This window comes from Zophobas morio, unplaced genomic scaffold (genome assembly GCF_036711695.1).
Source record: "Zophobas morio isolate AGI-343-1 ecotype UQ-CSIRO unplaced genomic scaffold, CSIRO_AGI_Zmor_V1 ptg000024l, whole genome shotgun sequence".
NCBI lineage: Eukaryota > Metazoa > Arthropoda > Insecta > Coleoptera > Tenebrionidae > Zophobas > Zophobas morio.
The window spans coordinates 14,975,937-15,048,025 of record NW_026972129.1 but is presented as its reverse complement, the minus strand read 5'-3'; the positions used below and the strand labels follow the sequence as shown (position 1 = coordinate 15,048,025).

General features: G+C 33.6%; 4 protein-coding genes across 6 annotated transcripts; 1 reads left to right on the top strand and 3 right to left on the bottom strand.

Annotated features, from left to right (window-relative positions):
• Positions 1-14,101: 14,101 nt before the first annotated feature.
• On the bottom strand, positions 14,102-32,204 carry LOC135135416 (uncharacterized). Of its 3 annotated transcripts, none has more exons than XM_064064460.1 (9): positions 32,055-32,204; positions 31,795-31,870; positions 30,087-30,189; positions 29,005-29,110; positions 28,660-28,952; positions 28,434-28,605; positions 15,817-28,376; positions 15,543-15,764; positions 14,102-14,389 (listed from the first exon to the last, which is right to left on the bottom strand). In XM_064064460.1, exons 2-9 carry the CDS (start codon positions 31,862-31,864, stop codon positions 14,383-14,385), a joined length of 13,533 nt encoding a protein of 4,510 aa, XP_063920530.1. In that variant the 5' UTR covers positions 31,865-31,870; positions 32,055-32,204; the 3' UTR covers positions 14,102-14,382. The 3 variants fall into 3 exon arrangements, with proteins under 3 accessions (XP_063920530.1, XP_063920529.1, XP_063920531.1); XM_064064459.1 differs by having other exon boundaries at positions 15,547-15,764; XM_064064461.1 differs by lacking the exons at positions 30,087-30,189; positions 31,795-31,870; positions 32,055-32,204 and adding an exon at positions 29,206-29,279 and having other exon boundaries at positions 15,547-15,764.
• A 163-nt stretch (positions 32,205-32,367) lies between these two features.
• Positions 32,368-36,345, bottom strand: LOC135135219 (uncharacterized). Its single transcript, XM_064064239.1, has 7 exons — positions 35,863-36,345; positions 35,709-35,799; positions 35,006-35,111; positions 34,660-34,955; positions 34,477-34,609; positions 33,198-34,365; positions 32,368-33,145 (listed from the first exon to the last, which is right to left on the bottom strand). Exons 2-7 carry the CDS (start codon positions 35,786-35,788, stop codon positions 32,655-32,657), a joined length of 2,274 nt encoding a protein of 757 aa, XP_063920309.1. The 5' UTR covers positions 35,789-35,799; positions 35,863-36,345; the 3' UTR covers positions 32,368-32,654.
• Positions 36,346-36,439: 94 nt separating this feature from the next.
• LOC135135220 (WW domain-containing adapter protein with coiled-coil homolog) lies at positions 36,440-55,018 on the top strand. The gene is made up of 9 exons (XM_064064240.1): positions 36,440-36,666; positions 36,787-36,820; positions 37,305-37,518; positions 37,572-37,729; positions 39,652-39,865; positions 39,934-40,566; positions 52,796-52,974; positions 53,617-53,744; positions 53,854-55,018. Exons 1-9 carry the CDS (start codon positions 36,626-36,628, stop codon positions 53,930-53,932), a joined length of 1,680 nt encoding a protein of 559 aa, XP_063920310.1. The 5' UTR covers positions 36,440-36,625; the 3' UTR covers positions 53,933-55,018.
• Positions 55,019-55,511: 493 nt separating this feature from the next.
• LOC135135218 (nuclear pore complex protein Nup153-like) lies at positions 55,512-71,885 on the bottom strand. The gene is made up of 5 exons (XM_064064237.1): positions 71,708-71,885; positions 70,938-71,472; positions 59,884-64,001; positions 59,387-59,466; positions 55,512-56,616 (listed from the first exon to the last, which is right to left on the bottom strand). Exons 1-5 carry the CDS (start codon positions 71,774-71,776, stop codon positions 56,562-56,564), a joined length of 4,857 nt encoding a protein of 1,618 aa, XP_063920307.1. The 5' UTR covers positions 71,777-71,885; the 3' UTR covers positions 55,512-56,561.
• Between the last annotated feature and the right edge of the window lie 204 nt (positions 71,886-72,089).

The following is a 72,089-nucleotide window of genomic DNA, read 5'->3' as shown; positions in this document are numbered from 1 at the left end:
ACAATAGCCCCAGTTCAGAAAACTCAGTTTTATGCTCATCATCGAACCCTTTACGAAAGCATAAATAGATTTGGAAGACACAACTGAGTGTGTCTAAATTTAAAATTATGTCCTTATTGTACATATCAGAAAATACAATCAATGAGCCGAAGTCAAAGAAGCTGCAGAATAAATTTTCAAGAATTTAATCTGAGTAATTACTTTTTTATACATATATTATTTTAGACTCTTCCCTTTAAAAGCCCCTCTATTTTAGTGTCCCAGATTTTCTTTGGTCTTCCTCTTTGTGTTTTTGTTGTTATTTTTGTCTGCCGTTGCTTCTCATCTGCATTGTCTCTTTCATTTTTATTAAATAGCCAAACCACTTAAGTCGTTTTCTATCTTCTTGTGATCCCCTACACTCTTTCCAAATATTTTATCTCTACTGCCTGCAGCCTCCTGTTCGTTGCTTTTATTAGCAGTTAGCACCCAGCTCTCATTTTCATAGGATAATGCTGCACAGAAATCGGTTTGTTTACATTTATTTTTGTTTTCGTATAATATAATCTGATTACTGAAGCGATTTTTTCGTTTCTTTCTATTTGTAGGTACGTCTAGCTGTTTAAAAGTTTTCACACTTGAGTATTGTCTGTTCGTACATTTTTATTCTTGTATTTTTATCTTTGTTTTGCTGTGTTTATTTTCATATTTCTTTTTTCTAACGCCTCCTTCTAAATGTATACGGTTTGCTTGTAACTCGTTATCTTTCGTCGTCTGTAAAAGCACGTTCCACGATTTTCATTGATTCTAAGTTTTAAGTATACATATACGATTTGTAGGTGTTTTATTTTGGATTTGACTTCTTTTATTATGTCATTTATATTTATTATAAATAATACTGGATGTTTTGGATGTTCCTTTTATTCACTTTGCTTTCTTATTGTAAGCTCCATATAGTTTTTCCTGGAACACTGCTAAAGATACGTGGTTATTTTGTTTATGTACCTTTCCAATTTTTTCTTTTGCAAAGAAAATCCACGAAGATTGTATACATTTTCTCTTCTGACTCAAAGTGAATATAAAGCTCGTCCAAGAAAAAAAGATGAATTTGATACCGCTCCTTATTATGCATATATTCGATTACACACCTATAGCAAATTATGGTGGAACTTAAATACTATCACAGCCAAAAAACTCGAATTTATGCTATTTAATAAATAAACATACCAAACAAATTCTTATTTCTGATATGTGGTCTTACCCGGAAATGACTGGCATTCAGGCAAGACTTCTATCATTACGGCTTTTAAGACCAAGTAATGATATGCAGTTAGATTAATAAAAAAAATTTGAGATTCTAGAATTACAGAATACAAATTCGTCTTCGATAGACCTATGTTTTCTTATTCTAGGGGTCATGAAACGTCGAGAAAAGATAAAAGTACTGAGTCGCCCGATGGACTCGATTAAAATACTTCCTTATATTACGCTCAGGACAGAACTTCCTTCACCCCTTAAATACAGTCGATCAAATCCAGCTTTTTCGAAAGATTGTAAAATTTGATTTTGCAAAATTTTACGTATCTACCTACATAAATAAAAACCAATTGCCGATTACGCGTATCACTTCAGAACGGCTGCACCTATTTGGCTATTTCTTTTTTTGTTGTGTTTGTAATTGTCACGAGAAAGTTTGTATGAAAGCAAATATTTAAAAAACTTTACGGAAAAGGGAAAAATTTGGATTAAAAAATCTATATATTATATATAAGGCAATGCCCAAACCGCTAATGATAGAAATTTGAAATTTGGAGAGGATGTTCATTTTATACTGGAGGCTTCGTTTAAGAAAGAATTTCTCGAAATTCATCCCCTGAGGGGGTGAAAAGGGGACGTAAAATTTGTATAGGAACAATATTTCTACTGTAAATTTACATTTTTAGGTGAAACTTGGTATTAATGCTATTCAATACAAATAATGAAACACGAAGTTCAGTATTTTTCGAGATTCAACCCCTAAAGGGGTGAAAACTAGTGGCTGTTCCTGTGGGAAAAATATTTGTATTGTAAATTTAAATTTTTACGTGAAACTTGGTATTAATGCTCCTCAACATAAATAATGAAACACGTATTTAAGCATTTTTCGAGATTCAACCTCTAAGGGGGTGAAAAGTGGTGGCGAATTTTGTATGGGAAAAATATTTTTATTGTAAATTTTACGTGGAAATTGGTATTAATACTCATCAACACAAATAATGAAACTCGTATTTTAGATTTTTTCGAGATTCTGCCCCTAAGAAGATGAAAGGGGATGGCAACGTTTGTACGAGGAAAATATTTATATGGTGATTTATACTTCAATGAGAAATTATTATTCGAACCCACACGGATGGCAAAGTCTGACAATCTGCTCAGGAGGTATTTCGTGTATAAGCGAGATATAAATCACGCAAAAAAATTTTTCTCTAGAAGAATTGTGATAAAAATCAAGTCAGATTCATGAACCACGAGTACAGGAGTATCATAAAATTTAAATAATCTTTACTACGCAAAATGATGAGAGGACGTCATCAAATTGTTGGTGGGGATAATTAGACAAATTTTGGTTAGTGTTTTACTATCTACACTATCTGCCTAATAAAATTCGACACAGACAGCCGACAAATGGAAGTGGAGGTAATTTAACACGTATAATTGTAGAATTTCGTTCCATTTTGTTATCAATTTCTTGTCATAAAAAAAATAAAAAATTGGTCTAAAGAGTTTAGACAGTACTTCCCTCGCTGTCGGAAACTTGACGACTGCATGCCTATTGTGTTTTTTTTCTCATTACATTTTTGTAGTGGGAATTTAAAAAAAAATTGCGATGACGTCATCAACATTTTTGCAAGGACACGTATATCAGTTGGGATAGATGTAGTGTAATACTAAGAATAAAATTATTATATTCTCAAATTTTCGGGAAAATGAATTGGGTCGTTTTGAATATTGATTTGTAATAATCAATAAAATAACGAAACAATTTACTCACGTATACGTATCAGAGGCAACTGAAAATCGTGTATGTATAAACATTCTTAATTTAAGATGACAGGCGTAACAGCATACGTGAGAGTCAAACAGAGAAACTGTAAACAAAACGACCATCGGTTTTATTGCTTCGACTTCCGCTTATTATATAAAACATTGGGTTTTATTTTAATTCTTGACGGTGAAATTCACAATTGGTTGATTATAAACATGTCTATTTCACATTCGCGGAACCAAGTGAGCGCATTAACAAATGCAGGTCTGTAATGTTAAAGTCGATGTAAATAAGCGTGCTACCCTTATGTTTCAACCGAGTTTTTCCTTTAACAAATTTTGTGTCTACCAAATTGGGTTGGTTGGGGTGTAATACTAATAATAAGTGTTGCCTTTAATTTAATCAATAAAATAAATTGACTTCATTAATTTTTTTGAACCACCTCTTAAGAAAATCTAAAAAATATGAATGGAATGATAAATCACAAGTACAAACTCATCATATTTTTTGCATTTTAGATAGGATTTATTCAGCAAAATTTAAGGGTGACGTCATCAATTTTTTTAGGAGGGATGAACAAATACATTTTGAACAAAAGTTTACCATGCTTATAATAACTTTAAAATATTCCCAAGATTTCAAAGCATTCGGTTTTGTAATTCCTGATTAAATCGATAAAATAAATTCACGCCTTCATTAATTTTTTTGAGTCACCCTGCATATGCAAATCCAAAAATATGAATGGAATGATAAATCACAAGTACAGACTCATCATATTTTGTACATTTTAGATACGATTTATTCGGCAAACTTTTGAGCTGACGTCATCAGTTTTTTGTAGAAGATAACCAAATATATTTTGACTAAAAATTTATTATGCTCTTTATAACCTTAAAACATCTGCAAGATTTCAAAGCATTCGGTTTGTAATTCCTGATTAAATCAATAAAATAAATTTACGCATTCATTAATTTTTTTGAGTCACCCTGTATATGCAAATCGAAAAAATTTGAATGGAATGATAAATCACAAGAAGAGACTCACCATATTTTGTACATTTTAGATAGGATTTATTCAGCAAAATTTTGTGGTGACGTCATAAATTTTTTAGGGGGGACGACCAAATACGTTTTGATCAAAAATTTACCATACTTATGATAATTTTAAAATATCTTTAAGATTTCGAAGCATTAGGTTTTGTAGTTCCTGAGTAAATCAGTAAAATAAATTTACGCTTTCATTTATTTTCTTGAATCACCCTGTATATGCAAATCCAAAAAATATGAATGGAGTGATAGATCACAAGTACAGACTGATCATATTTTGTACATTTTAGATATGATTTATTCGGCAAATTTTCGAGCTGACGTCATCAAGTTTTTGGAGGGGGATAAACAAATATATTTTGACTAAACATTTATTATGCTCTTTATAACCTTAAAACATCTGCAAGATGTCAGAGCATTCCGTTTTGTAGTTCCTGATTAAATCAATAAAATATATTTACGCATTCATTAATTTTTTTGAGTCACTCTGTATATGCAAATCCAAAAAATATGAATGGAGTGATAAATGACAAGTACAGGCTCATCATATTTTGTACATTTTAGATATGATTTATTCGGCAAACTTTCGAGCTGACGTCATCAATTTTTTGGAGGGGATAAGCAAATATATTTTGACTAAACATTTATTATGCTCTTTATAACCTTAAAACATCTACAAGATATCAAAGCATTCGGTTTTGTAGTTCCTGATTTACTCAATAAAATAAATTCACGCATTCATTAATTTTTTCGAGTCACCGTGTATATGCAAATCAAAAAATTGGTCTAAAGAGTTTAGACAGTACTTCCCTCGCTGTCGGAAACGTGACGACTGCATGCCTATTATGTTTTTTTTTTTCGCAGTGGATTTCAAAGAATTCGGTTTTGTAGTTCCTGATTAAATCAATAAAATATATTTACGCATTCATTAATTTTTTTGAGTCACTCTGTATATGCAAATCCAAAAAATATAAATGGAGTGATAAATGACAAGTACAGACTCATCATATTTTGTACATTTTAGATATGATTTATTCGGCAAACTTTCGAGCTGACGTCATCAAGTTTTTGGAGGGGATGAGCAAATATATTTTGACTAGACATTTATTATGCTCTTTATGACCTTAAAACATCTGCAAGATTTCAGAGCATTCGGTTTTGTAGTTCCAGATTAAATCAATAAAATATATTTACGCATTCATTAATTTTTTTGAGTCACCCTGTATATGCAAATCCAAAAAATATGAATGGAGGGATAAATTACAAGTACAGACTCATCATATTTTTACAGTTTAGATTAGTGATGTAAAAATACCGTATTTTATTTTTGCGGTATAAAACCATGGTATAATACCGTTTTATACGGTATTTTATATGGTATTATATTCAAATTTTGGCGCCAACATTTTTCATTTTTAGCTTTATGGTAAACGTCATCTGGTGATTTACTAATTACAGTAGCGGTCATTTCTACGGAACCACTCGATAAAAAGTCAAGTTGGTAGCCCTGTCATCTAGTACTTTACGCCGAACGCGGTTGGTAGCGGTAGTTGATACGGCAATCGAAACTACTACAACACGAATGTTTCGGTTGCTGTATCCCGTGCAGACTGTATGTTCTGTTCATCTATTTATTAAAATAAAATATCTACATTGACAATGGGGCCATCTAATCTGTCAAATTTTTGACACATATGTTTTCCCCCAGAAACCCGTCAAGGTCACTTACACCAAACAAATTTTGAAAATTTACACTAGGGAGTGGTTCTATAGAAAAGATCGCGACTTTAGTAGAGAGAATAAAAGAAAAACACTTCACGAAGAATTTATTATAAAAAAAAAACAAACAATAAACTATGTAAATATGAAAATAAAACAGTTTTCTCAATTAAAAAAAAATAACAAAAGTAGAGACTATTGTTTTATTGATCTTCAACAACTACGTGATGTTATCTTCGACAATGTCGACATCATTATCTACATCGTCTTGCAATTTGAGGATATTCTCATTGTCATCCTTATAATCATAAATATTATTTTGCAATGATAAATTGCTTTTAATGTAACTTAATAAGTTAAAAAAATTACGATTGACATAACCTAAAAATTTAATTTTATACCAGTGGTATAAAAACATTTTATACATACCGTATAATACAGTTTTAAACCGTGGTATTATACAGCCTGTATTATACACTCACATCACTAGTTTAGATAGGATTTATTCGGCAAACTTTCGAGCTGACGTCATCAATTTTTTGGAGGGGATAAGCAAATATATTTTGACTAAACATTTATTATGCTCTTTAGAACCTTAAAACATCTGCAAGATTTCAAAGCATTCGGTTTTGTAGTTTCTGAGTAAATCAGTAAAATAAATTTACGCATTCATTAATTTTTTTGAGTCACCCTGTATATGCAAATCCAAAAAATATGAATGGAGTGATAGATCACAAGTACAGACTCATCATATTTTGTACATTTTAGATATGATTTATTCCACAAACTTTTGAGCTGACGTCATCAAGTTTTTGGAGGGGATAAGCAAATATTTTTTGACTAAAGATTTATGATGCTCTTTATAGCCTTAAAACATCTGCAACATTTCAAAGCATTCTGGTTAGCAGATTAAAAATTAAATTTCAAAATGTTGTTTTATAATTTTGATTTTTTTTCCAAAAATCTGGACGTTTCGGGTGAAAAGTCGATTCAGAGTTGTAAACTACATGTGTAGGACTATGTTATTTTATACAATTGAAAACCCATTTACTATGTACAATTTTGAAGTGACGTCATCGCATTAGTGGTGGGGATGATTAGACAAATTTTGGTTAGCGTTTTACCATCTACATGATATTCTTAATATAAGTACAAAATTTCACAACAATCGGTCGAGTACTTTCGGAGATTATCTGTCTAATAAAAATCCGGGACGGCAGACGGACAGACGGACAGACGGACGGACAGACGGACGGACAGACGGACGGACAGACGGACGGACAGACGGACGGACAGACGGACGGACAGACGGACAGACAGACGGAAATGGGAGACCTATTTCTTCGTCTTCTAGGGGTCATGAAAGATCGAGAAAACGTAAAAGTAGAGAGTCGGCCGACGGACTCGATTACAATACTTCCTTTGCTCACGCTCGGGAAGTAAAAATCAAGACGCTAATGCGTCAAGTAACAGCTAACTTTAATTTTTTTAAGTTCGTCAAACGAATACAATGAAGATTTAAGCAAATAATTTTGTAAAGGGGCTAAACTAGTTTATCCCTTTCTAGACCCTAGTATAGTCTGGAGAAGTATCTTGATATTAACAAACTGGATAGTCATGGATGCCATTTTCAATCATGTAGATAATTGTCCAAATTATTCCGTACATATATTATAGATACATGAATAGACAAACAAGGTAAAGTTAATACACCCCACTCAGACAACTTAGATCTAACATCGTCTCTATACTTTAGATATGACATGTAAAACTTGTCTTTCTTCTAAAAATGTGTAGTAAATGAGCAGTGTGAATCAGTGAAAAATATATGATATTTGGAACACTAGTAGACAGTTATTTGTTATAAAAAAAAAACATGGAGCTAATTTTTTAGTTACACAAGCTATATTATAATCCCAGCTAAGTCGAAGATCTAAACGAACACCAAGAAACTTTACGCTCTCAGGATTTTCAAAAGTTATATGTGATAATTCGTGCAGCGTAAATAACAAGTGTTCAATTGAAAAAGTCATCAAGTTGACCCTGTTCTTTGATAGAAGAAACCGTAGCGAAAAACGCATGTGTTTCATTAATCCATACTTTTGTGTACAAAGTAACACTTTAGTGTTGAAATAGTTCACAATGCTTACAAAAAATCAAAGCCATCTTGATGAATTTCTCAATTGAACACCTGATGTTATTTTAATTCTTTTATCAACATTATTTAATGATAATGAATTTCTTTTGAACCAGTTTGAGGCTTGTATCTGTGTAATGGCCATGTCTACAATTAGTCTACGAAGTCGTTTATGTCAACAAGGAATAATAAGGATCCAAGAATAGACCCTTGCGTTATATATGCCGATTGGGCGTTAATGTTGTCAAAGTTGTAGTTCTTCCTAGTATTATACAAACTAGAACATAAAGAGTAGTGTCAACCATTAGCATCGGTAAAACAATATTTTCGAAGTAGTTTGTTGATATATTTATTAAATCCCATTTTAATGTAACTTTCGTTTTAGTGTAAACAATCTGCGCTCATGGAGTCTAATAGTTAAAATGCTTCTAGGAAAAATAATATATTCCATTAATTAACCTCGTAAAATCACTGTGCGCTTCGCGTTTTCCAGCAACCGTCTCATTCGTTTTGAAAACAGTTTATTTCTTTAATAATGAAACAAATAATTTACGGATTAAACATCAAAGTTACATCATTGCAGAAAGAGTAACAAAAATATCTAAAGTTATTTAAACAGAACTTACCGCGCCCCTGATTTACAGGCGAAGAAGAACAGATTCTTGGAAAAAATATAAAATTTAAATTTGTAAATTTTATATTTTATTGTAACCCTTCTAAGTTAAAAGAAAGACATGTCCGGATCGTTAAAGTACAGGTAAAGAAGCATGCTATGTCAAAATTTTGGAGAAATTAAACGGATAAATTTTGATTAACGATTTACATGTGTAAGATATCTTTAAAACGTTTGCAAGATATCATTCGGTTTTGCATTTGTAACTTTTTGGTCTGAAAGATAACTTTGTGACTCTTTTTCACCCACACATGAGTAAACAGATAAATGCGAATGAAAAACAGTTTGTATAGGTGGAGGACTATTAATGTTGGTAATTTTTTCGTCAGATTGGCAACATATTTAAAATTTTATGATGTCAAATTGAAATTGGGTACGAATTCAGAATTGTGCCAATAATTCAGAACTGCCAACCCAAAAATTTGCTTCAATTATTAACGCGCCTAAAAAACCAATGAGAAGATGGAAACTACTGAATTGGTGCTTAAAATTTCAATTACAGGTATACCATCATAAAATTTTAAATATGTGGCCACAGCTAAGAAAAAATTGGTCTAAAGAGTTTAGACAGTACTTCCCTCGCTGTCGGAAACGTGACGACTGCATGCCTATTATGTTTTTTTTTTCGCAGTGGATTTCAAAGAATTCGGTTTTGTAGTTCCTGATTAAATCAATAAAATATATTTACGCATTCATTAATTTTTTTGAGTCACTCTGTATATGCAAATCCAAAAAATATAAATGGAGTGATAAATGACAAGTACAGACTCATCATATTTTGTACATTTTAGATATGATTTATTCGGCAAACTTTCGAGCTGACGTCATCAAGTTTTTGGAGGGGATAAGCAAATATATTTTGACTAGACATTTATTATGCTCTTTATGACCTTAAAACATCTGCAAGATTTCAGAGCATTCGGTTTTGTAGTTCCAGATTAAATCAATAAAATATATTTACGCATTCATTAATTTTTTTGAGTCACCCTGTATATGCAAATCCAAAAAATATGAATGGAGGGATAAATTACAAGTACAGACTCATCATATTTTTACAGTTTAGATTAGTGATGTAAAAATACCGTATTTTATTTTTGCGGTATAAAACCATGGTATAATACCGTTTTATACGGTATTTTATATGGTATTATATTCAAATTTTGGCGCCAACATTTTTCATTTTTAGCTTTATGGTAAACGTCATCTGGTGATTTACTAATTACAGTAGCGGTCATTTCTACGGAACCACTCGATAAAAAGTCAAGTTGGTAGCCCTGTCATCTAGTACTTTACGCCGAACGCGGTTGGTAGCGGTAGTTGATACGGCAATCGAAACTACTACAACACGAATGTTTCGGTTGCTGTATCCCGTGCAGACTGTATGTTCTGTTCATCTATTTATTAAAATAAAATATCTACATTGACAATGGGGCCATCTAATCTGTCAAATTTTTGACACATATGTTTTCCCCCAGAAACCCGTCAAGGTCACTTACACCAAACAAATTTTGAAAATTTACACTAGGGAGTGGTTCTATAGAAAAGATCGCGACTTTAGTAGAGAGAATAAAAGAAAAACACTTCACGAAGAATTTATTATAAAAAAAAAAACAAACAATAAACTATGTAAATATGAAAATAAAACAGTTTTCTCAATTAAAAAAAAATAACAAAAGTAGAGACTATTGTTTTATTGATCTTCAACAACTACGTGATGTTATCTTCGACAATGTCGACATCATTATCTACATCGTCTTGCAATTTGAGGATATTCTCATTGTCATCCTTATAATCATAAATATTATTTTGCAATGATAAATTGCTTTTAATGTAACTTAATAAGTTAAAAAAATTACGATTGACATAACCTAAAAATTTAATTTTATACCAGTGGTATAAAAACATTTTATACATACCGTATAATACAGTTTTAAACCGTGGTATTATACAGCCTGTATTATACACTCACATCACTAGTTTAGATAGGATTTATTCGGCAAACTTTCGAGCTGACGTCATCAATTTTTTGGAGGGGATAAGCAAATATATTTTGACTAAACATTTATTATGCTCTTTAGAACCTTAAAACATCTGCAAGATTTCAAAGCATTCGGTTTTGTAGTTTCTGAGTAAATCAGTAAAATAAATTTACGCATTCATTAATTTTTTTGAGTCACCCTGTATATGCAAATCCAAAAAATATGAATGGAGTGATAGATCACAAGTACAGACTCATCATATTTTGTACATTTTAGATATGATTTATTCCACAAACTTTTGAGCTGACGTCATCAAGTTTTTGGAGGGGATAAGCAAATATTTTTTGACTAAAGATTTATGATGCTCTTTATAGCCTTAAAACATCTGCAACATTTCAAAGCATTCTGGTTAGCAGATTAAAAATTAAATTTCAAAATGTTGTTTTATAATTTTGATTTTTTTTCCAAAAATCTGGACGTTTCGGGTGAAAAGTCGATTCGGAGTTGTAAACTACATGTGTAGGACTATGTTATTTTATACAATTGAAAACCCATTTACTATGTACAATTTTGAAGTGACGTCATCGCATTAGTGGTGGGGATGATTAGACAAATTTTGGTTAGCGTTTTACCATCTACATGATATTCTTAATATAAGTACAAAATTTCACAACAATCGGTCGAGTACTTTCGGAGATTATCTGTCTAATAAAAATCCGGGACAACAGACGGACAGACGGACGGACAGACGGACAGACGGACGGACAGACGGACAGACGGACAGACGGACGGACAGACGGACAGACAGACGGAAATGGGAGACCTATTTCTTCGTCTTCTAGGGGTCATGAAAGATCGAGAAAACGTAAAAGTAGAGAGTCGGCCGACGGACTCGATTACAATACTTCCTTTGCTTACGCTCGGGAAGTAAAAAATTTAAATGGAATGATTAATCACAAGAAGAGACCCACCATATTTTGTACATTTTACATACAATTTATTCATCAAATTTTGTGGTGGCGTCATAAATTTTTTTAGGGGGGACGACCAAATACATTTTGATCAAAAATTGTGATATATCACAAGTACAGACTCATCATATTTTGTACATTTTAGATAGGATTTATTCGGCAAACTTTTGAGCTAATGTCATCAAGTTTTTGGAGGGGATAACCAAATATATTTTGACTAAAGATTTATGATGCTCTTTATAGCCTTAAAACATCTGCAACATTTCAAAACATTCGGGTTAGCAGATTCAAAATTAAATTGCAAAATGTTGTTTTATAATTTTGATTTTTTTTCCAAAAATCTGGACGTTGCGGGTGAAAACTCAATTCGGAGTTGTAAACTACATATGTAGGACTATGTTATTTTATACAATTTAAAACCCATTTACTATGTACAATTTTGAAGTGACGTCATCGCATTAGTGGTGGGGATGATTAGACAAATTTTGGTTAGCGTTTTACCATCTACATGATATTCCTAATATAAGTACAAAATTTCACAACAATCGGTTAAGTACTTTCGGAGATTATCTGTCTAATAAAAATCCGGGACGGCAGACAGACGGACAGACAGACGGTAATGGCAGATCTATTTCTTCGTCCTCTAGGGGTCATGAAAGATCGAGAAAACGTAAAAGTAGAGAGTCGGCCGATGGACTCGATTACAATACTTCCTTTGCTTACGCTCGGGAAGTAAAAACTTCATGGATTTTGATGTGCTTCAAATTTGGTCCAAATCTGCCAACAGAATTTATCTATCTCATATTTTTGAAATATGCATCAGAAACAGAAAAGAAAAATGTTTCCAAAAAATTTGTAATAAATATTTCTGAATTCTTGACATCTGGTTGATTTTGACAGGCCTAATTTTGCTACTAAATTATATGACCAAGTCCCTAGTCCCTACCTTTTCACTTGTAGAATGTTCAATACATTTTCAGAATCTAATATCTCTATTGCTATGAGATTGTAAATGAAGTTGTCCACAACTTTCTTTTCATAACCTAGCGGCAGTTTTTTTTAACAGTTTATCATCTTTATTTTCCTGAAATTTTTCATCACGTAGTTTAAAAATCAATAATATCTCAATTATTTATGGAAATTATTTCGGAACACGGTTTTCAACACTATTTTCTTTTGTTGAAAATGAGATACAGCAAAAGCGGCTTCTTCGACATAGGCTTGTTTTTAGTGTATCTTATTTCCAGCAAAAAAAATGGACAATGCTTCGCGGGCAACGTAGAGTTCTGTAAGCTAAAAACGCTGATGAAAACTACGTTACGAAATTTCCATGAATAATAGGGATATTGATTTTTAAAGAGACGTGATGAAAAATTTCACCAAAATGCTAAAAACAAGTTGACGATAAACTGCTTAACAAAAATTGAACTTGGGTGACCTATATAATAGCGAAAGGTGTAACAGGTCACATTTAAAATTTCAGAATAACTAATACCTACGTCTGTTAATAACACAGATATTGAGTAAGGAATCTTTAACTACTGAAGTATTTTGCATCAATGGATGCTGAATATGAAAAACAAATCTCTGCTGCACAAGTGCACATGTTTAATTTCCAATATCACAGAACCGTCAGCTCACTGAATGAAGTTGGTGTAGATGCGCAGTAGTATCATCTGTACCGCTGGCCTGAGTTCTTTTAGCCAACTCTAATCCATTTTATTTTCAATCGCAAAGTTTTCGGTTTTATATATCTTACTGACATTTCTTATTACTCGTTTGAACTAGTTACATTTTTACGGTTTCCTGTCCTTTTAGAAAATATTCGATTCTCTCTCGTACGAAATATATGTTTTCTTATCACCGAACATGAAAAACACACCTGGTTTACTTTGGACTGATGTCAAAACTAAAGAACATACTCGTAAATTATTAATAATTACTAACTATTTATTTTTACAATTTACAAATATTAAATATTAAAGATTAACTTTAATTAGCATCTGAAAAGTGACACGAAGAATTTTTTTTTCGGAAAAGATAAAATCAGTTCACTTTTATCAAAAATAAATGGCAGTGTTTATAATTACCATTGGTAACCACAAGAGTTTAACTTCTAGTTATAGTCTTCCAAATTCTGTAAGGTTTATATGGTTGTTGTAAAATTAGGGTATTGTGAAGTCCATAATAAATCCCAGATTTATGACGATAGGCTCATACCGGTAACCAAGAGGGATTATTATTTCCCATTTTAGTGGGGCCACGTAACCTTAGAAAATTTGGAAGACTATAAAGTATTCACTGCTTATCCCAATTGATGTCCTCAAAAATTTACCTTTTTTGACGTTTTGCAATTTTCTTCGATATGTTTCATATAGCAAACACAATATTTACAAAAAAGTACTACAATCTCATTATGTTCACAGGTTTAATCTTCGATATGTAGGTATATGCACCATCTGCACGAAGTAACGAATATAAGAGATTTCCATACGGCAAACAAGATGATCCTACTAACTAAAAGGTGAACTAGAATTACTTTTCTTCTTTTATTTAACAAAACAAAGACCAATAATTTTTAATTTCACTCTTTATTTTCAACAGGTTCAGTTAAATAACATTTACTTAATCGTATTTGCACTAAAATTGTAAGGTACAAATAAATATAAATTAGACTCATAATAAAACTACATGAAATAACAATGTAAAAAAATTAAACTATAGGTACAATGAAATATATGTAGGTATATGTATAAAGAAATATTTCCTCAATATATTCAAAATTACGTAATGAAAGGCTAAAACCACAGTAAAAATTGTTTTCTTTATTTTCGTGATGATGCATCTTGCCGTTTACTCCCTGAAAAGAAAAAAAAGGTATAGTTTCTATAAAAAAACATCCGCTAAAATTCATCCAACTATTAAAATGTTTCCGTAACATCGAGGTTTTAAAAACAAACGTAAAAATTGTGTCATTTTCAAGCTTAAGATATCATCTATCATCACATATTGTTTTAACGACAATAATGTAACAATGTTTAATTAGTAATTAGTATTTCCGTTATAACCGAAAAAGATATGAATGCAATCAAAGACATAAGTGTGTATTCTTCAGTTTTGCCAAATTTATTTTTATAAAAATACGATTCTTAAGAAAACATGTTTTTAATAATTTTTCTATACCTATCAATACCCTTAAGTTTGTTCGAGACATTCCGGACAGCTGTATACCGTAAAATTATACACCTAAGCGGAACGCAGAACTGACGGCGCTCTTAATCGTATGAAACTTACAGCAGTCAATTTTTGCATTCGCTCAAGTGTTATTTACTGTCAGATTAAATATAGTTCTATCGTGTTTATGACGTGATAAATGTAAGAATCGATCAATTTTCACAACCAGCCAACATTAATATCTGATGAAATATGTAGCTTGCCAGGTTCGCAAAAACACGAACCGAATTAAAACATATTTTATGGTTTGCGGGTCGAAGGTTGTTAAATCACGTCGAACAACATATTAATTCAAGTGGTTAAAAATTATTATTGCAGAAACAGATGTCAGTTTTCTTTTATTAAATTAATGACGTAAAATTTGAATTATATAGTCAATTAGTTGCTACTTCATGATTCCTAAATCCGTGTTAGTAAGGTTAGTAAGATATTAAAAGTCCCATGTTCTACCTCTAAAATAAACTGTAAAATTTGATGTCACACTGAGATGACGTCATCAGTTTTTTCAAAGGATAAAACAGGAAAATTTAAATAATGTTATTTAAAATAATTGCACACATCTCTACAATTTTGTAAATAATGCAAGCGCAGATTTAATAACCCTAATGATTTATAAAACAAGAAAAGCCTCCTTTCTTTATAATGTATAGGATAATTTCTAATTACGATTAATTTTTCAATATGTGCAAAAATCTGAAAAGCTTCCACAAGCAAATTAAAATTCCACCAAGCCTACTAAGCTCTTAATGCTTTGATTTTCATATAAAAAGAATACTTACTTACCCGGAGGCATAAATAAGCCTGACGGTGTATCAAATAACCCACTACCACTAAACTTATCAATCCAAGAAAATTCATCGTCATCGCGTCGCAGTTCCGATCTACTTGAATTAGGGAAAGGATTATGCTCAGTACTCATTCTTCTATCTCGCGTTTTGTAATCACGTGTGGTACAAGGATCACTCTTCGAGCTATACGAATTTGGGTAGCTTCGCACGTGTCTAAAACAACTACAATAAATACTCCATTCAGTAAAAACATCCTATTTGGTACCTTTTTGGTGATGTATCAACTACTGCAATGTGCCTTTTGTCTGGATATCTTCTATCTAACTGGGGATTGCTACCACTACTTGTATGGTATCCAGGCTTCTTCTGGTATCTGACGTCTTTATACCGTGCGGATTCGTGCACAAGTGAGGTAGACTGCGGTTGAGAAGTTCGCTCTTTTCTACTGGGATCTGCGACTGTAGAGTACCCTCTGTTCTTCAATTGTTCCACAGAGGAATTAGGTTGAATTTCCTTTTTGGTGGTTTGCTCTGTCATTCTCTGAGCAAAAACTTTATTTACAGGACCTTCCCGCAACAACTTATCAAATATATCGTCACTCGTTGGTTTTTCACCAGAAGCAGTCAAAACTGTTTTTTTGGGATGTGCTTTCACATCATCCTCTGCTTTTCTCGGGCGTTTATCATCTCGTTTGATTTCATCGTTCGGTGGTAACTTCCGTTTTCTGTTAACCTCCACGCTCTCCACCTTTTTTGCATTTTTATCTGGCGCTTTTACATCTGCAACCGGGCTTTTGTGCAACGATTCCGTTGGAACATTTAAAATGTTCTCCATGATGTAATCTTTTCCCATTTTATCGAAACGAGCATGTTTAGTAGTGCCAGTCTCTACTTTGGAAGACGTTTCTGGTTTTTTCTCTTGACTTTCGGTTTTATGCGTAGAGGGTGAAGGTTTACTAAAGGGTAAAACAACTTCGCTGGCAATATCATGATCATGTTCGTTTATATATTCCAAAGACGAAAGAGACTCATTGTTCACTTGCTCTTTTACTTCTGCAGTTTTAATCAAGTCTGTTTTAACTCTTATTCTGCTTTCTATTCCAGGTTCGGATGGAGTCTGTGATTTGCTTGTATTGGTTTCGAACGACAAAACCTCATTCTTTTTAGACAAAACCTCATTCTTTTTAGAATGAGGTTTTGTCAACGTACGTTGGTGCTGTAAAATAGATTTCTGCTTTGGTGGATACACCGGTGTTCTGTTGTGTCTTCGGACGGTGTAGTTTTCCATATCATCTTTAACTTTAGTATTCTCGGTTTTATTCGCGCCCTTTTTTAACGATTCTAGGAATGTAGCAAATTTACTAGGTCTGAACGTTGGTTGAGTTTTAACAGGTGTTTCTCGGTCTGGTTTAACCACAGGTTTAACTTTTTCTTCAGTTTTGCATGTGTCATTCATATATTCTTTCTTTAATTGATCGACTGATGTTATAGAATATTGCTCTACAGGTTCCACTACAACTTTTTGATTTTCACCTGGTAGAAAAGTGGAGTAATGACTACAAACAGGTACCAGAATATTTGGTTCGTCACTGCTAGTGTCAACAGGTGGATCTTCCAAAGTTTGTTTTGGAAGAACACTAGATTCCATTATGGCCATATTGTCAAGATCTGGTATAGTCGAAAAGGTACTGTTCTGTGACGTTACCTCACCACCCCCCAAAAATAGCAACTTGTTAACAGCGTAATCAATACCAAGACCAACAGTACAATCTGTTGGGCTAATATGTTCTATTGTATTATCTACAGAAATCACCTTCTGCTGGCCACTTTGCGAAATATCCACCAACATATTCAAACGTTTTATACTATTCTGTATATCTTCCGGCTTTGGTATAGGTTCATCGATTATAGGATCGCAAACAAAATCAGGTTTTTCTTTCTTGCAGGGTAAAAACAAAGCTAACTCTTCCAAAGTACCATTTTCCTCAATAAAATTATTCTCGTTAAAGGAAAGATCGTCCAAGTGACTCTCATTCAGTTGAAACTCTTCTGGAGAGTTACTTAAAGATAATCCAGTTGTAAGGATATTCTTATCTTCGTTGTTACCACCCAGCAACGGATCTCCTAATGTATAATTATGATCTGCAGTTGATTCTTTATCCACAAAGCAACTAATTTCTGTAACTCGGGTCACAAAGTTTGGACCAAACGAATTCGGTTTAGTTGCTTGCTGAATATCAATTTCCGACGTATCCGGAATAAAATTAACCGTGGACGATCCCAAAGTCTGAACTAAATTCATTGAATTGCTTATTTCTGCAATAGATGTAGATGGTGAAATAAAGTCCAACGACTGATTACTAGCTAAAGGTAGTTTGGTCGGCGAAATATCATCCAACTCAATAGGTGTATGAAAGATATCAGTACTGTTTAAATTTTCTCGGTTAACTGTCTCTGCATCTTCGTTAAAAGAAAACAAACAAGTTTTCTGTTGTACACTGTTGGCTGAAGCAGTATGTAAAGCTGACGCTGCTACTACCCCACACGACATGGAAACTGCTGTAGTCGTAATACAATCTGTTGACACCGATGACGATACACTAGATATGAGACATAAATGGGCTTCTGGTCTGGGTAGATGTTTGACAGTTGAGTTTATTGGCGTTGTTAAAGCCCGTACGTCAATGCTCTGTGACGAGCTGAAGACAGGATTGACGAGTACAGGCTCAGCAACAGGTAATGGGACCTCATTTTGTAAAAGAAGCTTGACAGGGGATGGACACTGAGGCTTCTCTTTATGCTGTAGTTGTGATAAATCGATTTCTTCTGTTTTATTGGCGCAAATTTGCACTTCACTGGAAATTATTTCTTCAGTGGAAGTGACGCCAGGCAAATCTTTGTCAAGTGCTGGTACTTCAGCAAGAGGTTCATTAACACCCTGCACTTCCAAAGAGTTTGTATCCACAGGTGGTACAACAGCTGGGATAACTTTAGGTATGTCTGCAACAGGTTCGTCAACACTTTGAACTGAATCTTTTTCTTTGGTGTGTAGAAGAGGAGGCAAATCCTTGGTAAGTATTTCTTCAGGAGTTTTGGGAACACTTGAAGTATCGTCTTTGTCTTCTTTTCTTTCTGTTAGTGGAACTGTGCTTGTTTTGCCATCTTCCAATTGCATGGCAACTGAATTAGTTTTAATCCCACTAGCAAAACTTTCATACGAAATATCTGTTGTTGAAATATCTAAAGAATTTTTCAGAGGCTCAGACGGTGCTTTATCTTCTACTATCTTTGGAGACGAAGCTTTTCTAATTTCTTCAATATGGATTTTTGATTCTTCCACAATGTTAACGCCTGAAGCAGGTGCAACTTCCACTACAGTTTTATGTGTGGTAAGTTCTGTCGACTTTTCTTCAATAACAATAGCCACTTCAGACTTTACTACCAAAATTTCATCTTTTTTCGCAATTTTCGCTTCTGATGCACCATCGGGGCTTTTTTCTTGAACCACAAAATTGCCGTTTTCTTCATATAGTTTATACTTTCTTTTTTTTGGAATCTCAACTATCGCAATTCTTGTTGGACCTTTGTCGATGGGTATAGTAGAAGTAACTTCAATTTCACCACCTTTCGCTTGTTCCTGTTTGCTGTCGTCCACAATGGAAGCCTCATTCTCATGATTTAAAACGTTGGTAGCATTGGGATCAGTTATTTCTTGCTTGCTTTTGCCGTCATCTACGACTAGACGATCATTTTGATTAGTCGATTTTTTTTCACTCTCTTCATTCTTCTGCTTATGTTCGTCTGCCACAATTTTCTCGTTTTCCTTTACTTTGCGCTTACTCTCAGATTCCTTGGTATCCCCAGAACACGATTTCTTGTCTTCCTTGTGCCTTTCTCGAGAACCTTTGTCCCGTTTGTCGGTCCGTGAACTAATTTTCTCTTTAGAATGGCTGCGACGTGATTTATCAGAATTTTTAGGATGGTCATCCTTTTTCTGGGGATCGTGCTTCTCATCAGGTGTTGGTGAACTAATTTTCTCTTTAGAATGGCTGCCACCCGATTTATCGGAATTTTTAGAATGGTCATCTTTTTTCTGAAAATCGAACTTCTCATCCTGTACCGGTGAACTAATTTTTTCTTTAGAATGACTCCGATGTGATTTATCGGAAATTTTAGAATGTTCATCTTTTTTCTGGACTTCGGGCTTCTCATCAGGCGTCGGTGAACTGATTTTTTCTTTAGAGTGACTGCGACGCGATTTATCGGAATTTTTAGAATGTTCATCTTTGTTCTGGACATCGGGCTTCTCATCAGGCATCGGTGAACTGATTTTTTCTTTAGAATAGCTGCGACCCGATTTATCGGAATTTTTAGAATGGTCATCTTTTTTCTGGAAATCGAACTTCTCATCCTGTACCGGTGAACTAATTTTTTCTTTAGAATGACTCCGACGCGATTTATCGGAATTTTTTGAATGTTCATCTTTTTTCTGGACTTCGGGCTTCTCATCAGGCGTCGGTGAACTGATTTTTTCTTTAGAGTGACTGCGACCCGATTTATCGGAACTTTTAGAATGTTCATCTTTTTTCTGGACATCGGGCTTCTCATCAGGCATCGGTGAACTGATTTTTTCTTTACAGTGACTGCGACCCGATTTATCGGAATTTTTAGAATGGTCATCTTTTTTCTGGAAATCGAACTTCTCATCCTGTACCGGTGAACTAATTTTTTCTTTAGAATGACTCCGACGCGATTTATCGGAATTTTTAGAATGTTCATCTTTTTTCTGGACATCGGGCTTCTCATCAGGCATCGGCGAACTGATTTTTTCTGTAGAGTGACTGCGACGTGATTTATTGGAATTTTTAGAATGGTCATCTTTTTTCTGGGAATCATGCTTGTCATCGTGCACTGGTTTAGTCTGTGTTTCTTGAGCCTTTTCCTTCGATTTTGTGCGATCGGCGTCTCGGTGTTTATCTTTTTCGTTCACTTTTTGGGCGCCATCACCAGTTATGACCGAATTTTGCGACTTACTCTTTTCGGTCTTATCTTCTACTTTTACACCATTATCAACTTTTTTCGAGTTACGTTCTTGCGATTTAGATTGCGTTTTAGGTTTGTTTTTGCTCGACTTATGTTCGACTTTGTGGATGGTTTCACTCGTATTCGTCGTTTCTTTACCGACTTCACCCGTGTTTGTTTTCAACCTATCATTCGTTTCATTTGTTTTTACTTTACTCTTATTTTCAGAGCGACTCAACTCTGATTTACTCTTTGGTTCGTCGTTTTTAGGTTTACTTTTTTCTTTTTCGTCGTTCTTTCTTTTCTCTTTATTATCGAGTGGTTTGGATTTTGGCGGTGATTTACTGCTTCTTTTCTTATGGTGATCTTTCTTGTCTTCACTGTGACCTGATCTCTCCTTTGAGTCAGAACTTCGATGTTTTGAAGAAGTTCTTTCGGATGAACCGTGTTTTGATTTTCCATCTGAAGTTTTGGATTTTGATGGCGACCTGCTGCGTCTTTTCTTGTGTCCATTAGGATCCTCCTGGTTTTTATCTTTATCAAGTGATTTCGATTTGCTGCGTCGCTTTCTGTCAGTTTCGCTGTCGCTATGATGCTTACTCCTTTTGTCCAAAGATCGTGGTTTTGATGACGATCTACTGCGACTTGATTTATGGGAAGATCTTTGTTTGTCTGTTCCAGAGTCTGATTTTTTATCAAACATTCGGGATTTAGAACGAGATCTGCTTCGTTTTCTCTTCGTGTCGTTTCTACTTATTTCTAAAGACTTTTGCTTCGGCTCTTCAGAAGTTGACTTCTTTTGCGATTTTTTTTCAACATCACTTTTATCTTTAGACGTTTGTATTTCATCCGTTTTTTGTTGATTACTCTCTGGTAAAGAATTCGTTTTTTCCATATCCTGAGAAGGCAAAACTAGTTCAGACTTCTTCGATCTCTCCAGCGCCTCACTTTTAAAAATCTTTTCTTTCGATGTTAAATCTTGTATTTCATTCGACTGAGACAAACTACTTTCCTCAGAAGTTTTTTCAACCACATCTAGATTGCCGATGACCGTTGGTATCTGTATTGAGAACTCTTGCTTCGCCTTTTCCGATTCCTGGATTTTTTCTTTCATTTTCTTGATAGTGTTTTCTAATGATCGCCCCTTTACTCCATCCAATGTCTTCGACTTGGGCGGACTTCTGTCTATATTTTTTTTCGGAGTTAAACTTTTCGCTGGCACAGTAGATTTTTTGTTTGGCCGAGTATCTTTTGTTACTTGTGTTACTTCTTGATCTTTAACAGAAGGCTCAGATTCTGTGGTAACTGTGATTTCCACAATACCGATTGATGGCATCAACTTATCCTCGTCAGCTTTAAGCGGAACGCTTACATTTTCGACCGATGAAACACTATGGACTACTGGGTGATCATCGGCGTCTGCATTTTCAATCAATGAAACACTAGGGACCACTGGATGATCATTGACTTCCACATTTTCAACCGTTGAAACACTAGGAATTATTGGATGATCATTGGCGGCTGCATTTTCAACCGATGAAACACTAGCGGCTACTGGATGGTCATTGACGCCCGCATCTTCAATCGATGAAACACTAGCGACTACTGGATGGTCATTGACGCCCGCATCTTCAACCGATGAAACACTAGCGACTACTGGATGGTCATTGACGCCCGCATCTTCAACCGATGAAACACTAGCGACTACTCGATGGTCATTGACGCCCGCATCTTCAACCGATGAAACACTAGCGACTACTGGATGGTCATTGACGGCCGCATTTTCAATCGATGAAACACTAGAGACTACTGGATGGTCATTGACACCCGCATCTTCAATCGATGGAACACTAAGAACTTCTGGATGGTCATTGACGCCTACAGCTTCAACCGAGGAAACACTAGCTTTCATTTTAATACCAATCGAATGGTTCTCATTTTGTGGCTCATTAGGTATTTTTTCCACGCTCTCTATTTCGACAGTGTCCACCGAAACTTTGTTTACTGCCGAATCTAACTTGCCTGATATATTTTTCTTTTCGTCAAGTATTAAAGTATCATTTGCAACTGGCAATTCCACCTGACTTAATAAATGTTCTTTTGAGGAAATACTTGATGTAAGAACCGACACATCATTGCTAACTGTTAATTCAATCTCGTTTGATGAACTTTCCTTTTCAGCATGACCTGACTTAAGAACAGAGATGTCATCACCGCCTAACAATTCAGTTTTATTGGGTGAATTTTCCTGATCATCTACAGGCTTGGGTGCGATGTCTGAGTGAACACAAGAAGTAACGTCAGTAACCAATAATTCCGCTTTATTTATGACATTTTGCTCTTCATTTGTTTCTTTTGAAGGCGGAATAATTGGCTGAACTGTAGGCGCGTCGTCACCTGGTAAGTTGTCTTTTTCAAGCGGAAGTTCTAACGAAATGCTTGGTACAACAATTGGAGCGTTAACCTCAATTGCTATTTCTGTCTTGCTTAGCGAACTTTCCTTTTCGTCAACATGATTGGATAAACTATTTTTTTCTTGAGGTTCTAGAATGGTAGTTACTTGCTTATTGACGACAGAAATAGTACTAGTAGCAACTTCAACACTGTCATTAGATTCACGTGATTCGTCAAATCCAGAAGAATCAGTAGAGTGGTTGTGACAAGATTCTGAAGAAGTAGACAATGCATTGAAGTCTACACTTGAAGACCGACTTCTGTCAAAACGAGCAAACTTTTGAACCTCTGTACTCTTCGAACGTAATCTGGTGCGCATTCCATACTCTTCCTGGGGTTCTACTTTTTTTAATTCCAAGGTTTGTAAAACTATTGGCACGTTCGGTTGTAATTTGTCTTCATATGCCTTCACGGCAGCTTTAGTTTTGAAAATTTTTTCGCTAGTATCATCATTTATTGCTGAACATGTAACAGGTTTGTCAATAGTGAAGTCCTGTGGTGTTACTTCAATGTGAGTTTCTTTTTTACGTTTCTTCGTTTTAGTATTTGTAATTTCGCTAGCTTTTTTGTCGTCGAGTTTGCGAGACTGAGGTGCAGCGACTTCTACTGGAATATTATTATTTTGACTGACCTTTTTAACTTTAAAAGCGTTCGACTTGCCATTCTTTTCCTCCGATTGAATGAGCGGTTTCTGGCATGGCTGTTCCTTTTCGACAGTACATACCGTAACGACACCATCTTGCAACTCTATTTCACTGCGGTAACTATGTAAAGAGACTTTTACTTCGCTGTTACATGGTGCCTTGTTCAAAATATTTTCAATACTATGGTCTGTTGTTTTCACCAGTTTCGTCTCGTCCGAACTTTGTTTGGATAACGAATTTTCCAAAATCGGGTCTTCTGCTGCATTTTTTGAATCCTGGTCAACTTTCAGGTTCGACTCTTCATGTGTTTGAGGTGACACTTTATTTGGTTCCTCAACGTCTACTTCCACTTTTGGAACACTTTCAGTATTGTCCTTTTTATTATTATCAACGAAATCCTCCATCTGTTTCAAAATGTGAAAACTATCAGTGGTGCAATTTTCATCGTTTTCGGGTATGCTAATACAAACAGTAGTTTTATCTTCAGTGGTGATAAATTCCAATAAGTCATATATCGTATCTTCGTCGAATATCGACTTTACTGCTTTCTCAGAGTGCTTCTGACTCTCTCCCAAATCAATAAACAAAGTACTTTCGCAACTATCGTTACTGTCTTCGCTTGTAGTATTAGCTTCGATTAGACGTTTTTGAGCATAAACGTTGTTTGTCCGCGGAGGTAAAATCGAATTCTCTAGTGAAATAAAATCGTGGGGTTTATACTTAGAGTCGTCGTTTCGATTGGTCCTTGACTGCTTCAGTACTTCCTTCAAAACATTTACCTCGATTTTCGATTTAATACCCATGTTTCGGGTTATCCGTTTATTTTCCGTTTCTTCGTTGGGTTGTTTTGGAAGATTTCTTCGTTGAGGTCCTTTCACAGCGCGCGGTAAAGTTTCTCTAGCAAGAGTTTTCTTCTTACTTTCGAATTTGACTTTCGATTTTCTTCGTCTGGGTGTAGTTTGCAAGGAATTTAATTTTGTATGACTCTCTGCCTCACTTGCTGTGTCAACAACTTCTTTTTCACTATCAGTTTTTACTGCTAGTGTTTCTTGATCAGCGGCGATGTTCGCCAGTAATTCTAAGTCACCTCCTACTTTTTTCTCAACGTTATATTCATTATACTCAACTTCGGTTAGAGTGGGGGGGAGACTATACAACGATAAGTGAGGGTTTTTATCTTCTACCTTTTGCGAAAGAGGTGTTTCCGTAGTCTGGGTAGGGAGCATAGTTGATTGGTTATTGGATGTTTGTAGGTTAATTAGACCTTGATGCTGTTGGTCTACATTGTAGATCGGTACGTGTTGATAATGGTTGTCTTCGTGTGGTGGTTGATTAATATACGTCATGTTATCAGAAGGTTGTGGTGGATATTGAGCATTCACAGAATAATCTATAGCTTCGTATGTCACTTCTTGTATACACTCGTTTTCTTGAACTACATTTGACTGTAAATTTTCTTGTAGTTCACCAGACTCTTGAACGCAGTTTAGATTTTCACTAACAGTAGACTTCTTAATTTTGTCTACATCGTCAATATTTTCAGCAACAGGGGACTCTTTGATCTCGTCTACAGTGTCAACAGTTTCAGGGATAGAAGAGTCCTCTATTTCTTCAATAGTCTCAACGTTTTCTTTGATTTGTTCTACAGTACTTTCAGTTACTGAAGATTGCTTTACTTCTTCTACAGTCTCAATATTTTCAGAGGCAGAGGATTCTTTTGTTTCTTTAACAGTGCTATCGACACTTGTTTCAACTGGTTCTACTTGATTTTCGTATGTTTTCTCTATGACACAGTAACCTAGGTCTGGATTTAGAGCTTCTTCTTGAATATTGCAATCAGTACTAGCTAAAAGAGTGCCCTCAGGTTCAGATAATTTTGGTACTTCTTGAATTGATTCAGTATTATTTTCTACTACAGGCTCGTATATGAGTGCTTCTGAAGTGCAATTATTTTCTTCAAGGTACGTTACTGCTTCATTCTCAACAGGTTTAGAAAACTCAAGCGTACTGAATTCAACAATATGATCACTTTCCATTTCAACTACCGATTCTGATACTGCATAAGTAATTTCACTATGAATGGTTTCTGGAGATTTACATATTTCCTCGGAATTTGTTTTTTCAATGAAGTGTATTTGATTTTGATTAGAGTTACTAATTCTTGACTCCTCTGTCTCGTTCTCACTTACAACTGTACAGTTTACATTTAATTCTTCTTTTTCGATAATTTCCATCTGTACTTGATCTGTGACAGAAATTTCTGATTCGTTAGATTCACCAACAGGAAAGACATTTTCTCTGTCATCATCTATGGTTACCTGTTCTTGAATATTTTCAATTTCTAATCTGTCCTCTTGGGATTCTTGTAGAACCGTAATTTCTGAAGCATGAGTAATTTCATTCTCGCATATCTTGGGAGCTTCAAATATTTCAAGAGATTCTTTCATTTCAGAAATTGGTGGTGGGTCAACTTCTACAGCAACAGAAGATTCAGATGCAACTGAAGTCTCACAATTGACAATTTCTAATGGTTCATGCATCTCAAATTCTCGAAATTCTATTATTTCGGTTGTTTCATTAAATACATGCTCAATGGTAGATGTAGATTCGCACTCTATTCTTTTATCCAATTCTACATCACTAACCACTAAATGGTCACTGATCGTAGGCTCTACCGTTACATTAGTTTCTATTGTGTCTGCCTCCCTTTCTTCGATTTGCATAGTTGGGGCTGCAGCGATCAAGATTTGGTTTTCGTCCATGCTTGTAGGTTTCTCTAAATAACTTAGATCTTCTTTATTACTATTCTCTATTTCTTCTGCTACGACTTCAGAAAATACTATTTCACTGTTAACGGCAATTGTTAATTGTGCCTCGTCAGTTATATGTTCTTCTGTAGCAGAAGACTGAGAAGCATTATCTTCTTCTATTCTACTATTGACTAAAGAACATTCTGATGCATTAATAATTTCAGCCAAATGGTATTCTTGAACTTCTTCATTTGCTTCTTGAACGGAGGTTTCGTTGCCACTTTCAACATTTCCTTCATTTGAAACTTCGTTCTCGTAGACAGTTTTACCCAGCGTTACGGATTCTGTTCCAATTGGTTCTACCAATTGTTCCTGTTCTACTTCATGATGATAGAAGTCTGATTCTTCTGTAACTCGGTCTTTACTAAGCGTTTCTTCTTCTTCTCTTTCTACAGATGACACAGGCTTTACCCCCACGTCTTCATTCGTTTCATGTTCCAAGTGAACATCATCTCTAGAGGTATCTCTATTGACTGATTCCTCTGTTTCCTCATTACAAGTTGATGAACGAACCAGCAGTTCATCTTCAGAGTCGGAAACAACAACAGCTGACGCATCCGCGTCTCTAGGGGAATCTTTATTTCCTTTCCCAAGTTTACTCACTTCATTTGAACTGGAGTTTCTCGCACTTTTTCCCGAGCTCCAAAAATTTTGATCGTCATTATCAGAACTCGGAATGGAAAAATTCGGAGAACGATTTTCTTCATTTTCTTCTTGTTTGATTTCATTAGATTGTAGGAGATTATACGAAGAAGCTCCGACTACATGTGAATTCATTCCATTGTAATCATCATCTTCGTCGTCATCGAGAATTTCTATTGTTATTATGCCACCGTTTACACTTTCCGTCGGTTGCGACTTATTGTTGAACGAATTGTTTTGAAAACGGTCTGCACTGAGTGTGAAAATATCAGAGGCAGCATTTACGTCACAAAATTCATCACCGGCACTTGAAAAAGTAGGCACTTCAGACTTTATATTACATACAATGTCCTTGGAAAATGTTTGCACGTCGGAAGAATCTTCGTCTATCTCGATTATTTCACAATCTTCTGCTCGCGAAATTACGGGATTCTCGTCTCTATGCGTATTAGTGGCAGTAGGGTCAAAGCGATCGTGCGAAGGTGATGTTTGAGTTGGTACAAATTCTTGAGTACTGGGTGCAACAACTTCATCCTGTTTTCGTTGGGCATTTCCAACCATAATAGAGGACCCAACTTTTTCTACATTGTGCGTTTCTCTGGAAAGATTGTCATCATTGTCAATACTCTTTTCATTGCTTCTAGCTTGGCTCCCATTAAGTTGTGCAAAATCTTTTTCAATATCACTTTTTGAAAAACGACTTTGTTTGGTCGACTCTTTCGACGTCACACCGTCACCCAGATGAAAAAAATTTTCATCGTTATTACTACTTTGCTTTGTAAAAAAACTTGATGGCACGTTGGGTTTATTGAGTTGATTATTAATATGTGGGTGTTGTAAAAAATATGCGTCACTCGATGTCACTAGAGGGTTATTTTTGCTTCGTGTGTTGGCTTCACCGTCGGCATGCAATAGTGTTACAGAGTTTTCTCGTAAACTGTTTGCTTGATTTTGAAACGTTTTGTCTGACATCCCAAACAACCTATTTTCTGTTGAGCGATGATCAATAGAATACTCTGAGTTTCTAAGGTTTTTCTCACTCTCTCTAAGCCTTTGGCTATTATAGTACGAAGTGTCTTTTTGCATTTTTTGCATGAAAAATGAAGAAGACAATGTACTCTCTTTCGGTCCAAACGTAAACAAGTTGTCGAAGTTGTTGGTCGTCCGCATGACGTTAACCTTTTCTTCTAAATGTGAAAAAAGACCTTGTGGACTCGGCGCAGAGTTTCCGAGAGATTCACTGAACATTGGCATCTGTAAAAATACAAACACGTTTTAGTTAAAGACGGCAGTAAATTCAACGTTTCTTACCAAGTCATCGTCATCTTCTTCATCCACGTCTGACTCATAATCACTGGTGGCCAAATTTTGCCTAATTGAACATACAAGCGGATTTCTTAAAAATGTGTCTTCTTGAAAAGCAATATTTTTTCCTTTCAGCTTATTAACATCTTCAAGCACACTCAACTTGTGTAAAAGTTTCCTATATCAAACGAAATTGTTAGCGTATTTGTGCATTTAGTGCATTGATACTTACGTAATCGTGCTGGCTACGAGTTTATTTTCAGATACAAAGTCGGCACGTACGTTTACAAAAAGTTTAAGAAGGGCTTTATCACATGCTTGAATGGTTCTTTTTAACGAGATTTCGGTATTTTGAAGGGCATCGTGCAATATAACTCGCAGTAACCGTAACACTCTTTGGGTAACCTGATTTTCAAGCTCCTTATCAACGTCGCTATATGTATCATATAAAAGACCACACTCTAATTCTATATACTGCATTAATACAACGTCGAATTGCTCTGATCTTGGATATTTAAATTTCACCTAGTACGAAGATACGACATTATACTGATTCATTTAAACGTTATGTACGTACCTTGGCAATTTGTAAATTATACTCATGTAAGCATAGTATTTTTCTCCTAACTTCTTCAATAAACTGTACCGTTCTTCTTTCATATTTCGGTCTAGTATTGATGTATCTGTAAATCATTCCAAATACATATTAATAACGTAAAATTTTAGTAAACAAAAAAACATATGATTACTTATTAGTTACATTTGCTGTAATAATTACCTCCGTAAAAAACGGCCGACGTTGCACGAGGAAGTTGACCATTTTTTTTTAATATTACATCAAAAACGTATTTAAATATTACATTTGATTAAAGACAAACAAAAAGAAAAATTAAAACTCAATCATTAATTTTAATCTTTCGAGCTAAATTTTACAATTTAGCTACCGAAAAATTCAAATTTAAACAAACGACGAGCGAAAATCTTCTTTCTTCACTCTTGTTAGTTGTAAATTTCGTCGTAACTGCATTCATTCTGGTAATTTAATTAAATTTAAAAACTTTAAACAAATGACAGCAGAATATCTTGTTTCTTCAATCTTCTTCCTGCGGGCTTCGATTTAATTCTCTTCGTTCTTCAGTGATCTTGATTTAACTTATAGCAATCCAGAAAGTGACTTTTAAGTAGGAATAATGTAGCATAAAATTACGTGTAATAACAAATAAATAAATAAAAAGTGAAGTTTAAATTGAATAGTTAATTTCAGGCTTGGAGCAAAGTTTGAAAACATTAAAAATTAATTAGTCCATTGCAAATAATTAAATTTACTTTAAACAATTGAAGACAGAAAATCTTGTTTCTTCGACATTCTTCACTTTTCATAGATGGAGGCTTCCAATCAATTATCTTCATTCTTCGATTATCCCGATTTATTTATGACAAAACGCATAAAAAAATATTTAAAAAAAACGAGCAATTAAATTACTGAATGTAAGAAAATCGAAAAATCTTCAAGTGATCTCTTTTCGTTTTTTTTTTTATTTAAATTATAAAGAAAAACTTTCTTCTAAATCATTTCTAACTGCGAACAACTTTCTTCCCAAAAATTCTTCAAAAATTTTCGGGTTTTTCAATTTAAAATTATAACTTATTAAAAACTACCTTTTAAGAGCTGTCGCCAATTGTCGTGACATGCGCGGATGATAGCCATCGTAATGTGCTTTGATTAACTGTCTTGAAATTGAAGAAATGCCACAGATACGACCTGCAATAAATGGGAAATGGATAAAACGTGGTAATAGACGTGCATACAAACACATTAATTTAATGTAAATTTCAATGACCTCTGCGTCAGTTTATTTAAAGTGTGAGTTTGCTAAAATATGACTGACTATGCTTATGTTAATTTCATTGAAACGCGTATTATTACACATATACCTACATATTTTAACAGCCAATTATTTTGATTTATGTATTAATACACATTTTTGATTGTATATTTTGTGCTTATTTAATTTATAAAAACCACCAAAAAGCATACAGTAAACTATTTATCGTAAAACCAACCTATGAATAAGAGTTTATTATTTATTTAAGTTATTAAAACAAAACATTCACAAGTAACAAGCCTCTGCCAAGACTGTTACGCAACTACTAAAAAATGTAAATACATATTTCAGTGAATATTTAAATACTACGTACATAAAAGCAAAATTTATGTATCTACTATGTACATATATAAAAATACACTTTCATGAAAACGATGTTTTATTCCGTTATTTCTGACGAAGTATCCTTATAAGGTGTGATCATAAAGTAGCGATGATTAGTGGCGGCACTCGCAATTTGGTTTACAACTCGGCCCCCTCGTCAGATCATCTTTTAAAATTTTCAACAGATGGTGCTGAATTTTTTTTTAAATTATTTAAAATAAGTCATACATGAATAAATCCAAGTGATTTGCAAATTTTTCAATTCCTATGGCCGTGCAAATGTTTTTAAGGCATCTTTTAGTGACGAAAAATTGTAAATACCATCTCACTGTTGACAATGTGTCCATAAATGATTCTGGAAACAAGGGTGGCTCTGGAATTGTTAATTATTTTACAGACAGACCCATTTTTTGAGATTTCAAAGTCGCCCTTGATATCACAATCATTTATATTTTAGACACGCATAGTTGAAAAAATCGTATAATAGTAAGGCTTCAAATTTATTTTTAAAATAATAATGTTGGCAGTGCCGTTGTTTGACACTTTATTTGAGGGTTATTTGATCATAAATGACGCACTGATAAGGCACGCGTTGGTGTTGCCAACATATTCTTTTTAACATTAAATTTCAAAGGTTGCTAGAACACTTTTTTCCCGATTATATGGTAGAAACATTTTTTGCTTAATAACGTACGAACATTGGCTGTTTAAAAACATTATTTGTAATTGAAAAATTAATTTTGTGCTCATCAAATAAATCAGGCTTAAAATTAAGTTAAATACAAAGAATACGTTAAAAAACGAGCAGTGAACACAAAAATTATAGTGAGGACACCTTACCACGTTTTGAGCTTCTAAAGGTAAGAATTTTACTTGTATTTAGTTACGACATGTTTTTCATTGGAGACGTCACTAATTACACTGCTTAAAAATGGGTTTTTGATTCTCACAAGTTATATCTGTGATGATTAAACAATTGTTACATTGTTGTTTATGATAAGAGATCTCAATTTTTTAGTTCCAACAATTATCACAGCACCCTTGTTGTATGATTAATATTAGCTTCGGGGGTCACATTTTCACTCATATACACTTAGGAACATAGTATTTGTAGCTGTAATGTATTAAATCTAAAATAAAGTTCTACATATCTATACCTTTTCCACTTTGTTGGGGAAGAAAGTCTTTGAAGCCCTGCTGTTTTTGTGTGTTGAAATATGCAGACATGGTTCGCTAAAAATGAACAAAGAGCCATATATCAATTACAGGTAATAAAATGTGATTAATATTTTAATAAATCAATTTTCAAAAAGCCCAGGGAAATTCCAGGGTCAGCTAACCAAATAACGTGATCTACTACGAGTAGCAGTGGTTGCATGACTTTCGTTAAATGTGGCAATGTTACTGCAATACTTACAAATTGTATATTGATTTATAAATAAAGTATAACATTAAATAATCATTGTTATAACACAAAATTCACAATAAATGTTGCCTCTAGCTTATCCAGAGTTGATGTTTTTGTTGTAAATGAGCAGAGGGGGCGACGGCGGGTATGACAGTAAGTGATTATTATTACACAGTACCAACCGCCAACAGAGAAATATCACTACAAAAATAACTGAAATTTTAAATTTTCGCGCTAAATTAAATAATTCACTGGATCATTTGAACAACCTAACTCACTAGTCAATGTAATCCACTTCCTACACACGTTTTAAAAAATCAAGTCTAAATTCATCTTTTTATTTTGTCGAAGATACATATAATACAAAAATTATAAAGCTGCACAAGTAAAATTGTGTATAAATAACTAGAAATAAAATGTTATAAAAATATTACGTCTTTTGAATATAAATATTCCTAAAGATCATGATAAAAAAAATATCGCAGCTCGATTTCAACAATTTTGTTTTAGTTGCATCACACACTCAGTATGTAACATCCATGTTATATCACTTGCCAAAATCAATAATTGCTTAACCTTACGTCTTCTACTTGTATATGAAAGTGTTTGTCACCGATTAATTTCCTTGGTATGCTTCAACACTGTTTTCAAATAATTTTTATGGCTACACCTAGATTTTTTTGCTTTGCATTCACAGTTTTCCTTATATAACGTATTGCACACTTTTTTACCATTTACTTGTTTTATAGAACCATTATCATCATGAGAACTGTCCAAAGAACTGCCTGCTTTAGGGTCTGGCACACTGATTAACTGGGAATCGTCCAAAAATGATTCCAAACTTTTAATATCAGCATCAAATGTTTCTGGTTGTGGAACCATTTCACTATCATCAAAAGAAAAATTTGATAAAGAGAATCCTTGCCTATCTGTGTTATCATTAAAAAGAAAATATTCAAGTTCTTCAAATTCTTTCCGACCTTCTAATAAATACGTATCGTCGAGTAAAATTTCTTCCAACAAACTTTCATTGATGCGACATTCTGAAGCGTTGCCTAAATCTTCAAAAGTTTCAACCTTTTCGCTCATAAGTGGCCCACCTAAAACAACTCAATTGTATTTACATATTATACACACAAGGTAAAAATCAACCTGGAACATTTGCCTCTGATTCAGCTTCTGTGGACAGAGGTACTGAAATTTCACGCAACTGGTTTGCAGCAGAGCTATTTTGAAAATATATGTCATTCTTTTGCAGTTGTGTTTCATTGATTTGTTCAAATATGGTGGCAGGGTCCACTAAAAAATTTGTATTTAACTTTTTATTGAGACTTCCATGATCATCATTTAAAATAACACTGTTGGTGTTTACGCTTTTAGAAGTGGATGCTTGCAGTGTATCCGGTATAATTTTTCCATTGCTTACACTTTTCTTTGGACAGTTAGTTTTAAAATCGACACTGGTTACTTTATTTAAGTTTTCTTTAGGAAACGCTTGCAAGTGATCATAAGAACTTGTAGAAGAGTTCTGGGGAAGACTACTCTCAGATTGTTCCAAAATGCATTTAGGTTCAGGTTGTGTCAAAGGCACTATCTTATTCTTGGAAGATTCCTGAAGACTTATATCACTACTAGGACTGTCCTTTGAACACTTTATTGCACCACATTTTGCGTTTTCTGCAGATGATTCATCTTCAGTATCTGAGCAAATGATAATTTCTCCTGTAGCTTCTTTTGAGTGATTTGATTTCCTCTTTGTTTCCACTTCTTTTTGTAAATACACCATATAATTTGTTTGATCGTCGTCGTCGTCATCATCAAGGATTTCAAAAGTTACAATGCCGACCTTTTTATCATTATTTGCGTTATTGCTTGCTTTCTTGGAAGTTTCAGCATTTAAGGTCACTTCACAAACTTCATCTTCTGAGTCAGAACACACAATAACGCACGCACTGTCATGATCTCTGGGTTTCTCAGAAGCTTTATTTAATTCATTTTTGCAATTTTTATTTGACTTGGTGTTTTCTTTAGAATTTAAATTTTGCAAGTGTGCTAAGGCATTTTTATTAATATTATTGCTTGCGATTTCACTAACATTCTTTTTTCTATGACTAGTTTTACAGTCATCTTGAATTTTTCTCTTTGTAGGTATTCGTTTTTGTAAATAGACAAAATAGTTATCATCATCATCTGTAAATTCAATTGTTGGTACAGGGGCAAGACCATCTGTTGTTAAGGGAACTTCTACACAATCTGACGTTGTAGATGTTTCACTTGCATTAGTTAATGTAACATCAGTAAACCACTTTGTAGAAAAAATCTGAAATAATACACCTGGAATTTACTACACAACAATGTACAACAAAGCAAATAAAGCCACCAGACGTGCAGAATTATTATCATTAAATGACGTTCAGTTAATTATTCTTACATTGCTTTCAAAATCTGAATCACTATCTTCACTTCCATAGTCACTAGTTGCGAGGTTTTTGTGGATTTCCCTAACTGCTGATTGTTGATAATGGAACTTCTTGCTATTTCCATGAATTCTTCTCAGCAATTTACTGCAACAATTACAATCAGAAAAAATTTTCATCATTTGGCTGAGACATACTTCGCAATATTGCAAATGAGCTTATTTTTAACTAAATACGTTGGTTTTACTTCACCTAAAAGTTGTAATACGGCTTTCTTTACAGCTCTATCTGTGTGTTTGTTGACTAAGGGCTCATTATTGTGGACGGCTGAATACAACATCACTTGTAATAGTCGCAAAATTCGTAACTCTGCAGCTATTTCAACCTCTTGTGATGGGTACGGATTCCTACTATACAATGCATCATACTCTAACTCAACATATTTAATCAGAAGCAATTCAAACTGTCTTGACTGTGGGTACTCTTGAGTGACCTGAAATGTTCCTAGTTACAGACTGTTCATAATATTAGTTGAATTTAAACCTTAGCCACTTGACAATTGTATTCATGAATAAAATACAATCTTCGCTGTAGGTCCGTGATAAATTCGGGCGTTTTCTTTTCATGATCCAGTTTTAAATTTATATAACTAGAACAGTTGGAAGTTTAAATGGCAGTAGCAATAATGAGAAATAATAAACACTGCACTTAAACAAAATCAAAAAACAAACTTAACACAACATGTGTGTTAATACATTTACTAAGTTTATACAAACGCGACGAAAGCTAGGACGCAATGACTGGTATGGCACTGAAGTACTTCTTCGGTTATCTTCAGGGATGCAGACTTCTCCTTTGGCATAGTTTTACTTAGTAAGCATGCAAGATAAATGTGTACTACTTCATGACCACTAATTAGTTGATATTGCTAATATTTAAATACTTGACAATTTTTTAGTCTAAATCAAAAATGACTTAATTCAAAAAATAAAAAAAGTTTTCAAGTCTTCAAAATTCTTCTAGGTAAACTTCCTTCTTGTTTGCTCCTCTTCTACTATTTCAAATTCCTCTCTTCTAGCTTTAAATTTTGTCAACAAAGCAAATTTCTAAATTTTTATTAAATGTTAATTAGCTATTAATAAAAGAGAACACCATAAGCACAATATCACAAACTGTAACTGGTTACTTAATATTTTGAAAACTAAATGAAACGTAAAACAGTAATAATAATATTTACGTTAAATACCTTCTTAGAGAATTAACCAGAGTGAGTGAATAGTCTGGATGATATGAATCATACTGAACACTTAAAATCTGTGCAAACATAATTGAGAGACCTACAAAAAATTAACCAAATTAATAAAAATATAAATCGACTAAATTGAAAACTCAATGCAAACCTTTTGCAAACGACTTCGGCGTATACCACCAGGAAATGGCACATGAAGAACATTACTTGAAATAATGACCTTTCCAAAAGATGCAAGTCTATTTTTTTTAATCCAGATAAATATAACGAATTCCTCACATTCACCCAGAACCTACAAGTAGGACTTTGAAGGCACGCCACTGTAGAATTTTAACGTAATAATATGGCCACTTAGTATCCGATTGCAGTAATCACAATATTTTTTTTCACAAGTGAAAAAACTTTAAAAATTGACGTTTGTCCAAGAAATCCGAATTGTTTTAACATCATTAAAATTTTTTTCTTGTAAATATCAGTAATGACCAGTTACTTCATGTCAGCCAACATTGAAAAAAAATCGCTAAAAATTACGACTCGCACTTATTGTTTAGTACGTGTTATTTAAAGCGGTTGTTAATCGTAGAAGCTACAATTAAAATCTATTTTTAAAATGTGTGTCGCACAAACGGTATCTCTCCTTATTTATAGCGCAATTCTTGATAAATGAAGTGACCTTAGTGTTTTGACACATTTTAATGTTGGTAGTGGCAACATTTTCTTACGTCAACCAATGAGACAACGGAAGAAATTAGGAGCATTTACCTTCAGCTGCAAATTGTTCCCTTATGTGACATGGCGTCTGGTAGGAAAGTCAGATTTTGATCAGTTCAAAGCGTTTTTAATAGTTTTTATGAATTTGATGTACAAGTCGGCTTGTTCTAAAAGCCACAAACATTTTATAGAGACTTGCATTGATGGTAATGCATGCAAGGAAAACTCAACGGATGAACGATGGGTAGGCACTAGTGTCTTTCTGACATCCTGAGAGGCATTAAAAGAATTTTGTTAAAAGCAAATTGTTTTCATGCCTTTAAGGTCGTTGGTTGTTACTAATATTGTGTGTTTTTATGTCCAGGTACTTCGAGAAGCACCAAGCCCATCCCTATCAGGTAAACACTTTGAAAATGTATTGGGGGGACGTATTTGTATCAACAATATTTATGAAATTGTTTTTGTACAAGCGATAAGTTCTAAAACGGCATTCTGTGCAAAAACAGAAATGGGTGTTGTATTGCTGACTTTAGTGGCCAATGTTCGAACACTTATTTGAAAGATTCCTTAAAATTACTCCTTGTGGGTCGTTATTTGGTGTAATTCACGCATCAGCTTTAAATTCATGTAATTCTCGCCTCGTAACGGACTTTCCCAAACGTTTTTGGACCGAAATTAGATCAAAAAATGTTTGTCAAAACAATAGTAAACATGGCTACCTTTTGCAGATATAACCTAACCTACTTGGTAGTTTATTTATATTTACAAGATTTTTATCATTTTCAACTGTTTACGGTAAAACGTGAATTTCGAACGCTACTAGTACACGACCAGAAGCGTTTTTCGTCGTTTTCCACTTCTTAGTTACATTTTTTGTGATAGAACTCGAAGTATAGTTCATCGAAGAGTTATGGCTCCAGCAGCGAAAGATACGAAAGAATTAGGGATTCACCAAATGGTAATTATCGGTCAGACAGTCCTGACTCACAATCACCCAGAGACCGCGATCGATCTTATCAGTCGAAGAGCTCCTACCTACAGAAAATACGTGAAAAGGAGAGAGAAAATAGAGACTACAAAAGAGACAAGTATTCAGGTATTGTAACGTGTTATGACCAAGTGGACTTGTTTTTATGACTTTTTTTCCAGATTGTGCCAGGTCGCCAAAGGATAAACGCAGCAGAGAATCTGAGCACAGGACCAATAATGACCGAAATGATGAAAAGAGCATTTTGCATCCTATAAAGATGTCACAAAATTTGTCATCGAGGGATAGGAAACCAGTGCATAATAATTCAGTGGACAAGGTAGGATGTTTGTTTAAAAAAAAATAACTTTGTACAAAAAGAAGTTTATAATCAGTGAATACTTTGGGTCTGTAATGTTTGTTTGAGGGGTTAAATATTCATTAATAGCCAATTAGCGACGTAATTATTGAAGTATGCATATATTTTATTAAACAAATTAATAACATTCGTGTGAACGCTTGTTAGAAAATATTTTTGCGCTGACGAGCCCCAACAATTAAAGATTAATGTTCGTCATAGATTTGAAGATTTTTAACAACTATCAATTTTTGTTATTTTGATCCCCACACAACTGAAAGAACAGTCTCTACGTCCTATTGTTCAAATATATATTTTATTTAAAAGCGTTGCCTTTTCGCACAGAAATTCACTGTGACCAATATAAGAAACTACAATTAGATCACTGTTACAAGCAAACAGAATTTTGATGATCCAACTTTTTCTGGACAACTATTATACGGACAACAAAACTCCTGCAGTAGGCCGTGCAATTTATTTTTAAAATAACGATGTTGGCAACGCGTTGCTTGTTCAGTTTGACAGTTACGGCCCAATACTGTCAAATCAAGGGTCAAATAGCTGCAATGCCAACATTTTTATTTTAACAATAAATTGCACGGCCTACTAGAGGGTTTTTTTTTCGATCATTAGGTATTTTATTGCAACAATGCAAAAGCTTGTTTTTAAGTTTGCTGATTTTATTAAAATTACTAAATCGATCGTAATATTTGTATCATATTCATAATCATAAAATATTTGGACACCGTTGAGTACTTAGAATTGCTTCTGAAAATTGGCAATTTGTACCTTAGAAACTTACCATAAACGATAAAACACCGTGTATTTTAATTGTTGAGTGAAAAATAAGTTTGTTTTGGTGTATTTCGGAAAATATGCTGTAACATTTTAATCTCTTGTTATTGAAAGATCCTTTGATGCTTTTTTTAGGGGTGATAAAATTCCAGTGATATGATACAAAAGTGCAATTGTTACTGACAATTTCCCTTTCACTAATTAAAATACGACATTTAAATATCAACATGACACTACTAAGTACATAGATCCAATAAGACTGTTTTGCTATAAAAACTTATACGTCATCCAACAGTTCAACTTTTTACAAGTCACTACATAACATGGACTTTGTTAATCGTTTTCCGTAATAAGTCCCTCAGCTGATTGTTTGAAAATATCCAGTTGGTATTAATTCGTTATCAGTCAATTTTTTGGCTCTTTCTGAAAAATAAATGACCTCATTCCTAAGCAGCCTATTTCATATGATGACTTGAGAAATTTCTTATAAGATTTGACCATCATACATATTGGTTGACTCAAGTAACAGAATACAAATAATTTCGTTAAGTGTGTTCAAAGACTGTGAATACGCAAAATTAAAGAGAAAGAATGTGAAATGTGCACAGATACATCTTTGAGCATCACTGGTTGTTCAGTTTCAACAGTATGCTTTGTCTAGTCTAGAAATCTAGACAAATAGCAGGATTGAGGAGTTAAAAGTCAGCTTAATACCTTCAGGACTAAAATAAAGACAACAAGTATTACCACATGTTTTTTGCAAGCCCTCGCTGTAGAGAATATTTTGTCCAAAACATGGAAGCTTTATAACATGCAATTACTGCGTTCTCCGAGTTTTTCTGTCTTTTCTGTGCCTAAACTTTTACTGAAATCCTATTGCTCACCAACTTCTCTTGAGCGTCTTCATAGCGTTTTGAATTTTAGTGGTACGTTATCTGTATAATGCGATAGTTCCAGATCGCATTTCTTTTTTCCTCTTCACCTTTCAATTGATAATAACCCTCCACTTCGTCCCGTGACTAAATTTCTTACTCCTATGCCGATTTTACTCCCTCAACTTATAATATAACAACTAGTGCAATGTGTATACACGTTGTTGTTTATTTCAGAGGGATGATCGGGATAGAGTTGCTAGAGTGGGCGATTGGTCAGAGCATGTCAGTTCTTCAGGTAAAAAGTACTATTACAACTGCAAAACCGAAGTATCTCAATGGGAGAAACCAAGGGAATGGATAGAACGTGAGAGGGACCGATTTAGGAATAGAGAACGAGAACGAGACCGAGATCGAGACTCGGATCGGTGCTACAGCCGCTCCGGTACGCGTAAGTTACCCTATCCAAATCCATCAGCAGCGAAACAAAAGAATTAACCTCTGGCGTATCTTCCATAGGGCACGAGAAACATTCCAACTCACGGGCGGCGAATAGCAGCAGCAGCAAAGATGGGACTCGAGAGAGCGCGACAGGCAGTCGGCACTGGAGCAGCAGCAGCAGTCGCGACGACAGCGACGTTCCCGGCAAAGACTCCAGATCTTCGCGGAAGCACCCCGAGGAGAACGCGCAAGCGACGCAAGACATGGACATCTCCCCGGGCGACAGCACGCCGACGTCGGAGATTTCGTACGGGAATAGTTCTGGCCAGCAAGTGGCCGAGCAAAACACTCTGGGACCTGTTCTGTTGGCAAACGCCTTGCCACGATTAATTTCGCATCCCATTCACATGCCCTCAACGCCGGGACGACCGGAATCGTCACCGCAGAGCACGCCGTCTATGATGCCGGTACCGACGACGGTCACAATATCCAACACGCCTGGACCACCGAGTTTACCACGGATTATGTCACAGACTACGCCTACCGATAATTCTGACAAAAACTCACATGGTTCTATAGGTTTGCAAAGGCAGACTATTTCTGGGGATAGTGCAGTGCATACTTCTCTAAGTGTAGACACTAATCATACGGGAACTGTAGTTGAAGGCCCACCAACACCTACACATTCTGAGACGCCGGATTGTTCTAAAGGTAAGATTGAACAATGATTTATTCAGATTATCGGGTCTTAAGTACTTAACTGTACAATACAATCGTGCGTTTTTTTTGAAAATACTCAAAAAGTAGTTATTTTTTTGGTTCAGTACTAGCAAACTCTGCTCAAATTTTTACATAAATATAGTTTAAAGTAACAGAATCAGCTCCAGTATGACACTATGGTTTCCTTCCCCTTTTGAAAAGTAATCTTTCAAACATTTTAAATCTGTAGCTTCTAGAATCTAGACAACGTATGACACGTAGCATTAAGCTTATACAGGTCGCTAAAAAGTATGGAAGCAGTTGAATATCGCGAGCACGGTTTGTTGAATCTTTTTGAAATTTGGGCCAACCCTAGGAATATTCGAGTTCTATTTTCTGTATCTTTTTCAAATTTGAATTCAGAAATGTCACGCATGCATTACTTTATTTTTTCCCAACATGGTAAAATGAATTGTCAAAATAAAAATACTGAAAATCAGAAAATCGTAGCTAGCCCTGACAATACTACCACCTAGAGTAGGACACTTTATTAAAAAATTATAGTAGTGCCCAATCATTGTAAAAATTATTTCAATACTGTTTCCAAATAATTTACAAAATATTCTAGAAATAACAATACATTTCATTGTTATGAAAGCTTTTTGAAAAATTTAAATAAAAAATTACATTATTGAAGAAAGTTCAAATTAATATTAAAAAAAAAAGTAATAATTTTACAACAAATGTTCGAAATGTTTTCTATCAACTTCCTGGCATTGGTAAATACGTTGTACAAAGTTTAAAATGACTGTAAAAATATTAGGAGGAATATCAGCAATCACATTTAATATTCTTTCGTCGTCCTATCCACCTTCCAGGAAAAGTTGCATTCAAATAATGTCGTACTTAACGTCCGAAGTGAGGTGGTGCTCCATCTTGTTGGAACCAGATGGAGGTAAATTTGGCTTTTCATAGTTGGAAAATATTTGTCTAAGTCGAGGAATAATACTTTGTAGCAAAAGTTGGAGGTATTTGTCAGACGTTAAATTTCCGTTAATCAAAAAGGGACCTACAATGTGGCTACCACTAATGCCACAACAAACATTAGTTTTTTGGGGGTACTGTGTACGAATCTCCTCCATCCAGTGTGGATTTGTATCGGACAAGTTATGGCGATTAACATGCCCATTCAAACAAAAAATATACTCATCAGAGAATATTAATTATTGGTTTATGAAGCTGCCATCCTGATTTAGTCTGACTGCCATTATTTTGCAAAATTCGATTCTGCCGTCAAAGTCATCTTCACTCAATTCTTGTAGTAAATGAATTTTCTATGGATATTTTTCCCGTTTGAGTATTTTTTTAAATGAGTCTACTCATATTGTGGTTTAATGCCAATTGCTGCACTGAAGTTTTTGGATTTTCAGTTACATCTAACATGATATTAAAAGAGTTCTCGTCATTTGTAACATTTTTTGTTCTTCCGGTTCTTTGACGATTTCTAACATTACCAGTTTCGTTAAATCTGCGCAGTGTTTTTGAAACCGTCCACCTAGAGACTTTCTCTCGATTGGGATGAGTTTCATTAAAAAGCGCTGCTACTTCAATATTGCTTCGACGTCTGTCGCCTTAACCTACAATTATCAAAATTTCTATTCGTTCAGTTTCTGTTAACAGTGCCATTTTAGTGTTTTATTGAAATATTTTTAAAGCTAGATGTAGAAGTTTGCTGACTACCAATTTCTATTTTAGAATTTATGCATGTGCTACAGTTCTGTCTGAAGTCAGAAAAAATTCTATTGAAAAACTGACAATTGAAGACTTGATTTGAAAACAAATGCAATTTAAAATTTAAAAAAATGACAGAAAGGAGAACTGGAGTGTTTTTAAGGATAGCCCAAATTTCAAGAAGATCCCACTAACTGTTCCTACAATATTCAACTTCTTCCATACTTTTTAGCAACCCTGTATGATGAACAATTTATACGTATAAATGAAGTTTACAAGTAAATAGACAAAGGTTGCGCCTAGTGACGGAAAATTGCGCTTTTAAGTAGCATGGAATCTTGAAAAAATTGTTTGACGTATTCTAATAGAACTTATTGAGGGCTACAATTTGTTCATTTTTGTTTATTTAGATTCTGGAAAAACGATAATTTTTAAAAATGCCCAGCTCCAGTATCTTTAAAGACGAAGATTTGAAATTTTGCCCAAAACTTTTTAATCATCTTGCTCTACCATTCATATAAAAATTGAAAATTCTATGCAAAGTGATTAAATTGTCAAGCTTTCTCATTTTTAGGTAGGAGACCGATGTTTTATAACATTTTTGAACTTGTCTTCTAAGTAATCTTTCTGTTGAAAACGAGTTTGTTGCACTTTACTTTAAAACACTGTCCATCTTTTTATGGAAGTTAAAACAAGGTAACTAGAAAGATTGCTGCAAAATACCAGACCTCCATTTTTAAATATGGCGGAATTGAATGTTTAAATGCTCTTTTCTACATGAAAATATGTACAAGTATGTTGGAAACCATTTTTCAAAAACTTTTGTGTCTGATACAGTTTTTCTCCTTTCTATGGAAGTATTTACTGTAATAGGGTCCATTTGATGATCGAATTTCATGTTTACTCGAGTTTTTTAAAATATGAAAAAATGGTCCTTCCGTTTCCATTTATCTGTTGACGATTTTATTAAAAGATATTCTCCTATATTCCTGGTCTCATATGAAATTTTATATGTATTTTAGGAATAGCTGTAGATGGTAAAACACTAACCAAAATTTGTGTGATCATTTCCACCAACAATTTGATGATGTCATCAAAAGTTTTGCAAGTTTTTAAGTAAATGCAATTTAAATTTTATAAAGAAACATATTTCTAAACGTGTGACTTTAACGTTATAAAAAAAAATAATAAAAATTGTATAACAGAATTTTACAATATAACAAATATTTATACCGGGTTCCCAGCGACCTAGAAAACCGGAAAAACCTGGAAATGCCAGGGAAAATAAAATAGTCAGGAAAAATTCGAAAAAGTTCTGAAGAATTTTCGGTTGTGCATAAATTTGATATCTGAATTTTATTTTTATTTTTTTCCTAAGTGAGAGAAATTGTCGGAAACCGAACGACTGTGCTGAATCCCCGGGCTCCTAGACGTATTTTTTGTCATCATTTTCACCATCTTCTTCAACCTCTAAAATATTTGTTGTCTTCAGGCAAAATTACATTTTTCTTGCAAATATAAGCTACATTTTGAATCAATATGTTGTAAATCCATATTATTAGCAATTTTAGGGAGATTTTGAAAGAACTCAAAGAAAGAATTGGTAAAGAATTGTTTTCGCAAAGGGATTAAAAGCACTGTGCTGTGGTAGTATTGGGTCCTCAAAATGAAATATGCTTCTTATTTCATTGCACAAAGCGATTAGAAACTTCTCCCACATCTATTCCAATTATAATTATTCATTACTCAATTATTCATGTGAATTTAAATATCTCGTCACATCAATACCCAAATGCATATTCTTGACACAAATATAATTTGAGGAATCATTTACGCTTTTAATTTCCTGCGTTTGTCCAACTACATATATATTTTGTGATTGCTGTGGCCTTTGTTCTTGTCATGTTTACATTTTGAATGACTGGATCATCTTTCAACATATTTTTCAAGCCATTAACTCTCTGATCCATAGCGTTGAAGGCTAATTTGCGTTCAGCAAAAACATCAAAAATCCAAATTTCAAGCATTTTTTATTTAACATCATTAGTTTCTTAAAAAATATTACTTATCTTAAGCTGATTGTTCTTTATTATCTTAGTCTCATTTCCAATGTGTCTTCTAGAACTTGGATGATTCTTTATCACTCTTATATTCTATTTGGTTGTTTTCAAAGTACCACCAGTCAGAATACCATATTCCAGAAATGCAAAGCCTCATAGGGAATTGCTGTATAAAAAGCAAATATTAGTGGGTAATTTTCTGACAAGTGAAATATGCAATTTGGACATTTCTGGGAAAATTACTGGAAAACCTGGAAAAGTCAGGGAATTTTACTATAGCAAATCGCTGGAACCCTGTTATATTATCTTGCAAACCCACAAAAAATTGTTGATCAAAATTCATTTTTTTATCCCCCTTAAAATAAAAACAGGATGACGTCTTCACAGTTTTTTTTTTTATGGAAAAATTTACTTGAAACATTCCCATGCTTCTTTATTTGAAGTTTAACAGTCCTTATTTTAATTTATATAGGTTATCATAAAAAAATGAATTCGCAAAATCAAGATTTATAATTCACCTAAAAAACTGGATTTATTTGATTGTACTTCAGAGGCGAGGGAAGTTTTGTCTAAATAATTTTAGATCATTTTTTTGTACTTAAGACTTGGAACCTCTAAAAATGTTTAGGGTGTTAAGTTTAAAAACATACAAAAGACCCCGGTATATTTAGAAATAATTTTAAATCGATTCTAAATGGATTCTGTTACATTGCAGCAAAGATTTTTTTCGAATAAATCACAGGGAATGTTTAACCTGCCACCACCAGATCGTTGGAATACCTGTATAATAACATTTTTCCACATATAAAAAAAATCTCTTACACCTATTAGTATCGTTAAAACTGCTACTAATTAAACATTTGTCCACCAATGGACGAAAGCGCAAAACGAACATATGTATTTCTAAATTTGTACAGTCAATAAACCGCACGAGATAAAGTTAAGGCTTAAAAATGGATTTCGTGTTGTAGTGAACGAGTTGTGTAGTAGTAACGGAACACTCATATTTTATTTAAAATTATTTGTGTACGAATACTTAGATCTGTAAGAGCCGGTTTTGCGATTAAATTTTTAACACGGCGTTAAAGTACCATGTGACCTACTCTACACCAATCCCACGTCGCTAAACGCCACGTTTAAAGACGTGATTAACTTAATCTCAGTTCAAATATTGTATAAACTGGCCCGTAAGTTTCTTTTTTTACTACCATCTTTTTTAATTTGCAATAAAAGTAAATGTAGTCGGCGCCACAAAAAATCAGTGTCAAATAATATAATAATCAATACTAAATACATATATGTATGTCAGTTTTCAATTCGCCACAAATATCAGAGAAGAACTTAAATAATGAATCAGACGAAGTAAGAAAGATAGCAATAACTTTCTCTCTAAGGACATCTACAACAAAAAAGTTAGTTCTTCTTTCAAAATTGATGCATTTATGTTTTGTGTCATGATGGAGACATTTGTTACTTTTCATGTTGTAGGACCATTATTTCCTAATTAGGAATCTAAAAGTTACTGAAATCGTTCTTATTTTGATAAATACACACTTAGTAATACTAGTTTCAAAGCGACAAATCTTTTTCCAAGGAAATCGCCACTTTTTTTTTTTTTGCTATAATGATAATTTATATTCTACCATTGTCTAGGAGTCTACAAAGATTTAAAATTTTACGAATGTCGCTGTCTTTGATTGATTATTTTCCATAGGTTTTTTTAATTCTATTAGGCTTGTTGACATTCACTATAGATCCACTTTACTACTACTGTTTGTAGAGAATAAGTAGTTCATTTATAGGAAAATTCTATTTTAATCAAGCTTTAATGAAGTTAAAAGTAGGGAAAAATTACTAGCGACAGTGTTTAGAAACTTCTTGATATACTACATGTAATAAGAAATAATGAACAGCCATTAACATTTAACATTCTTTGAAATACACGTTGTGTTATCACGAGAAACAAGTGCTTCATCTCTTTGTTTCCTCATAATTATACAACTATTTAAATTCAGTTAATAAAGCCAGAAAATATTGTCAGCTAGATCTTTAAATAAGTGTTTAAAATAAAGAAAACATCTTTCTAACTTTAGACGTATCGTCCATGTTTTCTTCTATTACCTAATAAAGTTAAATAATGAATCATTTCAAATCTTCTTTTAAAAAAGTAAATATGTTATAAAACTGTTGCCTCTTTCACTGTACACACTACAATTTTATGTATGTATGTTCTGTAAGAAACAAAAATTAATTTGAAAGTTTAAAAATTCCTTACAAACACTCAAATTTACTCCTACATTCCAAATCGGAAAAGAATTGTGTCCTTTTACTTTTTAAAATATTTTTTTAATGGATCAAAGTTGTTTTAAATTCCAAAAAGCAACCAAAAAATATTGATGGGCATAAATTCAGAATGAAAAGTGCAAAAAAAATCTAATATCACTAGAATTCTTGTCAGTCGATTGTGGTTCGTAAAATTGTAATGAGTCGTGAAGAATTTTATTTAATGTCGGTTGTTGGTTTTTCCAGCTACCTATACGTATAAAGTCACTTGCTCGAATATTGTGTGAATGTCAATTACTTAGTTCTGGTTTCTGTAAATTATGCGCGCAATAAAACGTATAATGCAGAAGAAGGTTCGGAACGAGATAAATTACGTGTTCAGAAGTGTTTTATCAAAAAAATATACTCCTATATGAAAACTTAAAAGCTGATCCTGATACAAAAATTATAAGTGAATGGAACTGAAGTTATATGTAGTAAAAAATATTTGTGTTTATATAAAAAAAAACTGACATTAAATTAAATACCATGCAAATTTCCTTTAATAATATAGATTGATAAAAGTTATTGAAATTAAAAAATATTGCTATATTATTTATTGTTACTGCATAATTTGTAAACAAGTAAACATGCTGTCGAAAAACTAAATAGAATATCAACGAGTTATTATTCTAACAAATAAAAATTGCAAAGGAATAACCATAAGAAGTATCATGTCTTCTAGTGTTAGAGTAGGTTAGAAGAACGTATTTGTTTGACGCCTTGAAAGTAACCTTACGCATAAACTTAATTTCACGCCCTCTATCGATGATTTAGGAAGCTTTTAATATAAATAACACAGCAGTTGAGATTAGTTTTTATACAATGCTCGCTGCAACTTGGGTGTCAATTTACCCGTAGTGTGTACTTACGTAATTGTTAAAATTGTTATTCACCCTAGAGACATATTCATAACTGATTAAGTATATAATAATGTAATGCCAATGATGCATTCTGATGCTATTGTTAAACACAAACATTTTTTTCTGCCGTGTAGGCAAAAGAATACTGAATCTAATTGCTGAAATTATGGTGATGGAGCGTAGCAAAGAAATAATTGTCACAGATAGTAACAATTACAAGAAATTTGCCCTCAGAGAGATGGTTTATCTGATGCTTACTGTTTTGCAAAACAATAGCGAAATGCTTGGGATGGCTAAGTCGACTTAGCGAGTGGAAAAATCGAACAGGGGTGATTGAACATCCGTAGCATCAGCTAACGGTTCTTTTGGAGGGCAAATCCACTGTGCGACACTAATTACTGCCAACTGTTACAATGATGGGAGTAATTGGTAAAGGAAGTAGATACATCCTTACCTTTGTCTTTTATTCTCGTGCAAAATTCTTGCAATTTTTTGTACGGGAAGTCTATTTTGTGTCTTTGTGAAGGTACTTTCGATCTATGTTGTTATGTACTATAAATGCTGCAAATGTACAAATTATTGCTGTCATTTTTGCTTTGGTATGTTACATAATTACTGGGGCGTATGCAGAATTTGCGATACTTTGAAAAGTAATAGAATTCCTTAAGTGTATCTCGTAACATTAGAGCGTAAAGAGAATTTATGCTCTCATTTCATTTTCTTTCTATGTGTGGTAACTGTTATTTTATGTACTAAAGTGAAATACATTTTTAATTTGCAAAATGTATCCAAAACATGACTTAAATTTATTGCATGTCACGACTGACGTCTCGATCACACAATCACTTCCGTTATACCAACATAAACGCAAAAAAAGTTCACATTTTTGTTTAAAAAGTACTACCAACAGACTCAAGTCATTTTTGATCACGGAGCATTACAGTAATTGTTTATCAAACATTAATTACAATTAGAATATTATTTTGTGTATATCAACACGTGCACAATTTTTTATGCTACAATGTTATCATTATCACAAAGCACAGCACAGTAAAGTTATACATAGTATTTTATCTGAAGCTTCTTGTCTCATTTCTAATATTTATAGTCTTATCAAATACAACGTACGTGAAAAGTTTTTCTAAACATCTTGTCAAATTGCAGTTCAGATACGGATTTTATAATTTATTGTTATTAAACAATTAATTTTTGTTGACATTCATTATTGTAGTTTGGACAATGTGGTTTAATAAATTGAATTTCAAGATAAAAACATCCAAAAATGCTTTAGAAATTCGACACAGTTTATTATGTACACAAGAATCAGCAATTTTTTGTAGTTTTGATACGCTTTTGCACATCGAGCAATATACATAACACTCTTTAGAATAATTTTATTTTAATTTGCCGCTGGCTCTTTCAATGTCTGTTTTAAGTTAATTTATTAATAAATAAAATATTGTGATTTTTTTTTAAATACAAAGGGTTATGCCTGCGGTTTTTTGGGTAACACATTCTTAACTACTATAACTAAATAATGCAAGAGCGTCGTAGAAATAATTTGATTGGCATTTTGTTTAATAGTATGTACTATAATATTCTCGTTCAATAATATGTAAGTGTTTCTAATTTCAGCAATTTATCCTTCATAAATAGGGGCATACCCTACATAAAAATTCAGTGTTTGCTTTCTATCTGTAACGTAACAAAAGAAATTATTATTAATACTTTAATAAAACGAAATTTAGTGTTTTAACAATCTACATTTTAAAAACTACCCCTAAGATTTTTAGTTGACGTCAAAATTGCGTAAGTCATACTCGTATTTCTTTGTATAAGAAGCCTGATTGAAGTTGAAAATGGACAAAAATACTCCAACACATCGAAGGACAAAAACCCTTTAAACCGCAGGTGAAAATTTGTGGTGTATTGTTTTCAAAGTTATTTTTATCAACAGTGGTTTAAATGGCAAGTATAATAAAAGAGGTGTGACAAATAAGGTTGCTGAGCAGATGAGTACAGCGAACATTTTTTAAATCATTTAACCCATCTGAGTGTTTTCTTTAATAAAAATTTTTTATTTAAAATAATTGAAACACATATATGTATTTAGGTTTTCTTATGTGTATACATTCTTTTACAATAATGTACCTTATTTGAAATATAACCTAAAAAAAATATCATTAAAAAGTCTGTAATAAGTATTACAAATTTTTGAACCAAAAAAAATTTGGCCTTGAAATAGTAAAGTTATTCTAAGAGTTAGTTATTCACATATGAATGTTGGTGTACGCTTTGAACTTGAACATGAACTATATAAAACTCGCGAAATCCTGTGGATTGATGAATTATTTTAGTATTCTAGTGAATTTGCACTAAATTCATGGTCTTAAGGTAAAGTTGTGCTAATCGTAACTGCTAAAATACCATTCAACAGTTCAAGATATTTCTTCAAAAAGCGTTCAAATGTAGTAAAAGTCTACCCTAAGGTGAAAAACATAACTGCTTTAATTTAATATTGATATTTAATAAATAATTTTTATTTAATTTGCTCTTAGTATCACATTAAATTAATTTTAAAACAATTTGGGAAAAATTGATTTTCCACCTGTTTGTTATTAATATTACGTTGTTTGACTTTTAATTTGATAAAAGAATTTGTTGGGGTCAGTGACAGACAAAAAAATATGCTAATGAATTAACAGCATGTTCACCAAAATGTGGTGGGTTTTGATGCATAGTAACGCAAAAGTTACCTGAACACATCAAGGGTGGGTTTATTTGTATTGAAAAATATTCATGAAAAAGTTTCTTCGAAAATGACAAACCACACAGCCGCACTTGGCGTTCTAAAAATGTACTTGCATTATGGTAATTATCACTCACTCGTGGCTGTAAACTTGATACGATAACGTCAGTGGAAAATTTAAACATTTTATTGTTGGAATGTGTTGCATTTTCACTGCTTGGACTTTTAGTTGGAAATGCAGATTTTTTTAATTGACGTACTCAAAATTTCAGTGAATATCGCCCTTAAGAAGCGTTTGAAAATTTTTAGTTAATACTGAAACATACTTTTTAAATAATTTGATTAATGCTTTAAAAGACTTTGACCTCTAAGTTCTTTGTAGATTTCACAGTTTTAAACATTTTTTCCATTTAAAATAAATTGTTTTTTACAATACAGAGTATTTATTTAATGAGTATGTATTTTGGACTTCGTCATGATTATTGTTTTTTTTTTTTTTTTAAGTACATACTTGAGTTTCAATTATTTTTTTTTAGATAAATGTAAATTATAAATTAGAGTTGTTTATAATAAGAGCATTGTTATGAAAAAGAGATTTAATTTATCCTATTATTGTTTTCTGTTAGAGAATATTACAATACTAATTCTCTGAATCAGTTTTACCATACTAATATGAACTGTACTATATACACTTGAGTTCACCAGTTTTGCGTATTCTTAAAATCTAAATTACGTTATAGATTGAAGACGTAAGAAAAATAAAAATCAAATTTGTAACGTGCCTCATTGAGAGTTATGCTACAAGAAATTCTACTAAAGTTCGTTTACTGAACAGATGGAGTGACCACGTGCCTTCAAAGTGAGCGTCGAAGCTTACCCCATAACATTAAAATTGAATATATGAAGAAATTTCGACGGAATGTTTGAAAATATTCTCATTCATGTGTCATTCTTACTTCTTTCCATCGGATTCCTAGTTTAAACAAAGCCAGAAATTGGCAGTAAAAATCACAAGTTTAGGGTTTTAAAAGATCACGCACTTTTACAACTCCATATGTTCGATAAACGAATACAAATGTAACTTTATTGTCACTTTTGTACATTTCTATCACTAAATTTACATCTTGAACGGAAACGAAGGGAAATGTGGTAATTGGAGGAATGTCTAGATTGTGATCGATAATAAGTTTCGTACATTTTTAGATGACCAAAATTTTGATAAAAGACAATAATAAAAAATTATTGACAAATTTAGACGAATTCTGTTAAGAGACAGCACAAGAGACCATAAAACATGAACCAATAAAAAAATGAAGTGTTAATATGAAATTCTGACCATAATTTTAGTTATTTAATCACTGCCAGGTCGTATTGAACTATCTGTATAAAACTATGTTCATAAATTCGTAGATTCTTTAAAGTAGAATACTTCGATGAATTAAAAGTTTGGTTTACACCACTAAATAGCAAAGTTCGTTTCACACTGCAACATTAAGCAGTGCCTTAAAACATTTTTTGTAATATTTAAACAAAAGATCAAGTTTTCTGTAAATAAATCTTTCTAAATTAAAAAAAAAATACTTCCTGTGTGCTTACTCCAATTGTATTGCAGTTTGTTCAAAGTAAAACATGAACTTCAACTCAGCTTAACTGAACTTGCTAGGCAGTATGTTATAATTTTAGCCTATCACAGCTTCGTTAAAATATATTGGCTATAGTGCAGTTTTTATATCTTGCTACCACTAACTTTCTAGGAAATCAGTATACAAATTTATTATGTATTATCAAAGTCTTTTTCACGTTTTAATGATTGTATAAAAAAATATTTTAACTACAGAATTTCAAAAAAATATAGTGTACGTAGTAGGCAGTGTGGAAGTAGCTAAAAGGACACAAAATTTTTTCAATGGTTTTCCAAATCTACCTGGACCATTCAGAAGTTTTTTTTTTTTTTATATATAATTTTAGGTATTTATTTAGCCTTCATCAGGTCCAATTTGAATTGCAAAACAGTACACGAATTCTTAGTTACCAGGCGTGATTGTTTTACAAATTTACATCAATAAGCAAATAATGTCTCAATTGAAACAAAAACTTTTACGTAGTCGATTTAACAATTAAAATGAGTTCCGAGTTGACACTGAATACTGCTACTAAGTTGCAGCTTGTTACTAAGGAGCCTGCGACAATAGAATAGAATTGAATAGTAGTGAGGTTTACTAACAATTTTGTCGATCAGGACACTGGATTAAATTTATTTTTAATTCGTTAAAAAAATCAATTAAAAACTTATTACATTACTTTGTAAAAACAACATTGTGACCTTGTTGTACGTGTAAACAGTTACCGTAGAAAAAAATGTTTTTATTAATAGTATCAAACCAAATCAGTTTTGCTGACTGTTAAAACTCTAAAAGGAAAAATAAATTTAGTGTCAAAAATAATGATAATACGTCAGTAGTTTTTTGTTTATTGGTATGTCGTCATAATAGTAATTGTGTTTTATTTGTTATCAGTTGTCTCAGTACCTGTTAGTAGTCCACCGGGCAATCTCTCCACACTTCAGGGAATGTCAAGCTCCTTACAAGCTTTAAGACCCCAAGGTCCTTCAATAACACCGTCATTGGCTAATCATTATAGAGATGATTTAGTTAATCATGTTAGGGGATGGCCAGCGGAGATTTTAGAAAAACAAGTAAGTACTCCAACTCTACAATTGATTTGTATTTTACACTGAAAAGCCAAATCCAAAAAAAATTGCAATAATTAAGTCAGTGTAAGTTGCAAACCTTTAAATTAACGATGACTTTAATTTTTAGAAAATTTATCCTATTTGGTAAATATACTTAAAGGAACTAAATCATTATTTTGTTTTATTATCATTAATTAATGTTTTATTAATTTAATTTTCTTAAGAGAAAATTTATTTCGTAACGTTTTTCTGTTAGGCAGCTAATACAGCGGATCCATAATATAAGAACATTTCAAATGGATTAAAAACTTGTAAGAATTAAATTTTCGAAAAAGCTCAAACAAGTCAAATGTTTATATTATTTAGAAATAAATTCTCATTGTACAAAAATAAGGTGATTGTACTCAATTTTAAATATAAATGTAGTTAAAAAAAAGATTGCTATGAATATTTTAGTATTTGTAAACAGCAAATTATAGCAGGATCAGATTTTTACTAAGATCCAGTAGTGTATGAAATGAATTATTAAAAAATATGCTGTAGTTATATTTTACAACATTAAGTTTTATTATTTTTTCGTTTTTGTTACTTGGTTATAAAAAAAAATCTAAAATAGGAGTTTCAAATTATTGTTATGTATTTCAGGCCCAAAAGTTGGCAGAGGAGGCTCACATTATGGGTAGTATACAATGTTCTAAAGTTTCTGCTGAACTCAAGTCAGCTAGGTCAATAGTTCGTCTCACAGAAATTCAGGCCACATTGCAAGAACAGAGGTATGTAGTAAAGAATATTGTTGTTACTATTGTTACTATTAGTATTAAACTGCTTAAGAAGTGAAATTATCGTTCGCACATTGGTAATAAATTTGATAATTGGTTTCAGAATATTGTTTCTTCGTCAACAAATAAAAGAATTGGAAGAATTAAAATCACAAAATTCATTCATGTCTGACGATTCTTAGTGGATGAAATATCACAAGATTAGTGTTAATAGCTAAACATTTTCGTTAAGTGGAAAGTATGCATTATAATTTAATTAATTTATAACTTCAGCCGGTGTATATTTATATTTCCGTCATAATTTGCCTTCAAGTTGTTGACTTGGTAGGGCCTATTTTCGCATTTTATTTAATTTGTTAGATACTAAAGACTATTTCTCTTAGGTAGACTTTAATATGTGACCTGTATTATAATGGTTTTATGTTTTAGAATTAGATAAATTAATATAATATAGAAATAGTTTTTTTCACAAGTGTATATTTTCATTTGATGGCTTGTAAAAGCTTCATAATCACATTGTACAAATTTGTTTTAATTAGTTACGATTTTGTTGTTATTTTCTGTGTATTTGTAGAATGTATTTAAACTTGTAAAAATATTATTTTATAAAATAAAATTATTTTCCAAAGTCTGTTATAATTTTAAAACTTAGTTAAGTTGTTACAATTATAAACTGTTAACTTTAATTATATCTTACGAATATGCGACAACGGGTGGAACATGCAGCAATTGATCAAATGGAAATATACACGAAGCAGTAAAAAGCACATTGCTCCTTCAAAACAAATATTTTAAAGTTTGTATTTTTTTCAAAAAAATGAAAAAATAAAAAATCTATTAAATATCTTGTGATATAAAACACTGTTCATGTTTCTGTTCTATGTTGCTTTAATGTAAGAAATTTATAAAATACAATTGTTATATTCAATATAAATAAAATTACACTAATTTTGTACATCCAGATATTTGAATATGACAACTGTAAAAGTGATTTTATACAATTACCTTATTTACATTTCTTTTGTATTTATATTTTATTATCAATTTTAAAAAATTATAACTTTTTAAGAAAGTACAACTTTTGACGCAAAATCTTAGTCTTAATTTCCACGAGATTTAAGGCTCTTCTGACGTTTAGCACATTTTCTTTTGGCTGAGGAAATACTTTGTATAGTTGTCTCCATGTATTTGAGTGTATGTCTGTTATATATAATCTTATAAAATTGAAATGTTCCATACAAGTAACATTAAAACTTTTTAATCTAAAACAGTTTTTATATTGTAGTGTTAAGATATTTCTCCTGCACAATAAATAATTTTGAGACTAAGAACACGGATAAACGAGTCGGTGCAGATCAGGATCTAAAAAGATGGTGGGACAATGTCAATTCAGGCTTCATTTTATAACTAAATTTTATTAACTAAAACAAAGTTAACAAAACTTGGCTTTATTAAGTATAAATTATTGTATATTTGAATAAAATAAAAATTATATTAGAAGAGGAACTATCTGAAACAGAAAACACAGACATTCCTATGAAGTGAGAGTATAAGACTTACATTCGATATAAAAACATCATGACTGCTACAAGGGAAAATAATTTAAACGAAACTAGGCCAAGTTTCTGACAGATATAACTAATAAAATTATATATTAAAAAAATAAAGGCACAAATATGCTGAAAATTCCATCTGTTCATAAAAATAATACAACATTTTGTTCAAAAGAATTAGGAATCAACGGTTGAAATAAAAATGAAATTTTCAGCAAAAGATTTATTTTCTGTAGAGTTACAATATTTACATGAAGCAGTCTAACTCCTTTTTAATACTCTGGATAAAAAGAGCATGAAGCTCATTACAAAACAACACAAATATTTCATAAACAACTGTAAAGACGTTTGAATTTCCTTCTATATATGTACAAAATATATGTGTTGTTAAAAAATCACAATCACTATAAACAAATATTTACACTGATTATTTTTTCTTCTCTTAATTGAGGAACGAAGGAGTGAGCCTACTTTGATAAGATAACACAGACAAAACCCAAATTAACAACAAAAATATGCTATTGCATTGCAATAATTATTCCATGTCAGCAATAAATATAAATCGCCTGCCGTACCTACTTTATATAATAAATTGGTTTACAAAATAAAAGTTTTCCACGATACTGAACTTTTGCAATAAAAGTATAACAACGTTTTGTCTGTGTTGTAGTATAAATATGTATATGCATATTGTTTATAGTTATGTATGGGGCCTGACCCATAAGAATATCACAGAAAAATAGCCACTTAATGGCCGTCATATAAATATTATATGATAAGAATCATTCAAAAATTTCACAAGTGTTTATCATCACACGTTATTGATGAAATTCATCAACATCATTAGAAAATTCTACATTCTATGGATCAGACCTTTGAAATGCCTACGCTATGGTATACAATGTAGGGAGTAACATGCCGTGTACAACAATGTAGTTTTGTACACCGACGCATCTGTGAACATCGCTCGTACCTTCAGACATTCAGATATGGTAAATAAATTTTTAAGAATTTCAACATTATATTACAGGTTCGAAAGATGAATGCCTGGACTTGAATCTTCACAGGTGGCCCGTAATATTATTAATGCCTAGCTAACATTTATAGGTCTGAAAACAAATATAACTGTTTTTAATATCAAGATGATTGATCCACACTTAGTCTTTACATAACTTACAACAAACTTAACACGTACTTTCACAACTCCACTTGCTTCGCTAACTCCACAGTCACTCCTCTATATACAAACTGTAGCGAACTATCGATGCGTCGTTCGTCTGATCGCTTTCTTTATTTTGCGAGGGGGCTGAGTCCTGCAACGAGAAAGTATTATTACATTAACCGAAGTTTTCGTTATACTGGGTGTCTGGAAAATAGCAAATTAACTCTCCGCTCTGGTGAGTCTGGGAAAAATAGTAGCAAAATTTCCTTCTCACATTTTGGTGGAATTTTAATGTTTTTAAAATTGAGCTTTTAGTGTTTTATTTTTTATGATTTTGAACAAGTCTTGAGTACCGCAGTGTTTTTTTTTTTAATTCGTGAGACTCTTGGGTACCCATGGTGTATTATTTTGGGAGCCCATGGAATTTTTTTGTAAATTATTTAAAACAATTTTGGGGGACTTTGCTGTATTATTTTTGAAAAATTTAAAACAATCTTGAGGTCCTAGGTAATTCACTGCTGTCCCTGACAAGCGAAATTATTAACAACAAAATTATTTACTGTCTCCAAAAAAGTGAGCCTTAGAAACAATTATAATTACTACAATTGGGGAGACTAGCAACCTGAACGTGCTCGATGCGCTCGGTTTATTTTTTGAAAGTATAGATATACATTTATTCATACAACAGAAAAGAAACAACTTCACTGAGACCATTTCTCGCACAATTCTATGAAAACACAGCTGAAGAAAAGAAGGTAAAAATGTGAACGCAGCGAGCACGTTCAGGTGTCATTTAAAAAAATATTAATCGTTGCCCCTGAGAAGCTAATTTACCAATATTGTTGTGAATATTTTAAAAATGTGAGTTTCAAGATTGTCTGTGATCCCTACGATGTCTCTAGGATTGAAACATCCTGAACGTGCTCGCTGCGCTCACATTTTTTTAAAAGTAATAAGTCTGAGATTTATTATTACGATAAAACCTAGACAGTTTCGCTGAGAGTCTTTTCTGCACTCTTCAATTAAAATAACGCTGAAAAAACAAGATTCTTAAACTATACGAGCGCAGCGAGCATCTTCAGGTGCAATTAAAAATATATTTATTGCTGTCCCTTAGAAGCTAAATTATTAAGAACAATTTATAGATTGTGTTTGTGATCACTAATGTCAGTGGAATTGAAACATTGAAAGTGCTCGCTACGCTCGCCCTTTAGAAGTTGATATTTTTTAGAATAATTTGCCTTCATAGAGAGAACTCGATTATTATTATAGTTAAAATTGACGTAGAGATGATGGCCGTTCATTCGTAAATAATTTTATGACACTAAATTAATAAAAAAAAGAAGATTCAGGAAGCGAGTGCAGCGAGCGCATTTAAGTCTTATACAAAATTATTCGCTCGTCTCCCTGGGAAGCTAAATTATACAAATCAGCAAAAATCGAGTAAGCAGTTAAAAATGTTTGACGTATTAAAAATTATCAGTTTTCAAAATCCTACTTTTAAAATGTTCGCAGTTGATTTTAGGTCCCCTGGTGTTTTATTTTCGGATAAATTTAAAGGAATCTGGTGTTTTATTGCTGGATGAACTTGAAAAAATCTTTTGAGCTTTTAGTGTTATATTTTTTACGAATTTGAAAAAGTCTCGAGTGCCGCAGTTTTTTTTTTAGATTCGGGAGACTCTTGGGTACCCATGGTGTATTATTTTAGAAGCCCATGGAGACTTTTTTTGCAAATTATGTAAAACAATTTTTGTGGGACTTTGGTATTCTATTTTTGGAAAATTCTGACCTGACTCGTTTTTGAGTTAATTTTGGGACCCGTTTTTTTTGAAAAATTTAAAACAATCTTGAAGTTCTTGGTTTTCCTGCTTGGAAAGAATTTGATAGTGCTTTGGAGCCTCTAATGACTTTTCTTATAATTTAATTAAATTTCTTAGAGGATACGTCATTTGCCAAAATCAGTCTTAACAGGCACTAGCCCCGCCCACCCGCTCTCTCTTTTCTTAGAAGCTACCTCATTTGCCAAAATCAGTTTTATCTTAGCAAGTACTAGCCCCGCCCACCCGCCCTCTATTTGCTTAGAGGGATCTTATTAGCCAAAATCATTCTTATCTTAGCAGGTACTAACCCCACCTACCCACCCTCTCTTTTCTTAGAGGGTATGTCACTTGCCGAAATCAGTTTTATCTTGGCAGGAACTAGCCCCACCCACCCACCCTTTCTTCTTTTAGAGAGTATCTCATTTGCCGAAATCATTCTTATCTTGGCAGCTACTAGCCCCGCCCACCCACCCTCTTTTCTTAGAAGATATATCTTTTGCCAAAATCAGTTTTATCTTAGCAAGTATTGATGAATAACTAATGATCAAAATTTGAAAACATTACAAGCTTACTTATATGCACAAGACAGGAATTTTGAACATATTTTCTAGTGTTCAGTTGGTTATGCTTTAACGGATTTTTCTTTTGCTGGTTTATTTATTAATGAAAAATAAGCTTGTTTTATTAATAATAATGCACAACGATTAATACTACTGATTGTTATGGTTATTGTTCTAAAAAAATAAAAGGTGATCTCGGTCACCATCGTTACTAAGAAATCAGAAAGTATTCACCCATTAGGTGCGTGCAGTGTTGCCAATTTTACATTAATAAAATTACGTTTTTTTTTTTTCGAAATCTACATCATGAAGAATTTTTTATTATTTTTTGGGACTCCCGAAACCCCCGTACATAACGTACTGAAGAGTTAATCCGCCATTTTCCAGACATCCGGTATATTCTTTCTCTAGAGACCATAATTTTGGAGTCATTCTATTTTATAGCTAACATGCAATTTTTTTGTAATTCAGCGGTTCCCAAGATGAGTTGTCTCTTTTTGTAGTTTTAGTAGACAGTAAAAATTACAAAAACAATACTTACTGATTCGTATTTCCATCTGTGAAACTGAAAGAAGGAGGTGCGCCAGTAAAATTGAAAGAACTCCCTGGCATATTTAACGGCTAAAAAAATAAATCAGTTAGTATAATGCTATTACAGGGAAATTCAATTTTTTTATCACAACTTTGTTCGTCCAATATTATAATCAGAAAAGACTTGAGTCAGTCGACAGTATTTTTTAAGCAAAAATTGGTATAACACGAGTAATTCTGTGTTCTGTGACAGACATTTGAATCGTGACATGCGATAAACTTGTTTTGCTTAAATTTAATACAAATTTTTATAAAAATGTCAGCAATCTTGTCAATCCTGGAAATTATAGAAATCATTATGATGCCAATTTCTAGACTATAGATCACAATTAATTAATACTCAACACATGCATGTATTTGTTACGTTTCCAAGAAGCGATAATTGAAAAAGTGACTTCCCTTTACACTACTGACTACACTAACAAAATTCCAACTACTTTCACTCACCGCAGCAGACGGTACAAAATTAAATCCAGGTTGACTCTGCGTTGGAAAACTAGGCTGCGTTGGCTGACTGGTTTGATTAGCTCCAAAACTGAAGACTGCCTTTTGATTGTTGTTATTCGCATTCGTTCCAAAATTAAAACTTCCATTCTTCGCTCCAGCTCCAGCAGGACCAAACATATTAGTACTAGGCGGATTGAACGGTTGACTCTCGACCTTCGGTGCACCACCAAAACTAAACCCAGTATTCGTCACAGCAAAATTGAACCCTCCAGTCGGTGCAGTCTGAGCACCAGGTCCAAAATTGAAAACAGGTCCTGCGGCATTCGGCTTCTCCGTTTGACCGAACGTAAAACCGGAACTCTTCGGTGTCGAATCGGTACTGCCGAAGCCGAACGGCTTGTTTTCGGTCGTTCCGAAGGTCTGGGGGCCTCCGAACGCGGATATTTTCGGAGCCGTTCCGAAACCATTGACATTCGTATCGGCGGAATCCGAATTCAATCGTTTCTGGGCCTCTTCCGCTCCGAATTTAAATATCCCTCCTGTTGCGGGCTGGGGTGCGGGGAACGCCGAACTTGTACTTTCGACGGGTTTCGTCGAGAATGAGAAGGGAGTTGTAGTGGGAGGGGCAAATAGATTTTTATTCTCTGGAGGTTTAGCCCCGAACATGATTTCTTTAGGTTTGTTGGCGTCGCTGCCGAATCGTGGTTCTGGGGGCTTCGTGGCTTCGTTCACGTTGCCGAACAGGGAACCTTGAGGTTTATTCGCATCAGGGGGTGCACCAAATACAGAGTCTTTTGGCTTGTTGGTGTCGGGGACGTTGCCGAACGGTGAATTAGTGGGTTTGTTAATAGTACCGAAGGGTGAGTCGGCAGGTTTGTTCGGTTTGCCAAATAGTGATTCTATAGACTTGTTGGGTGTAGGGAAAGGTGAATCGACGTGTTTGTTGCTTGTGCCAAAGAGTGATTCTGCAGGTTTACTACTCGGGGCGAATGGTGAATCCGCTGGTTTACTAGTTGCGGTGAAGGGTGACTCTGCAGGTCTATTAGGAGCAGCAAAAGGCGAGTCTGTGGTTTTCGTGGCACCACCGAATGGTGAATCTGTAGGTTTAGTACTAACAGTACCGAAGGGTGACGCTGTGGATTTTGTGACGTTACCAAACTGCAACACAGTGGACTTATTGGTTGTGCCAAAAGTCGAGTCCGATTTCGTAGTGGTACCAAAGGGTGACTCATTGGTTTTATTGGGAGTACTGAACGGTGAATCTGTGGTCTTATTAGTAGTACCGAATAGCGAATCGGTGGTTTTATTGGTGGCACCGAATGGCGAATCTGTGGTTTTACTGGTGATGCCGAACGGTGAATCGATGCTTTTATTAGGAACACCAAAAGGTGAGTCGCTGGGTTTACTAGTAGTACCAAATGGGGAATCAGCAGTTTTGGCGGTACCGCTAAACGGTGATTCTGTGGGTTTACTAAGTTTCGCAAATGGTGATTCTTTACTTTTATCGGTACCGAAAATTGCCTCTTTCGGTTTATTTAAATCGCCAAAAATATTCGCTTTAGCAGTATCACCGCCAAATACGGCCTCTTTGGGTTTGTTTATGTCACCATTAACAGCTGCAGGCTTAAATTGGAACGTTGGAGGTGGCATAGAGGTCGGAACAAAACTAGTCGAAAAGGTCCCAACTGACGACGTCTCCGTCTTTCCACTACTACTAACTACAGTTTCGCTACTTGTATTCTTATTTAAACTATTGTCAAGGCCAAATTTAAACCCAACTGGAGCAGAGGCTGCCTTCTCAGGCAATTTCTCACTGGGCTTAAGTAACGGGTTAGTCGAAACACTATTTGTAGTTTCGCTTGTTGAGGTAACAGTTTGAGTTGGCGCAACTTTTTCCTGAGTATTGATTCCAAAAGTAAAAGTAGTTGGCGTCGCCGCAATGGACTTACTGGCGTCGGTAAAAACGAACGTAGGTGCTGTACTAACTACGGTACTATCCTTAGTGTCACTTGTACTAGACGGTACTCCAAACTTAAACTGCGTCGTAGCGGATTTATCAATACCAAAATTAAAACTATTTACAGGTTTCTTTTCTTCGTTCTTACATATTTCGGCCAGTTTTTCGCTAGTACCACCTGGTTTCGTCACCCCACAGCAAACACAAACGTTAACTGTGGGTTTATTCTTCACCATGCAGGAAGGACACTCCCACTCGCCACTCTTCATTTTAAATACATCTCCAAAACCTGTTTTCATCGAAGAGCCGCTATCTTTCGGCGATTCGCATGCCGCACACTTTGTCAGATCGTTCTTATTCTTAATCATACAAGTTTTGCATTCCCATTCTTGTTTAATTCCAAAGGTGAAGGTAGTACCAGAACTGTTTGTAAACGTCACCGGCTTTTGCGTTGACGCGGTTTTAGCCCCTGGTCTCGCCGTTTCACACGCTGCACACTTATCCAACTCATTCTTATTTCTAATCATACAAGTACCGCATTCCCATGTGTCACTCGAAGGCTTAAATTTATCCCCGAAACTAGCAGCAGCCGGTCCCTTCGCCACTTTCGCCGTGCCGCAGGCTGCACACTGCTCTAATTCGTTCTTGTTTCTAATCAAACAACTTGTACATTCCCACGTTGAAGCGGGCGGTTTAAACTTATCTCCAAAACCAGAAGTGACTGTCGGCTTTTGGCTACCAGGTTTAGCAGCCGCGCACGCCACACACTTTGTCTCCGAATTATTATTACGCACCAAACACGAAGTACATTCCCATTTGTCACTAGAGAGTTTAAATTGATCACCGAATCCTTTACTTTCCGTTTTGTCTAACTGTGTTTGAGGTTTAGGTTCGTCACACGCCACACATTTTGTTTTGTCCGACGCATTTCTAACTAAGCACGTTGGGCATTCCCACTTACGTTCAACCGTGCGGACCCCAGATGACGCTTCTTTTTTCTTCCCCAAAACATCCATCACACTACCGGTCAACAACTGACCCGCAGGCTTAACTCCCGTGAAGTTTACGTTTTCGCCATTGTTCTTCACTTTTAAGCCACTCTTTAAACTACCATCGCCGGATTTAAATACCATGCCCACATCAGAAGCCTCTTTCTTGCAAAGCGGTTCGCTAAACTTAAAACAATTAATCGCTGCGACGGATTTCAAGTCTTTTGAAATAACCAACGGCTCAGAGAAGGTGTAGTCGTTCGTTTTCACCTTGTCTGTGTCTTTAGTTTCAGTCTCTTTCTTCTCCACAACAATGGTACGTTTAGCTATAGTACTGACCGGAGATTTTGTCACATTCGAACTTTTACTCGCCCCGATAACTTGGTTGGTTTCGTGTGAATTGCCAGACGGCATCAAAACGAAGTCGAATTTCGGTAACGTCGTTATCGGTAAGGAAACTTTCGGTAGTTTCACTTCGCTAACCGACTCCATCGACTGCACCTTCGGTCTAGCCGAAGCCACACTACTCTTCATCTTATTGCTGTGTTTCTGTTTATTATCTTCGTCCGTTCGCAACTTATAGTCTTCTTTGTTTAGACTCGACTTCGACTTTGTAGCGATCTGCCTCACCGTCTCTGTGCTATTCTGCAGTCTTTCTTTCTGTTTCATCTGCAACAAATCGGGAATCGACGGTACTTGAAGCTCCTTATGCAATGCTCTTTTCTTATCTCGCGTCAAATACGGAGCAGCTCCTACGTAAGGCGACAGAAGACCCGGTCTTCGTGGACTGACGGGTATTTTTTTAGCGTCACTTATTGGCGTACTGTACTGTTCCAAAGTGTTCAATATTCTGCGTGCCGTTTTACTCAGTGTCGTGTTTTCGTTTGTTAATTTTTCATTCACTGGCTTAATCTGTACTGATGTTCTGGGTACTACGTTCAGCTCTTCGCTGCTTTTCCCCAACCTGCGACCGTATGCTGAAGCTCCACCGTACATAGTGCGTCCGCTGTAAAACGGCGAATTCATTATTCGTTTGGTTGCCAGGGTTCTGTCCACGAAGTTCGGCGAGCCGAAAGTCGATGCATTGAATGTGGGGCGTCTGCTGCTCAACGAAGTATTCATTTGAGAGCTCCTATCTGGGAACAAGGTGCGTCCGCTGCTAGAGTCGGTCGCTGAAAAAATTCAAAATCATTAGCAAAAAATAAAGCGGAAGAGGAAATACTTGAATACGAAGTTACTTAAGTCAAACACATTAATATAATAAACTACACAAATAAAAATTAAATTATATAATAAATAATTTTTGTTGAATACACACATGTTGTTGTAACAAACACACATGTTGTATATTGGCGAGTGCAGATGTTGATTCCTATGTGGGGTATCATAAAATAATGTTAGCAAATCTCTTCACGAAACTTTATGAAGATTTAAACTAGGTTGCTATAACATCCATAGAGAAACTTTAATGTCATTAAAGTTTTCATATAAGTAGATGACAGTCGAAAAGTCAAGCCTAAATTGTAAAGAACACAAATCCAATTCACATAATCAGGTTTACACAGCATTTTCAAACACAATATTTTTCAAACCAGTGTCCCTATAACATATTGCAATAAACGCATCTGTACAGATCTTATTGACATAAGGAAGAAATGGCAAAGAAGTATGCATGACCTAAAAAATATTCAAAATTAATTACATTACTTACACTGGAAAACAGTAGATTTACGTACGTTAAGCTTAATTTAATTAATTTTATAGCATGTTACAAACTTACTAATATTTTCTTGAAGCGGTAGTCAAACCAACAATCTTTGTGTCATCAACGTAGAAAAATACATGTTTGATAAAAAGGTAAAAACTTTCATTACATCATTAATAAATATATTGAACAAAGTAGGCCCAAGATTTAATCCTTGAGTTATACGTATAACCGCTTGTTTTAAATACACAATCCTCATTTGTCTGCAAAGAAATTAAACTGTTTTCCGTGTCCGTAAGGGAAATAAAAAACTGTAATTCAAAAGGCCCTTCCACATTATAGGTGTCGTTTTTTTTAAATAGTTCAACAGTAGGTATTTTGTTAAGTAACCATATGTCTGTGATATGCTTTGCCAATAAAACTGTGAAATAAGCATACAGTACAACTATTTATATTTCTATGACAATTATTTTGCAAATTATTCAAGCCAAAAGCAAACTTGAAGCATAAGTTGAACATCAAAAGGGCAACTTTTTCCAGTTATCCGTTTTAGTAGTATAATAAATATAAAATTAAGAATACATACTTATTTTCATTTCCAACATTAACCTTCAGAATGATTCCTGAAAAAAATCGTCCCATTGACTTTCCAAAGTGTTTATCGAAAGCCCCTAATAAACTACTCGGGGTTATGATAGCATAGCGATGACTTACAACGCTTGCTTGCTTTTGGGTTGCTTGTCGAAAGGATCAAAGGTTTTGCAAATCGGACGTCTTTGTAATAATAACCTTTGTTCCTCTCAGGCAAGCAATGAGCGAGAAGGTCAAACCTGTACATTATCATTACTATAATTTTAAGCGGTTTTTGAGGGCTTAAAATAAACACTTTTGGAGCTGCTAATTCCTGATCTCTAATATACTACGATTTTCTAGCAAAAAAAGATCTGTATTTTCTAAACATTATGGCAACTACATACCTCTAGGAGATTAATAACTTAAAATAAAGTTTATCTAATTGAGCTTACTTCATCTGCTTGTGTCGCCATTGCGATCCAGCCGTAAGAGTGATGTGATTTTTTTTACACATTTAAATAGCCGTTCTGCACATCTCCACACGATTATAACATTTAACACTGTTAGATTTATTGCACAGTATGTCAGATATGCGAAGTATTTCATTTATAACCAAAGTCTAGATCTTTCACACACGAAGATATACTGAGGAAAATTCCGAACACCTGTATTTTATTGAATGACCAACATTATTCATTAATATAGGCACTCTAAAATATGTACGACTGTGAAAAATAAATGAAACAACGTCTAAATTTTATACAGCTATCAACGATCACATTTAAATGATAATAATCGGTTCAGAACTCGTAGTAGATGCTTTTTTAGATTTGAAAAAACTTTTAACTTAAAAACTTTATTTACAAAACATCACTCCATTCGACGAAATAAAAACGCACAGATTTGCCCGAAAACATAAAAAGATCGTCAAACATAGCGGATTTGTTGTCTAACTAAACGCCACAAATATCAATAGCAAAATAATCTACAATTAGGCAATGAATTAAATAGTAATAGCTTAAAATTTTGATATGGTTGAAGTATCGACGTGATTTTGTCAATTTTTTATTCTTTTTTAGCAATGTGTACCATATTTTAATGCTGGTTAAGTTAACCGTTCTGAATTTCACATCAGTGTGTTCATTTATTGAAGATCCACCAACACTGCACTTATCTACAATGGATTCGGCAGGACTACGCAAAGCAATTTGGTTAATTTAAAGAAGTTTAGTGTAATTTCATTTGCCACAAAGAATTTTATGTTATTAACAAAAATCAATAAGTAGGAGATCTTTAATAAAAAATAACTATAATCGTATGTACTAGTGGATGGTATCGACCACGTGATGCCTCTCGAATCTAGTCCAGGTGTAACGATCCTATATAATTTATGAAATACCTAAATGAAGGATAACTATTTATATTGGAAATACTTTGTTTCAAATCTAAACAGAGTTATAACATGTATCATTATAGTGAAGGCATTTTTTCTTATAATAATAACTATTCCAATCACCCAATTACAGGAATAATATTTAAATTGATCTAAACAACAGCAAATAATATCCATGAAATACAAAAGTAACATTCAACCATGCTAGAAGTGTTATATCTATAAATTAACGTTAAAATTTACCATTAATGAATAAGAGTTGGAGATAAGAGAAATGTTGTCGAAATTAAGATTACGCAGATGAGAAATTTTGTTAAATAAATTACTCATGGGAGAAACCGGCGATCTCACTGACACATTAGTTCGATTAGCTTGATAACGAGAATTATATGTAGATACATATTTTTATTACATTTGTTTATAAGATCAAGGCAGTGTATTTTGTTATGAACTTCTTCTTTGAACTACTTCTAAACTGTGACAATGTACATCATAAATTGGATCCTATAATAAAAGCACCATATTCCTACAATTTCTAGAGAATTTATAGCCGAAAATTAGTCCAAACCCTTAACTCTAAACACCAACGAGCAACGTGTTCAAGACATAGTTGCAACAATACAGTCGGCTTAATGAATCGATAATTGAATAAAGCTTAAAATGATCGGAAAACATCAGCTTATTGCAAGACAAAACTTCAGCAAGATCGTTAATAGAAAATAGAAACAGTAGTGGTCAAGGTTTGAGCCCTGGGATACACCAGTATGTAGTAGACTTGAAATTGCTTTACATAACTTTAAATTCTCGATTAAGTAAGTGAAATTGAAAACTTCAAATATGGTTCTGAAACCAAACTTTAAATGATTAATCTGATCGAAAGCCGTACTAAAATCTGTGTATATACAGTCTACTTGTCCTTTGGCACCGCGTTTTTCCGAAATAAATTGCAAAAATGGGGTTAAGTTTGATATTGTCGAACGGTTGATAGGGAGAGATTACGTGCTTAACTGAATTATAGATATTTTGATATACACAGTATTTACGCGAAAGATTTAGCAAACATGCAGACGAAAGATATGGGTCTATAATTCGAAACTTCATTAATTTTACCTTTTTTTTTAAACAGGGCAATTATAGTTTTCTTCCAAATATCAAGAATTACTGAACGTTGTAAAATTAAAAAGAAAATTATGTGAGAGTGACGAACTGTTAAAATTATCACCGTTTTTTGCTTCCAATTTTCTTAGGCTGAGACAACGTACCTCGGGGTGTCAAAATGTTCACCATTTTTTGGAGATCTTCAGAAAATTTTCCTGCCGAATCTGTAGCAATTGATTCCGCTGTTTGGGCTTCTCGATTTTTAATACTACATCGCTTAAATTAAATTCACTATTTTCCACGAAATATTTTTTCTTAAATTCCACCCATTCATCCTGGATGACTTATACCTTATACATTATTTTCGAGGTTGGCAATGCGATCATTCAACTGTCTACAGTGATCATCCATTGACTGTTCTAATTGTTTTTTAGTATCTCTAACTGCTTTGCCATAATACTTTCAATGATTTCAGCTGTAATGGGGTGGTCGGATTGGTCGTTATTAACTGTAGTTTGAGTACAGTTTTCACAAACCATGTCTAATTTTTCCTAATAACTGCAGTTATCTCACTTTCGCATAAAGGCAAACACACTTTATATGGCAATATTTTTTGAAAAAGTTGGTTGCATTTAGTTGAGGGTGTTGTCGGAGTGATTGCCGAATCACACAAAAAGTAACGTCTGTCGAACGTCATATATTTGAATTTGAACAAACAGGGATAAGAAGGCAGCGGAAGGTGTGTATCAAACCTTAGGATAGAAAGAGAGAGAAGAGAGATAAAAACATCATATCAAAATAAAGAGACTTACCAAATAATAAAAACTAAAATAACAGTAATCGCACGTCTGATTAAAGTATGAAAGATTATATAAATCGTAAGAACTAATTCAAAGTTACAGCAAATTGAAGAAACACATGTGAATAGTTCTATGGTCTCGAACGATGTTCTAGATAAGATAAAATATAAAATATATGATTTACTTTGACAAATGTAAATTTTTAAATTGGTTAAGTCACACTAATACTGTACTTAGAATAATCACATATGTCTAATTAAACCTGAAATTATAGACCAACACTGTTAACAATGAAAATTTCCATTTCTCCAAGTGTTAGCAGCGGTAAAATGTAATACTGACGTCAATAATGCATAACACAAAATTATCAATAGGTGCACTTGGACTCTTTGATATTAACAATAAATTATACAAGTTTTCTGACTCCAGTATTTTGTTTTAGTACAAGAAATAGCAGAAAATCCAAGAAAATCAAATTGTAGAAAGCAGAAAAATTCTGACCATTTATATGAAAAATGGTGACCTTGTCATATTTTTCCATCAACGAAATAGTGGATAATGTACAGTTGCCCATTAGAAAAAGACAAGTGGCTCATTTAAGCTGAATCAGACTGTATATTTAAAGAAGATAACCAAGGGGAAAAATGTATTCTCAATTTCTCAATACATGCCTACTTCAAGCGTTTATGTTTATCCTTTGAAAGAATTCTACAATTAGTACGTTCAAATAATAAGCATCAGCGGTGGCATTTGTGTATGATTGTTTCTGCTCAACGCAAAGCAGAGGAATAATTAAATAACCACACTCTTTTCTTCCCCTAAAAAACCAGAAACATTCATGAATTTGAAAAATATTTATTCGGCAAAATTGTAGATGACGTCAGCATTTGGGGGGTGGGGGCATAAACCGACAAAAATTAATTAACGATTTACCATGTTTCCGAAAGCATTCGATTTTGCAGTTTCAAAGTAACTAAATTTATTTAAAATTAACTTACGCATTTGATCTAATTTAATTTTAATTCATTGATTTTGTTTATAATGATGCGCATGTATGCAACACACTAGTCCAAACTACCATTACTACCACCACCTGTAGTCGACGCACAATAAAAAAAAAACTGGGAAAAAATTATGTTGGTAACGGAATGTCAGTAATTTCTCCTTCTTAGATTGTCAGCCTGCTAATTGTCATCAAAGTTGACATGAATTTTAAAATTTCAAAGACAAGAATTATTTCGTCAAAAACAGTTTGGCTCAATAATAATTCTCATTGCTGAATATCACCATAAGTTAGGATTCAGCAGGTACACAATATATACACTAAAATAATTTAGTAAAATTTACGTTTACAATTCAAAATCCATAGTTACATTTATGGACATTTATTTACGAAGGTCAACTGGCAAGTGGTTTTTTCAATGTGCGTCGACTATACATAAAAAAACATCGAAAATGAGACGATTTTTTTTAAACAGTACGAAATTATTTAATGTTTAAATGAAAAAATTATTATACAAATGATCATAAATTACACATGTTTCAGTCATGTAGCAACATTTTTCAATTCAAATTTGCTCAGAAAATGTAACTTTTGTACTAATGCTTTAAGAAAACATTTCCATTAAAAATTAGAAAACAGGGTAGTTCTATTTTAAAATACAAAAGTTTTCTTCATTTCTAATATTTTTGAGCATTTGCTCAAATAGAAATAAAACTAGAAAATTTTATGATTTTTTTTATAACATGAATCTGCAGAGCGTAAAAAAATGGTTTTCACATTTAAGTGCAAAAATTCTATGCAGAAGTAAATGTTACTTCCTATAATTTACAAAAAATGTATGGATTATGTACACTATTTTCCATAGCTGTTATTCCTTGTTGTACCAGAATGTTTTTTGGCTGTAATATTAAAATATCAAAACGCTAGTATCAAAGTGTAGTTAAAAAACAAAATATATACAAATTTTGTTAAAATTTGTTCTTAAAATTATTTTTATTTCGTGATCTTCTATCATACGTTATTTGTCTTAAAAATATTTACCTACATCAGATACATTTCAGACGAAATGCACCACTATTGCCTCCATTTATAAAACCAATAAACAAATGTCGGTATTTTAGGTTCAAATTTATCGAGAGGTAATGGATGTAACTTAGTTTAGTCTAGAATAAAAACATTGTTTCTATGATTGTAAAAATTGTGAAAATGTTGCACAAAATTCCATTTCACAAAATTTTTGTTGCTGAAATTGTGTTTGAATGTGTTTTAAGGTTAGAAAATCATTAATATATCTTGCAGTAGGTCACAACATAAACTACTAAATATAATCTAAAAAATCACAGCCAATGAACCCCAAAACAGGAGGTACAGATATTTGGATGTGTTCACTTTTAAAATCCTTATAAATGTATTCAATAGCTGCCAAAAATACTTAAAAACAAACACAAATTCTCATACACCACACCCAAACAAAAGTACACCTTGTTTAGCCCTCATTCTTATACTTTTTCAATTTTTATAAAACAAGGTACTTACAAGAGGTAAACAAAGATCGAGCTTTTGGCACGACGCTTTCTGTATTCTTGTTTGACGTTTCTTCACTCTTCTGTTTGGTGACCAATTTAGGTGCAGAGGAGTAGCCACTAGTTGATTCTCCACTGTCTGAGTCATGATCACCATTAATTACCTCTAAATTATGCTCAAAGGAATTTGTTGAAATTGTATTTGTGCTTGACGTGTTATGTCTCTCGAACAATTTTCGAGACTTAATTCCAGAAGGACCCGGCACAGGTTCAGGAAACTTTCCATACACTTTTGTCGAAACATTGTTAACATTATTGGAAGTATGCACGGCCACTGGAGACTCAAAAACATGTGCACTGTAACTGTTACGTTCCGCTTCCGGGGGCAGCTTCACACGTTTACTTGGAGGTTGAAAACTGAAGGAGGCATCATAGTCTTCGTCTTCATCTCGCCTTCGTATAACTGATCTTGATGCGGCGTCTTTTCCGAACCATTTGGACAGCGGCGTACTATTGAAAATACCGGACATGAACTTTCCCACGAATGACTGCAACGACAAAAAATTTAAAATAGGACTTTGTTGGGCATCTTACAAATCAAGGTTAAACAAATAGGTGAGCGAATATAAGGTTAAATACATGTGATGTTTGCACTGCCAAGTTGACTGAATATGATGGGAGGGCTTTTAGTTAACGCAAAAGCATCATTTCGAATAAAACTTTTCTAGCTATATTTAGAGGCGAGAACGCGCGAATATGTGCAAAGAACGCATTTTAACAAACCTTTTCCGATCCCGCGTCTTTCGAGTTGTCTGGACTGTTATCTACACCTTCATTATTGTTATTTGCCATAATTACAATTGTTCTTAGTCTATTTTACACAAATAATGTAAACTTGTAAAATCACACATTTCTATGACAACTTTCACCACACGAGGATTCAATATGGCGTACACATACTGTGAACTTAGGCACAACTGCGGATCCCCCCTACTCAGAGGAATGAAGTTGGCGTTAGATTCCAAAAATACCCGCCTCACGAACGTCAGAAAAATATGTCGAACGTTGCTAACAAACAAACGGTTGAAAATTCTTAAATAAATGGAGTTTTGATTATTTTCGATTATTTTTGACAAAAGCTAATTAAAGTCTTTCGTAACTCTGT

Bases quoted from the DNA above. Each gene is read 5' to 3' on its own strand.
- LOC135135219 (XM_064064239.1), bottom strand. From the start codon at position 35,788: ATGTTTGCACAGATTTTAAGTGTTCAGTATGATTCATATCATCCAGAC. The intron at 34,956-35,005 runs GTTTAAATTCAA...GGAACATTTCAG, and splicing joins ACAATTGTCAAGTGGCTAAG to GTCACTCAAGAGTACCCACA. The intron at 34,366-34,476 runs GTAAGAATAATT...GTATTATTTCAG, and splicing joins ATTCAGATTTTGAAAGCAAT to ATTTTTTCTACAAAGTGGTT.
- LOC135135416 (XM_064064459.1), bottom strand. From the start codon at position 31,864: ATGTCTGCATATTTCAACACACAAAAACAGCAGGGCTTCAAAGACTTT. The intron at 28,953-29,004 runs GTACGTACATAA...TCTTCGTACTAG, and splicing joins ATAATTTACAAATTGCCAAG to GTGAAATTTAAATATCCAAG. The intron at 15,765-15,816 runs GTACCAAATAGG...TAGTTGTTTTAG, and splicing joins GTTGATACATCACCAAAAAG to ACACGTGCGAAGCTACCCAA.
- LOC135135220 (XM_064064240.1), top strand. From the start codon at position 36,626: ATGGTAATGCATGCAAGGAAAACTCAACGGATGAACGATGG. The intron at 37,519-37,571 runs GTATTGTAACGT...CTTTTTTTCCAG, and splicing joins CAAAAGAGACAAGTATTCAG to ATTGTGCCAGGTCGCCAAAG. The intron at 40,567-52,795 runs GTAAGATTGAAC...ATTTGTTATCAG, and splicing joins GACGCCGGATTGTTCTAAAG to TTGTCTCAGTACCTGTTAGT.
- LOC135135218 (XM_064064237.1), bottom strand. From the start codon at position 71,776: ATGGCAAATAACAATAATGAAGGTGTAGATAACAGTCCAGACAACTCG. The intron at 64,002-70,937 runs GTAAGTACCTTG...GAATTTTTTCAG, and splicing joins TCGATCTTTGTTTACCTCTT to CGACCGACTCTAGCAGCGGA. The intron at 59,467-59,883 runs GTGAGTGAAAGT...TTATTTTTTTAG, and splicing joins ATTTTGTACCGTCTGCTGCG to CCGTTAAATATGCCAGGGAG.